Genomic DNA, 72089 nt, shown 5'->3' with positions numbered 1-72089 from the left:
GGCTCAGGCAGAAACCTAACCTCAACCTATTAAACTCATCATCTATCTATATTATCTATAATGCACCATGACGTCGTCATGGTGTATGTACGACATGTGTACGACTGTAATGCACGTAACTCGAGAACCGTTCGCACCGTTCAGAATTCAGTGTTATGCTGCAAGACCCATACGTCATACACTGAGGTGGCAATCAGCCTACCTATAGAGCGTCGCAGTCCCTCCCCCTTTCAGAACGACGAGTGGCCCAGGAAATGAAATGCAATGCATTTCTCCCATAGGATTTTCTTTAAGTATTTATTTAAAGACGGTTACGCCGCGGACAAAGCCAACTCGGATCGTGACAAATCATGACAATGAACACAATATTTTGGGCCGATCAAATCATTAGAAAGAAGAAAATAAAGGCAGGAGACAACACTATTTGTTTTGTTTTTCTTCTTATAAATTATTTGATCGGCCCAAAACATTGTGTTCATTGTCATGATTTGTCACGATCTGAGTTGGCTTTGTCCGCGGCGTAACCGTCTTTAAATAAATACTTAAAGAAAATCCTATGGGAGAAATGCATTGCATTTCATTTCCTGGGCCACTCGTCATTCTGAAAGGGGGAGGGACTGCGACGCTCTATTGGGCAGGGTATTTAAAGCTCACCTAATGTTGTCATGCACTGTTTGCTCCCACCACCACCCCAGCACCACTATTAGTATCAGTTCTGTTCCCCATGGAGGGGTTGTTATTGCATATCTATCTCCCTGATCTTTTAATGTTTAATGATGAATTGTACCGAGCAGGGAAAATAATTTAGCAGAGCCGAACGCCAAGATGAATTATTATATCCACACTTGTATTCTCATTCTAAAAAGAAATATTTGTTCAATCTATTTGTGAGTTATCTGACTGAACTAACAATAATGGATTATTTTTTAGACAAATGAGCATTTGCGCCTGTCGTAGACATGCGCAGAGCAAGTTCAGTCAGGGAACCTCAGTCAGCGCGCCGGCCGTCAATTGGGCCACCGCAGCATCAGGCTCTCATCCACATGATTCACTCAGCCAATCACACGCTCACCCAATCTCTCATACCGGCTACTTGAACCAGAGGTTTGCATTCCTCTGCCTTCTTGCTTGCTTACTGCTGTTGTATCAGCGTGCTGCTGTCATACAACCTGCGCTCAATTCTGCTTGCTTACTGCTGTTGTATCAGCGTGCTGCTGTCATACAACCTGCGCTCAATTCTGCTTGCTTACTGCTGTTGTATCAGCGTGCTGCTGTCATACAACCTGCGCTCAATTCTGCTTGCTTACTGCTGTTGTATCAGCGTGCTGCTGTCATACATCCTGCGCTCAATTCTGCTTTTTATCGTTGTGCCTCAATCACACCGAGATCGCATTTGTTAACCAATGAATTTCACGTCGGGTCCTGTCCTGCTCACAACACTATAAGGAAGCATCTTACCTGCCGTCTGCTCTGCTTTCCGCCGTTCTTCACATGTAAATCCAGGCCAAAGTTTATAATCAGTTTTATGACAGTGGTCAGGTCACGCTTGGTGCGCATTCTTGTCTTTGCTGCTACTAGTCAATATGTGGACGTAATATAGATTCAAGGCAACGGGATTAAAAGCATACATTTGTCCACAGTGTAGAGTAGGAGAGTGGCGACACGCTTTGTATAGTTCCAAACATTGTTCCTTTGGCTGGAACTATCCCTTGAGATGGAACGAGCACTTCCGCATTCCATTGTTGCCAAGTGAGTCAACACTAGTGTCGCCACTATTACTAGATTACTTGGAGTATGTCCGCATCGCGTCTGTCAGGCATGTTGCCACGTCTGCACATTATAAGCGTCTTGGGCTTGTTTTATTTAAGTCACTTGCCGGGTCAACGTTGTTGTTTAAACCCGCGGTTTTCGTGGACCCGGCTGCTTGTCTCTTCCAATATGGCATCACAAGTTCTCTGATCAGGAATGAAACATCCAATGCAGCATCAGTCAGGAGTAAATGGAGTTGACCAGAGCAACTGAGGGAGCAGTGAGGTTGCTCTTGGTTGCATAGGCCCACACGGCACCTGGGTCCCAAGGAATATTTCAGTGTGAATTGTACCGTATCATGCACCTAGTGTTGGGCAGAGCCATGCTGGATATTTTTATTTTTATTTTGGCTGGAGGAATCAATATCATGCCAATTGATTCATGCTAACTATCTATAAACTAATTGATCCTGCTGTTCAAATAAATGATTTACCTGGCTATAAGGTGGATGCTCGCACATTCAGGAATCTCAATTATTTTTTATTAGTAGGCCTATTATGAGGTATTTAGGAGGCTAATTGATAGTGATAGTGGGTGCCCCCCGCCCCACTGGCCCCAGTGCGGGAACGCACTCGTCCATTTGTTTGCATTGCTCAGTGCGCTATTTCCGAACGTGCACATTGTGTCAGTGGGTGCTTCAGGCCTCAAGCACCCCCGACTCGATGCCTATGCTTGGAGAAATAGGCGGCATGGGTTACAGCAGAGCCATCTAATAGAAGAGTTACGATGAGCGGGCAGAAACCGAGCTCTGTTCATGCAGCCTGAAAGGCGGACAAGTGGAGTTTCGAATACATTGTTTTCGAGGGCGGTGCAAATAAGAAGCTATTTAGGCATGTGTGCAACATGACATGTTTTAAAAGTATTATTCAGGACGACTAAAGTCTCTGTAATGTGTTTGTCATACGATTACTACAAACAATCTAAAATAAGGGATTTGAGAATACTAAAGCTGGGCTGTTGCCTGGGTCAGGCATTTCTGCCTACTTCCGTCCTTCTACCCATTTGTAGAAGAAGAGCCGCGCCATTGAACTGGCCCCATGAAGTGAACTGAGTTTTCGTAACGCTGTCTTACTCTATGGGTCTGTTTTACAGGTAAGTACTTATGGTGCGCCAGGGAAGTGTTTAACATTAAATAAAACGCACAGTCTGTCTTTAAAGACAGGAATTTGCTCATTGCTAACATTTCTGCTATGCTTAGTCCAGGAACAGAGGCGTGGTGTTTTTCCTATGCTCAGCCAGGAAAAGAGGTACGGCGCTACCACGTTGCTAACACTGCTGCTAAATGATTGATTGGAATTCTATCAGCGTTACGGCTTAGATGATACTACACTGTGACTGAAGCTAATTTGCCTTAACGTCAACTTTAGCTATATCCATGTCATTTTAAAGCGATTCATAGCTGTTCTCATGCTGCTTCTGTCTCCATTTCCTGAGCGTCAGCCCTTTATACTGATGAGATGAACCTCGGATGCTGGGAAGGTCCTCCCTGTGGATTGCCGCATACTAGTCTTCATCGCAGCTGCAGCTATTATCGGATAGGCTCACATTGGTGGTATACGTGGATCTGCTGCTACTGAAACCATGAGGTTCGTCAACGTAGAGATGCTTGTCCTGTTTAATTTCATGTTCTAGCTCAGAGGCCATGCTGATGGTTCGAAGCTGCCTGGTAACCTTAAATCAAACCATGGTAAATTATTCCTGCCTTCTCTTAATTGCAGCTGCAAGCTCTTGAGGTTACAGTATGTTGCAGGGTCCTATTCATCTTTCCAAGTTGCTTTCTGTGTATCCTATCATAGTAGTGCTTTTAGTTAATTGTTTTAAATCTCAAAGGCATTATAACTGGCGTTCAGCTTTACTCCAGATCTTCAGTGAGTAATCTACTGGCATCCTATAATATATATATATATATATATATTATTTTTTATACTTCTATGTGGTGAATCCTATGCATGATATTTCCACTTCTGACTTTGCTTGGATGCCCACCATTAAATCACTCAAAACAACTAATTTCATTAAGGTATATCTGTGACAGCAACTAACACTGGTCTTTGTCCTTTCTCTTCCATGCCTCGTTTTCTGCCATGATGTCCATCCGCAATGTCATGAGCCCCTATTCATGATGGATTCCGGGAAGCCATGGCCGGTCCTGCAAAAGCTGCTTCTTCTGTGTCAAGGCTGTGGGCTGCCTCCTAATCGCTACACGTCACACTCTTTAGGATCGGCAGCAGCACCAAAAGTTCCAAATGCTACAAGCTTTGGGCTGGTGGTCTTCTGCAGCTGATGAAAGCTATGCTCTGCTAAACTCGGATGCTTTTTCCAGGCTCAGAACTAATGAGCTCTGAATTATGTTGGTTACGTTGCTGCTGCTACATATTTTCATTATTTTGCTCCTTATGCTGCAGGATATTATTAATACTCTTAACTGTTTTTCTGCATGATCTTTCTGTTTCTTAGGCCGGTGGTCTCTGCTGCTTACGAAAGCTATGTTAGACTAGTCTTGAAAGATATTTTACAGGCTCAAATATTTTACAGGCTCAAATACTAACTAGTCGTGAATAGTGTGTTATTTGCTACTGTTTTTCTTACTTACTACAGAAGTACAATTCATTCTTAAAACTGTATTTTGCGTATAACTGTTGCAGAACTTGCAGCGTTGCCGCATCATGATCATGCATGCGATCATGTTGCAAGCTAAAATTTGAAGCTCCAGGTGGTAGACTACTGGGTACTGATTTCAGATATTAATGATAATGATAGAATGTCCCTTTCGGTGATCCTGGTTGGGTTGGGTTATTTGTGCAGTGGGTCATGTTGGTTTTGCAGCGCGCAGCGAACCAGGACACCGTTTAGGACTCCTGGATTTCAGGGATCAACAGGCGCTGTACTGTTGAACACATTGACCTAGTCATCACATAATGCTAGAACAGGTGCTGTACTGTTGAACAGGCGCTGTACTGTCGAACACATTGACTAGTCATCACATAATGCTAGCATGACCTATGTCTGATCCATGTCCTATGACCCATGTCTCTGCGCGGAATGGATATCGGTATGGTCTTCCTGTTTCAGGAAACAACAGGTGCTCTGTTGTACACATGTATAGCTTAGGGTTGGTGATGATCTGCTTTTTGGGGGTTTCGGATGTTTTGTGCTGTTGGGGGATTCAGAGTCCCTATGGTCGGGACTGATGCGCTTGACCTGAGTACCTAAAAAGCAGATCCAATACATCGCCAAACCATAATAAATATATTGCATTGATTATCTTATATTCAATAAATATATATATTACATCCTCCTTGAGTTGTCTGACTGAAATGAGCATTTGCGCCTGTCGTAGACATGCGCAGAGCAAGTTCAGTCAGGGAACCTCAGTCAGCGCGCCGGCCGTCAATTGGGCCACCGCAGCATCAGGCTCTCATCCACATGATTCACTCAGCCAATCACACGCTCACCCAATCTCTCATACCGGCTACTTGAACCAGAGGTTTGCATTCCTCTGCCTTCTTGCTTGCTTACTGCTGTTGTATCAGCGTGCTGCTGTCATACAACCTGCGCTCAATTCTGCTTGCTTACTGCTGTTGTATCAGCGTGCTGCTGTCATACAACCTGCGCTCAATTCTGCTTGCTTACTGCTGTTGTATCAGCGTGCTGCTGTCATACATCCTGCGCTCAATTCTGCTGCTGCTGCCTTTTTGTATACTGCGTGCTGCTGTATACAAAGTGCTCACCCACCTCCACCCCAGCTACCACCTGTCGTTTTGGATCTACTGTTTAGGTACGGGGGATTCAGAGTCCCTATGGTCGGGACTGATGCGCTTGACCTGAGTACCTAAAAAGCAGATCCAATACATCGCCAAACCATAATAAATATATTGCATTGATTATCTTATATTCAATAAATATATATATTACATCCTCCTTGAGTTGTCTGACTGAACTGGATTTCAAGATCTATTGACACTCAAACAAAGTAGTACCAAGCAGCCACCCATCACCAACACACAGTAACAGAGAAAAATTGGGTATCTTTCTAGTGCAGTTTTGTTATCTGTCCTTCATGGAAGAACAGGTTATGTAGAATCTCTTGTGTAACTCACTGCATCTGAAACCAATCATGGGAGTTCAACCCCCAGCCTCTCCATCCAAACAGGATAACGGTGGTGGGCTTTTGTTGCTTTCGGCAGTAAAAGGGTGAATTCTTGTGATTCAGTTTCATGAAAGAGAGCTGCATGCCTATCTCTTACATGCAGATCGGGCAAGAGTCACGAGAGCTGTTCGTTTTCAGTCTCTCTTGCCGCAGGCCAGGGCAAAGAAATCCAGACTACGTAAGTCAGAGTGAGGGCCCCTGGGCGTATAGAAGCTTATACCTTTGTTTCTGCCAAAAATTCATAGGGCCCCGCACTCCTCAAACCCATACATACAGAGTCTAGAGGGGGTCCATTTTTGAGGATTTACCTTTTTTTGAAACATTTTTTTGTGCGAGTGTGTCCTTATATTTTCTGTTAAAGAAAGATTTGGAGAGACAGGGAGACCTAAACATGTTTATATAGTTAAGCATTTGTTTAGGTTTGGTCAATGTTAGGTTAGGATCTGATCTGTGATCTGTCCTTTCTACGGTGGCTATCTTCAGTAGTCATGACCCAGGGATATCCATTGTGACAATGGTTGTGGAATTAATTATACTTGTTGAATTAATATGAAACACAATACTGTCTGGCCATTTTCCTTTACAAACAGAGGGAAATGCTTAGTAATAAGTAATACTTAATGCTACCTGGATGTGAGATGACAGTGACACTAAACCAAGTAATACTATACAGTACAGTACATAAAAATACATAAAATGTTCACAGACAGACAGACAGACAGACAGACAGACAGACAGACAGACAGACAGACAGACAGACAGACGGGGGTAAAATCATTACCTCGTTGTTGGATGTAATTAAATAAATGCGCTTGGGGTGCAAACCCTGCCAGCACCATCATCTCTTGGTCCACATACTGTATCTCTTGTTTGCAACCTTGACCCCTTTTCGACCCAAAACATAATCATTCCTTTGGGGCAGTCTGCCGATCATTCACTCCAAGTTTCACAAAGATCCACCCGTCCATTCTCAAGTTATCTTGCTAACAAGCAAACACACAAAGAGACAATCACAATAGCGTGCCACGCGTTGCTGCGGGCGCTGGTACTGTTCCATCCTCAACTTGTCACACACCCAATTCCCTGGCCTAAATTGAGTATTTCATTTCCTGACTCATCTGTTCTGGCTACAGATGCTACAGCAATCCACAATGGATCAGAGGAAGTGCTTTGTCTCCTTGTCCCATAAGTGATAAGCTAAGCTGTGCCTGCCAGCACACGAACAGAGATCAGGGCTTTTTATCACAAAATCATTATTGGGCCAGCGGGTGAGGTGGAAATTCACTGAGATAAGATTATGGAACGATATGAATTCAAGCACAAGGATACAACTACAGCCTGCAGGTCAATGCCATTTGTTTCTGCTCAGATGGTCTTTTCTTATTATACAGTTTTACAAAGTGTTTTATTTGTCCTGACTTGACTTTGTGTGTCTGTCGACGTGCACGGAAGCCAGCTAGCCCACTGGGCTGGGATCCAGGAATGGGTCAGGGAGTGTTTAGACGGGGTCGGGTCACAGAAAGGACAGTTTCATCAATGAGTTGAGGACCAGTAACATCACAACGGCATCAAACGCACTGAAGTTCATTTTGACAAAACGTTGTTCTTTCTTTCTTTGCCTCTACTGTATGTTTGTTCATCCAGATTGTCACATATTAATAAAACATTTTACATTTGTGTCAATGAGAGTATATGATTAATTATATTTGAAGCGTATACAAAACTGAAGCTTTGTTGAATATCATTAGAATTTTAAATTATTATCTATTTGTGGTTTAAATTATTCAGAGTAGGGTGGGAATCATACCACAATGACTGTATTCTACAAGCCGGAGGGGATTTGGCAGACATCTTTGTGTGTGTGTGTGTGTGTGTGTGTGTGTGTGTGTGTGTGTGTGTGTGTGTGTGTGTGTGTGTGTGTGTGTGTGTGTGTGTGTGTGTGTGTGTGTGTGTATTGTGTGTGTGTCAAACTCATGGGGATGAATCAGCTAAATATGTGTTGTCATCTTGTCGCCCTCAGAGACTCAGTTCATTTGAGAGAGTAATTGTTATTCAGTGTTTGCTTCCTCTGTGGCTCCTTCAATGTGTGCTTGTTGATTTCTCCTGAGCTGAACCCGTTTAGCGTTTACATCTTAACTTCTCTCACTGGAGATGAAACCAGTCTTTACGTTACTGTGTGTGTGTGTGTGTGTGTGTGTGTGTGTGTGTGTGTGTGTGTGTGTGTGTGTGTGTGTGTGTGTGTGTGTGTGTGTGTGTGTGTGTGTGTGTGTGTGTGTGTGCGTGCGTGCGTGCGTGCGTGCGTGTGTGTGTGTGTGCGCGCGCGCGCGGACACGGATGGGTAGATTTTTATGAAACTTGGTGAGAGAATGATCAAGGCCGATCATTCTCAGCCTACTGAGAGCCACACACACGTACACACACACACACACACACACACAATACACAATACACAATACACAATACACAATACCTATACGCGTAAACTACGTATAACTCAGACTTTAGAATCTTCACCGTGCGACCCATTTCAAGAGCGACTGTGTGGCTTCAGACTCTGACTGTGCAGCAGACAGAGGCACCAGATGTGGTGCCAGATTTGTTTTATATCTCCCTCCCAACGCACCCAACCATATATACCGCCCTGCCTGCACCCCCCCACAGAGCGCGATCCAGGGTCGCTGTGTACGCGTCGCGACACATGCAGTGTCACTGCACATTGGCCATGCATGCAGCACAGCCGGCCGGCTGTCACAACAGCAGTGTTTTCACAGGGAGTCGCTTGTATCCGAAAGAGAATGGGATGCCTTTGAAAGTTCTCATATCGATGCACAAAGCACAAATTGATTAATCGATCAATCACAAATAATTCATCACCAATTGATTAATACATAAGCAGATATACAAGCTCACAATGCATCTCAACTACTGCTTGTGTATCCGAAAGAAAATGGGCAAAGGGATCAACGCACAAAAGGATACTTTCACATATTATGGTCAGGGAAAAAATCCTATTGGTACATTTCAGCCAACATACTGTATGCATACAGTAGGCTGAATCTGATACTGATACTGTATCAGTATCAGATTGTCAGTTGCTCTGACACTATACATTTTCAGTCCATCTCTAGTTCCATGTCAGTGAATAAGGAAATGGAAAAGTCTTGCTCAGTATTGATTGTCTCCTTGACATCACCCGATTGACTGAAATCTGAGTTGTGTTTTCCTTTCTCTCTCCTTTGTTTGGAGAATGTCACACAGAGGGAGCCATTAAATGAACGGTATAACATTATTATATTAGTATAAATATTAGTATCCCCCAGGAGGCTGAAAATTATATCTATGCAAGCTAACAACTAAAAATATATTACAACCATAAAAGGGTAGCATTCAATTGAACATGATATATCGCTTTGAGACTCTAAAGACATGAAACTTCATTAGACAGTATGCACTTTCTTCTAGGCAAATGAACTAATACCGTCACCCTGTCACAACTCACAAGCTTCAACACAACAGACACATGTAGGTCCACAACAATAGTCTTCATTGAAGGCTGCTGTGTCATAGCCCAAAACCTCCAACTTGGACTCCTCCAATAAGTGACATGTACTGTACAGACTGTACACAACTCACTACTACAGTACCTTCAACAACACAGACTATAGAATCACATCAGTCTTCATTTAAGAGCCAGAAACATGATGTCACTGAACATGATACATTGCCACCCAGTCACCATGTGGCCTACAGTAAGTAATATGACAGGACAGCAAGCAATAGAGCAACAGCCTGAAATCCCATTAGTACACAACATATAATATAACACAATATGACAACACCACTTTCAGCAGAAACAGCACAACATACACACTGTAGAATGTAGAATTCACATCAATTCCACAGCCACAGTCAGTGAGACACTGAACTGCCAAGCATACCAGTCATTGGGACCCAAATGACAGCTTAAATCATATCAACATAGAACAAGCAGCAGCAGCAAAGAAAAGGAAAGGAAAGGTTTAAGGTTCCTACTTTGAGCCGCTCTCTCTCTCTAGTTCGTCCTCAGACAAGGCCTCCTGTGGCGTTTCCAGTCAGCTCCTGGTGGTGTCAACAGCATTCTCAGGCTGCCATCTTCTCACTCACTCACCCATGGCATGGTGGCCACCCATCCCATACAGTTCTTGTTCGCCTCCACATGCAGTACTATAATGAAGAGGAAGGGGGTGAGGCGGGTGCCTTTCTGCAACACCTTGGCTCCTGTACCCATGTATCTGAAAGAAAGAAAGAAAGACAGACAGACAGACAGACAGACAGACAGACAGAAGGAAAGACATTTCAACTTCAGAGCAACAAAAGTATTAATAATTAATACATGTCCAGTCCACCCAACAGCGACAATATGACCATTGCCTTCAATGGTCATGTGACTGTCACTGACAAAGTTCCAACTGAGAAACATTGCTATAATCCTTCTTTTGGTCATTTGCAGACCTTGATACCATCATATAGGATACATAAATTATAGGAGGCTACCCTTACATACGGTAGCTACTGTATACATCTATAGAGTTATTTAACAGGCATGACCAAATATGGAGTAGTAAGTTTCATAATTAATAGTTCAAGTTCATAATTAAGAACATCATAGTTGAGTCACATAAATGTTAAAACATGATTTCATATATTTTTGTGAAGTTATATGCTTTTATTTTGAAGGGTCTTGGTTTCACCCAGGACTTTTGCATTATCAATCAACAAACAGCAATGTGCAGATTCTGCTGGAGGCAGGAGCTCTGTTTCATGTTGGTCATACAAACTATCTAAAGTTTACAAGAAAGGGATATAGGGACCTGAAGACTGAATAGAATGAACCTTTTTGTGTAGAATTATGCAGCCAACAGGCCATTGGATTTGGATGATTTGAAGACAACAAGCCTTCAAATAAATCATAGAGGTCAGTAAACCACTTGTACGTCATATCTTTCTGTGCTTGGGGGGAATTACACTGTCCCTGACTCCTTTTAACGCGCGCACACAGGAGCGTTATACTAAATTAATTATAGGCTAATTATGAATAGGCCTGCCGCCTGCATGTTGCATTTATAGCATCACAAATGACACAGACCAAATCAACTAACACCGAGAGAGACGGAGCTGTCCTATAGCTATACATTTCCTTACAGGGTGTTTTACAAGATTTTGCTGTTTGTGTATAAGTTCTAAATATGCGGATAATATTTCAGCGCTAAAACCATTTCGGGAATATTCACCACCAGCTACATTTAAACCGCCATTATTACCCTTTCTATGTCACTCGCGTTTGGGAAATGGGAAGCCCTGAGTCTGAGGCTATTTAATGCAGCTCATACAAAAACATTTCCTGAATAGTTTGTTTTATCAAGTCAAATATTAATAAAAGTGAAATTACACACAACTCAGCTCACTTTTATTTAAACATTAATGCTAAGCAGCTAGGATATAGGTAGCTAAAGTTAACTCACCTGCTCCAATCAGTTCTCAGAATTACCAAAGCTGTTTGTCATTACACAATTTACTTCTCTTTCAAATGTCTGTCATTAATATTATTTATTTGAGTAGGCTAGTTTCAACTCTCTGACAATAGCCTACTATTTGAGCAACTCTACTCAACTTCCATGTGGTGAAATGTTACATTTTACACGGTCATTTTCTTTTACTTACCAATATATACCGTAGGCCTAAATGGAGCTGTCAACCGCCTGTCAAACGCCCTCTGTCGTGCAGGAACTCGGGGAGGCGGTATGGTAGGAGAAGAAAGAGCCCGCGAAAACCTGCTTCTCTGAGAGTGTCCAGAGCCATAGAGTACTGAGTTGCAACAACTCCGTTCACTTCATGGGGCCAGGCTCTTCTACATAGACATAGATTAGATATAAATAATTTGAAGTCTATGCATGGGCTCGCTCGAGTACATGAACCACGTGACCAGGCTGTTTTCTGCCCCCTCAATGTCTTACAATAACTCTGTCTTACTCTGGGAGTGTATATATATATATATATATATATATATATATATATATATATATATATATATATATATACAGTCAAGTCCTAAAATAAATTTAATTTAAACTTTTATTTAATTCTCGGAAAACACACTGAGGCTCTTTTCCAGTGGTCCCGACTCCGAGTGAGTAAAAAGACAAGTTAAGCTGTAGAATGATTGGAACAGTAGGTCTGGGATATTAACATACTGTGTTCGAAAGCTATAGGGGTAGGGAGTCCTCAGAGTTACTACAGGGGATCTGCCTGCCAAATCTTTGTGTGATGGGATCTTATTTTTTGAGCGGCGCAAGCCCCTCCCTATATGCCCAGCTTTTAGTGTGCATGTGACTGTCCACCAACTTTGTCCTGCGCAAACATTAAATTCCCGTTGACAATGAATGGACAATTTTACGTCATAGTGTAAACACAAACATTGCGTAACACAAACGTTGATGACGAAGGTGAGGGCGCAAATTGTGATTGGCCGGAATGAGATGATGTATTGAATGATGATGTACGATGATAAGAGCGCCCCTCACTTCACACGGGTGTGATTATTCTTTTCTTGCTTTACATTTTGACCACTGGCCTACATATCATTGTAATTTGGTTGGTGGTTGCTCGCAGGACTTAATTCACGCAGTGAGACAGCTTTGCTTTAACACTAACAATGTGATTCAGTCTTATCATCAATCATTGTACGATGTGTGTGGAATTATGTGTGTGAGGTGGGATAGGAAAGGGGGAGGGCTTGCAAACATAATGAGGTGCCCCGGTTGTTAATCCTGTGGTTTTTAATGATGCATTTTGTCTAATCTGTGTGGATGTCTTCACTCCTTCGTCTACTGTAGGAGTGGCCAATGAAATGTCAATTATGTGGTATTTATTTTCTTCTTAATTTGCTTATTTGACGGGGACAAGGAAGGCACAACACATGTACTGTAATGCAGCAGATATATATACCAAACAATCCCATTTTCATATGTGGTCCCTGGACACGGTATGGTATAATAAAACATATATGTATATAACATACAACAAATATTTACATTATAAACACGATTCAGAGCAGTACACTGTCTACCGAGGACATGTGACATCGACCTTTGACCTCCTACTTCTAAGCAGTTTGTTCCTGAGATATTGGTATTATTGAAGATAGACAGGAAAGTGGGAGGGAGAGAAGGGGAGAGACATGCAGCAAAGGTCGTCATGAATGGGACTCGAACACGTAACGCGCTGACAGGCCACAGCCTATAATGTGCCATGTGCCTTGACCACGTGGCCAGCGGGCACACCAATTGACTGACTTCTATGCAAACCAATATACATTAGCCCAATTTAGCCCCTCCTCTAAATAGCCAGCACCCCCATAGCACCCCCAGTCACAATTTTCTGGAGCCATCGCTGGTTGGTAGACACTAGACAGCCATGCCCTGCCTGGGCCATTATGTTCCATCCATTTATTGCCATAGCTGCTAGACTCTAGAGTAATGAGAAATGAAAACATGTTCTCTTAACAAGACTCAATGCAACCAAAACAGTGCAGTGTGTGAGTGTGAAAGCACGCACTGCATGGGATGGTATTTCCCCTTAATGGGTATAAGGCACAGATCTGCTGACAGGGCTTTTGGTAGAGATGGTGGGGAGGGCATCTCTGTTGATGCCATCAGTCCCTTGTCAAAACCAATCCTGCTCCTGCCTCTGATAGCTGCCTTTGAATTACTCTTTCATCAGAATCTCTCTCTCTCACTCCTCCATGGCTGTCTCTCTCTGTCCTCTCTCTCTCTCCTCTCTCTGTGTTTGTGCATGTGTGTGTGTGTGTGTGTGTGTGTGTGTGTGTGTGTGTGTGTGTGTGTGTGTGTGTGTGTGTGTGTGTGTGTGTGTGTGTGTGTGTGTGTGTGTGTGTGTGTGTGTGTGCATGTGTGCGTGTGTGCGTGCATGCGCGTGCAGTGTACACAACGTGTCCTGCTGTTCGGTGTACTGAGTTTCCCCTAAACAGGGTCTTTCATGTGTGTGAAACCTGGTTGGTGCAGAGCTCCCGTGCAGCAAATGAAACTTTTGGTGCACAGAAAAACACTTTCTATGGAAGCAATTAGCCGTACAATGTTCCAAGGCTCCTTCTGAGATCCATGCAGACAATAAGTGGGTTCCTGCAGACTGTGTGGAAAAAGTCCAAGCATTTTTCTATTAAGTCTTTAGCTGCTGCAACCTTTGTTGAATAATTGTTTTCAGAGATCAGACGCAAGAGATTTCTGCTCTGCCAAGGGCGCTTTATTGTCTATTGATTTATATAACCAACAGAGGGACTTTACAGCACAGTGTAGTCGTAGAAACATACACAGAAGAAGGGATTCTGCTATATAACATATTTAATCAATGTTATTATTATTACACATGCGATAATGACCACCTTGCATTCCATTACATTGCTACTTAACACAGACATCAATATGTGAAAATTGATACAATGTGATACAAAGCAATACAACATAAACAATGTTATTAATTTGAAAAGGATTTAATTAAATAAAAGTAATAGTGTAGTTTCTACAGTTGCCAAACGTGTTGCGAATGAGCTGATCGGGTTTGTTATTGAAAAGTTCAGACAGAAGAATTCTGTAATCGAGCATTCTACCATGCTGTGTGAAATAGTATAATACATATATAACAATTACATCATACTGTATATATTGTATACGGTATATTTATCACATACTCAGTCTTTATTTGCAATTAGTGCGGGTGATGAACATGCTGATTGGTCAGCTGCTGTATCTTTGAGGGGGGCATGTGTTGATGTGTGTACACATTATATGACAGCTACTCTTACACAAAGAGTGCTGGCATGAAAAGAAAACTTGTGTGACTTTGTACGGTGAGGCCATCGGTGTTCCTGAAACATGCAAAGCATGGAACATACTGTAATAGTTTTTGTTCATCAATACTGAATATATTGTCCTACGTTGAACCATCTCTCTGTGTGTTCTGTGCCCTTCTGTGTTTCCTTTCAGAACACAGCACACTGGCAGACAGCAGTCCGTCGCCACTTCAGCCGAGAGGCTCCGTAATGCGCTGTCTAAATCTATGTACATCCCTCATCTGGCCTCACCCCGTGCGCTGTGGCCCCAATCTGACAGGGGCCATGCTTCATGGAGAAGGGGAGAGGAGGGCGTTACGAAAAACAGGAGGAAAGATAGAGGAGGACCATGCAGTGCCATTGTCATAGCCAGTTTGTATTCCAGAATGAATCATGTTTTTCAATACGGTACACATGGGACATTTGCTGAACACTACTACATGAGGTTGTTTTCCGAAACCAGCTTGCTTTTCTCAAGCTCACAGTTACACACAATACCAATATCGTGGTTGAACGATAACCAGCTCCACTGGAGCGTTTGGAGCTTAAAGTGTCTCACAAGGACACCTCAATGATGCTGGTACGTGTCATCACTGGTGGAGGCAGGGTACACAAACTGGCACTGGGGTAAGGTAACTGGAGAAGTGACAGCTGGGTTCAGCTTTTCAAATAACATAGCTACTTTGGCCCCGTAATTCTTACATTTGAAGCATTTACGCTCTTATGCAGACATGCAGAGCAACTTGGTTGAGCACCATGAACCCACTCAGGTACGTGGTTGAGAAATTAGAGTGCTAAGACAAGTATGCCCTACAAAGTAACTACAGGATAACATGTAGAGATCAAACCTAGCATGTGTCTACATTTCAAAGTACTGTTAACTGGTAAACACATACCTAACGCTAACATGTAACATCTGGCTAAAATGGCAATCACAAAGAAATAAGAGACGTGTTTCTTCTTGCTGCCTTTTTGATCTTTCAAAGTCAGAAACCCCTCAGAAATCATTTCCCATTACAGAGGTAAATTCCAGTAAATTGAAAAATAATTAAATTCATATATATTCCAATAGTAATATGTGGTTGTCACAACATTCCAAGGCATACCTGTATTGTCTCACGGCACACCAGTGTGCCTCGTCGCCTCTGTACATCATTTGGGAACCACTGATTTTTGTTTTTTTCAAACCCTTTGTGTCTGGTTTAGGCCTGGCCCTGGTTCTCTGCTTTTAGTGTTGATGTATTCCACCTTCCTGCCCTCCGGGGGCATTATTGATGGTAAGACTGAGGGGGGGTTACATGCTGCGCTAGCTGTGGCTGTGGGGGATGATAAAGCTAGTATTGACAGGCAGATAGACCACAGGAAGGTGGCCAAAATTGATTGGCCCAACAGCCGATTTTTTGACCCCAAAGTGCCCTGGGCAGATCAATGATCTTAATCCAGTGGGAGAAGTGGACCGAATGAGAGAAGTACGTGGACCCAATGAGAGAAGTGGCGGAAAGGATTCAGGATTATTTAACCATATGAACTAGCTAGCGTGCCTAGCGTGCCTATTCTGGGGGCGAACATTCAGCAAAAATAGCTGATCTACAAGCTCACAACGTGTAGGTCGGCTATATTCGTCTAATCGTCGTACAACAGGGTATTGGCTTTAATGGTCAATTGATCCAATTTCAATGCAATACTTCTATTGGAAATCTGTGGTGGGAACTCATGATTGCAGTAGCTTCCAGGATGGCCTACAAAGAGACCTCATCCCAGAGATTTGACCCTGTGACATCACATTCTGGGGTCACAGGCAGCCTATATAGGCAAATTATTCTCATAACACATTCTGACATGTTGTGAGCTTGCAGATTGGCTATTGTTGCAGTTTGTCATACAACAAAGTGTACGGCAGGGCTGGTAGTGGCTTAGGGGTAGAGTGGCCCCTTGGGAACCAGTTTCGATCCCGGGATCCACCAGAGTTAGTGTTGAATCCCTAAGATTCCCTTTGAATGTGTGTGTGAATGGGTGAATGTAATTCACAATCATCATACAGCGCCTTGGATATTAGGCCCTATATAAATGCACAATTTACCTATACAGTACCAGACCAGTGCCCAGCTGTAGAGCACCGAGTCAGTAATGATGGAAGTTAGAGATCCATGCCCCACCCGGCTATGCAATACCCGTTGTACCCGACCCGTGTCAGAGTACCTGTTCCACCCATCTGTCCCTTTTATGCCCATATATGGAGATTTCTGTATCTGTCTCTCTGTGTTCCTTTATTCCTATTATATATATGGAGTTCTGTGTCAGGCATGACCAAATATGGAGTGTTGTGATAGGCCAGAACAGGCCAGCTCCATATAATGGACCCTGGGCAGGGGCCCTGTCCCTGGCCTTTTGTGGCGGTTCTGGACAGCCGTGGGTCCGACCGACTGAGCGACTCAATTTCTCTTTTGAATGTTGTTTATGAGGTCAAATGTATTCAGGGTGAGTGCTGTTCAGCATACCGTAGATTATTTGGACAGTTTGATGTCTTTGGTCAATCAATAATGCAGCCTTTACAACACACGCACGCACACACACACACACACACACACACACACACACAATCTGACAACCTTTCCGACATAGTGATATGGAGACTCTACTTAACACATTTACCACATTTAGACTGCCGTCCTTATTTTGGGCATGTCATTATTACAATCTGACCAATGGCCATATGTTTGTGTTTTGAACTGTCTTGTCATTCTCATGTCTTATTATATGTTTTGTTTTGTATTGTATTTTCATAATTCACAATACAATATAGAACACTAAACACTTCATGTGATCTCATGTATTTTTCTTGCAAGTCATAACTGAATTGTGGAGCACCTTGCAGGGTCATCAAGTTGACAATCGACTCGAACTCGACTGTAAAATCATACTGCAGCATCTACACACTTTGTGGGGTATTTACCAGAGAGACCAGGTTTGCTGACGGTAACATGATCGGATCAGGGATAGCCTCCAAATAAGGTCAGCGCTCGACACATCATTTGCCCCTGTCTCATCGGGGGAGGTCTGCCCTCGCACCTTGTCTGGTTCGCTATGCCGAACCCCTCCATGCTGTGCACACACATGGCATGTTATACCCGGGAATCCCTGCAAAGACCGAGCAACGCGTGCCGCGTTCACGGGTCGGCGCTCGCCACTATATCTGTACACAGTCAAATCCGGAGGGTCCATTTTTACACGGTTAACCACCGCGGTTAACATTACTTACGGGGGTCCCCAGGGCTCTCTCTGCTAGTATTTACCTCTACAACAAATCTCTGACGAAAATAGCTACATACAGTAAACTAACAACGAGTCGCAAGCTTGTACAGTAGATCTGCTATTTTCACAGAATGTCCCTCAGACTAGGGAGGTTTTCCTGTCATAGCTACGCCATTGCTTTGTCATCATCATATACTGTAGCTAATAGAACATCCCAAATTCTTGACTACAGTTGGGTCATGTAAAGCACAAACCACACCAAAGGGTCAGGTTGGGACAAAACAGTTTTTAAGGTATGTAGATTATAGACTACACCAATGCAACTCATTGTAACTCAATGAGTTGAAAAACCGTTTTGTCCCAACCTGACGCTTTGGTGTGGTTTGGGCTTAAGCGATTCACACAGCCTGGGATGTGGAAGAGGAGGAGGTGAAAGTGGAAAAATAGAATTACAAACACATTTTGACTTATATTCAAATGTATTAAAGAAAGTAAACCACCCCTACTATGTGGTGAATATTCGGTAAAATGTGCAAAACTACAAGCTCATAATAGAGCAAACCCAGATACCCAGATCCCTGGGGGACCCCAGTAAACTAAGTATATAGACTTTGTGTTTGTTTGTTTGCATGGTGCTGTAAAAGATGTCCGCTTTTTGAACGCAATAGATTTAGTACATTGACCAGTGAGAGGTTTTTTCGTGACTCTGTCCGTGTTCCGTGTGTAATGGTATATGATTGTCCTATAGAGCGCAGGCCCAGGAAATGATTCCCCGTTCATTTTCCTCATAGACATTTCAAAAAGTATTTATTTAAAGACCCTTTAAGCCTCGTACAAAGCCAACTCTTGTCGTGACAAATCATGACAACAAACACAATTATTTGGGCCGAACAAATAATTAGAAAGAAGAAAAAAACGGCAGGTTACAACACTTTTTTTAAATGTTTTTCTTCTTTGTTGTTTGGTCCAAAATGTTGTGTTTGTTGTCATGAGTTGTCACAACTCGATGTGTGTGTGTGTGTGTGTGTGTGTGTGCGCGTGCGTGCGTGTGTATGTGTATGTGTGTGTGTAGTCTCGGAAACCTAGGCGTTTTTGTGTGTGAGACACAGAATCCCTCAGGTTCCCTCTCAGGGGTGGGGGAACTGGGGGATATCCTCTTGTCCAGCTGACCTCACATGCCAGCTTCCGTTGTCTGGGTTCCATGTTTGACAGTGTTAGACATTCATCATTCTGGAGGCTATGCAGCGGCACCTGTAATGGTTCTCAACACCCCCGCAGGACGTTGTGTGTGTGTGTGCGTGTGTGTGAGTGTGTGTGTGTGTGTGTGTGTGTGTGTGTGTGTGCGTGTGTGTGTGTACGCGTCTGTCTGTCTGTCTGTCTGTCTGTCTGTCTGTCTGTCTGTCTGTCTGTCTGTCTGTCTGTCTGTGTGTATCTGCATGTCTGTGTGCGTGTGTGCGTGTGTCTCTGCGTGCGTGCGTGAAAATGTGTGTTGACTTTCAAAATGTCACGATGACATTGACAAATCAAGATATTGTCAGGTAACTTGTCATCACGGGAAAGGGGCATTCAATAGAATGTAAGAATACATTCTGCCTCTCCTTGCTGAAAGGAACCATGTAACAGCCAGCAGCCAGTAATATTTCACCTCGTAGGACTGTATAGTGCTGAAGAGCCGACTGCTACATCCTTCCTTCCATCCATTCTTCCTCCTCCATCCGTCCTCTTAGTTTACAATTGTTTGAAAGCTACGTGGGGTGTGCGTGCGTGCGTGCGTGCGTGCGTGCGTGCGTGCGTGCGTGCGTGCGTGTGTGCGTGCGTGTGACTGTGTGTGACTGTGTGTGTGAGTGTGAGTGTGAGTGTGAGCGTGTGTGTGTGTGTGTGTGTGTGTGTGTGTGTGTGTGTGTGTGTGTGTGTGTGTGTGTGTGTGTGTGTGTGTGTGTGTGTGTGTGTGTGTGTGTGTGTGTGTGCGTGCGTGCGTGCGTGCGTGCGTGCGTGCGTGCGTGCGTGCGTGTTGGTGATGTGCACACACAGGGGGGGGGGGGGGGGCTTCTGGTGCAGGATACATGTGCTGAACTTCAGAGCCAAGGAGGAGACAGCGGACATGATTCATGATTGAACACATCAATGCTCGTCAGAGATCATCACACGCACTTGTTGAGCCAATATTGGACGTGGTTGACTACATACATGTAGCAAAATCCCCTATAGGCTATAGGCTAGTCTGACAGTATAGCTGTAGCATTGTTTTAATAAATGTTTTGTCTTTGTCCGGTATATCCCACTGAAATATTATTCACTAGGAAAGACCAAACATCAGACATGGGAACCCTTTAAGATGGTTTATTGAACAAGGGTGGAGGATGGTCATTGCTGTCACAATGCCATTGCATGAAGTAAGAATACGGGGTATGGTTGTCTATGGGAGCGCATCATGCGCAGCATGAGACGCACAACATAAACATCCATGGCATACAACATGGTGGGCCAGCATGATCGTCTATGAGTGCGCTCTGACATGCGAAGCATGGGACGCGCAGTATAAACGACCAGGCATGGAATACATAGTGAGGCAGCATGGTCGTCCATGGGTGCATAGAGTGCGAAGCACAGATTACGCACAACATGGACGGCCAAGGCTTGGAATACGTAGTGAAGCAGCATGATCGTCTATGAGTGCGCTCCACATGCGAGCATGGGACGCGCAGTATAAACGACCAGGCATGGAATACATAGGGAAGCAGCAAGGTCGTCCATGGGTGTGCAGAGTGCGAAGCACAGATTACGCACGACATAAACGACCAAGGCTTAAATAAATATATGGTACTGAAGCAGTGTGGTCAGGTTCGAGGGGGCGGACCCAGATACTTGGCTTAGGGGTCGAGGCGAGAGCCTGAGTGGTATAGTAGAACCCCCTTCTGGAACCTGCAGAGTATAGAGAAGGGAGGGAGGGTGGGTTACAAGAAACTGGCACAGGGCATTTTTTGTCAGTTGAGTTTAAGTACCCACGGTAATGGGCGACGTAGGAGTGGCCAGCTAGTTGGAAGTGGGTGAGTGGTAGTATGGTTGGCAAGGGTGGAGTATTGGTTGGCAAGGGAGGAGATGGCAGGCAGGTGGGTTGTCTTCTGCTTGGCCAAACCTCCCGAACCTTTGTTGTTCCAACTCCATTTGTGGATAATGCCTCTCTAATGTAAAGCCCTAACCACACCAAAGGGTCACCATGCAACTCCTTTGAAAGAAGTTAACGCTAAAACCGTCTCGACCCTTTGGTGTGGTCTGGGCCATTGAATTCCAACATGGGTCAACGTGGGTCAACAAGACATATCACACTGCAGGACAACGCTAAAACCGCCTTGACCCTTTGGTGTGGTTATAGGGCTTTAAGGATGACTTCACCAACTTTCAACCTCTGTTCATATTATTGGTCCTCCCTAATAATAAAATGTTTCTATTGTGTTTCTCTAATCCGTCTGTGTCAGGGCTGTGGACACTTCAGACACCCACCTATACAGTCACTTCATCGCAGGCACGATTGCTTAACAAGATTGCAGTTGTACTTCAATCCAGGAATCCATGGGAATAGAAAGCCTGCAGTTTCTATTAGCTTGGATTCCGCATCGATGATGTCACTGGTAGGCCGGTTTCTGAACTGTCCACAGCCCTCCTTTGAGACACAGTAGACAAAAATGGCACCATATTATAAATGAGCATTGGTTGAAGTTGTCCAAACACAGTTTTGGAAACCCCAGATTTAAAAAAGTGTAAAAATTAACAAACTAATAAAAATGTTACAGACCACAGCAGAATATTGAAAATGAAAGCTGAAAAAAGCCCATGTTCCCCCCCTCCCCCCCCCCTTCTCATTCTGGCATCATATTTGACAGTTTGTTTAATCTCTCCTGTGGGTTGACAAACAGAATCATTATACAATGACATTAGCCTTTACATTACCTTTGGGCACTGAGCGTGAAACCTCCATTTGCCCCTATCAAATTGTATTAAGAGTTATGGGACCGATGCAACTACACCACAGGAATATCACCCTCCTAGACATGACACACACACACACACACACACACACACACACGCACGCGCAAAATGCACGCATGCGCACTATGATCCTCCATTGTTTTGGAAGGGAAGTGAAATAGTGAATAGTAATACATGTGTTTGTTTGGGGGAGGGGGGGTCTGTGGTGTGTAGAGTAGCCTCCTTGTGCCTCTTGCATTGATTGATTGATCGATGGATTTGATTGAATAGTTTATTAGACAGAATGTATAAACAGCAGCAGAGTACAGTCAAACACTCAGTCCAAAAGGGATAGCACCAAAAAAGTCCTTGTGGTATTGTTTCCATTCAGGCCCTATGCAATTCATTCATTATAGCATCCACCATGGTGTCATTGTAATGGTCTACACTACAGTATGTTGTCAGTCAGCCGAAGGCTTGATTTATACTTTGTTGCACGCAGTGTTGCATGGGAAGATTGTTGGCTATTTCTGGTGTACAAATAAATGTGGCTTGGTATGTATACTGTATGTATACTACTGCTGGTAGTACTGCCATCCATATAGATTTTCTTATGTGCATGCCATCATATCTTGATTATTACTTTCTCATTAAGTATACATATGCAGGGTTGTATATAGCATCAAATTCTGGACCCTGGGGCAAGCAAGTTTAGTGTTTTTATTATTGTCATAAATATGATCTGAAGAAAGTTCTGGGAGAAGAGTAAGACTTCTATATGAAGTTGTAGTTAATGCCTGTACGAACATTGGATGGAGTATGTACCATGCTAGAGAGATAATTACTTCTGGCTTTTACCGTTTAAACGGTAAAGGTAAAGGAATTTGCCTCTTTATGCGGTTGTCAGATAGGGCCAGTATTTAACCCATTCTGAACGGGCACCCATTTTGGTGTCAGCATCATGTTATGCTTTAGCTATTGAAAAATAGCAGATCTACAAGCTCATATCGCACCACCGAGTGGCGCGATACGAGCTTGTAGGTCTGCTATTTTTGAAAAAAATCAAAGAACGACTGACATTTTTAGAATCTGATCTCAGGTCAGAATGGGTTCGTCAGACCAGCGTGTGTCCAGTGGAAACCTTGTATGAATCTGATCTCAGGTCAGAATGGGTGTTTACTGCAGATCTCAATCTCCTGAATAGTTGGATCTAAATCAGTTAAGGAATGACCTCCAACGTCGTGTCCAGTCACAGAGCCTGATAGATGGCTTCCCATCCCACCCGGGTCACACTTTTTAATGGAAACTCTTTCAAACACCAAAAGCACTCAGGAACCTGTACAGCAAAGCAATTTCCCACCCAGTAGTTGACTGTTTACATCCTGTTGCTTCTGCTTTGCCACTGGCAAAATAGAAAGGAGAAAAAGACACAGTGATGGACTTTCTAGTTTCCTGCATGTGGATAAAATGAAAATACAAACTTTGAAATTATGATCAGTCGCCTTAAAACAGATTTTCTGTTTCTACTATACATTACTGTAATTATATTAACCACTTAAACCGTATAACTGACCAGTGTTCTCCATATATGTAATACTCCTTTACCTCTATCTCTACCAATCTCTGTAGGCCATACAAGCTCACAAAAGGTTGCAATTTTCCCCTTAATGTATAGTATAGAGGGTATGCGCGTGACATCATCATCAAACCAGGAGGTTATGCGGGAACACCTACTGAGTGCCAAAAAACTACTTTCTGGCCTTGACAGCCCATACATCCAAACGGAAAAGTCCAATATGAATGCATTAAATTACGCTAAACTCACTTTGCCACTCACTTTGCAACTCGATTTGCCATCCACTTTATGCATGTGCATACCCTCTATTGGAACACTAGGATTCATGTGGTTAATGCTATCCATTACTCCCCAGAGCAGTGGTTCTCAAAGTGGGGTTCAGGGACCCCCTGGGGTCCCCACTCCCCAGCCAAACGATTGCTAGTTAGAAACCAAATGGACCATTATTAGTCTGTATAACTCTCAGATTTATGGGGGTCCGTAAATGAATTTTATACCAAACCAAGGGTCCTTGAAATTAAAAAATATGTTTTAAGAAGCGTTGCCCCAAAGGTTAGTAACGCCCCTGAGATATCTGCGTGCTTTGTTTGTTATCTCATACTCCATGCATAGACATATGCGTGCTTTGTTTGTTATCTCATACTCCATGCATAGATATCTTGTTAACTCATAGATGCATAGATATCTTGTTATCTCATACTCCATGCATAGACATATGCGTGCTTTGTTTGTTATCTCATACTCCATGCATAGATATCTTGTTACCTCATACTCCATGCATAGATATCTTGTTAACTCATAGATGCATAGATATCTTGTTATCTCATACTCCATGCATAGACATATGCGTGCTTTGTTTGTTATCTCATACTCCATGCATAGATATCTTGTTAACTCATAGATGCATTGATATCTTGTTATCTCATACTCCATGCATAGACATATGCGTGCTTTGTTTGTTATCTCATACTCCATGCATAGATATCTTGTTAACTCATAGATGCATAGATATCTTGTTATCTCATACTCCATGCATAGACATATGCGTGCTTTGTTTGTTATCTCATACTCCATGCATAGATATCTTGTTACCTCATCCTCCATGCATAGATATCTTGTTATCTCATACTCCATGCATAGATATCTTGTTACCTCATACTCCATGCATAGATATCTTGTTACCTCATACTCCATGCATAGATATCTTGTTACCTCATACTCCATGCATAGATATCTTGTTATCTCATACTCCATGCATAGATATCTTGTTATCTCATACTCCATGCATAGATATCTTGTTATCTCATACTCCATGCATAGATATCTTGTTATCTCATACTCCATGCATAGATATCTTGTTACCTCATACTCCATGCATAGATATCTTGTTACCTCATACTCCATGCATAGATATCTTGTTATCTCATACTCCATGCATAGATATCTTGTTATCTCATACTCCATGCATAGATATCTTGTTATCTCATACTCCATGCATAGATATCTTGTTATCTCATACTCCATGCATAGATATCTTGTTATCTCATACTCCATGCATAGATATCTTGTTACCTCATCCTCCATGCATAGATATCTTGTTACCTCATACTCCATGCATAGATATCTTGTTATCTCATACTCCATGCATAGATATCTTGTTATCTCATACTCCATGCATAGATATCTTGTTACCTCATACTCCATGCATAGATATCTTGTTACCTCATACTCCATGCATAGATATCTTGTTACCTCATACTCCATGCATAGATATCTTGTTACCTCATACTCCATGCATAGATATCTTGTTACCTCATACTCCATGCATAGATATCTTGTTATCTCATACTCCATGCATAGATATCTTGTTATCTCATACTCCATGCATAGATATCTTGTTATCTCATACTCCATGCATAGATATCTTGTTACCTCATACTCCATGCATAGATATCTTGTTACCTCATACTCCATGCATAGATATCTTGTTATCTCATACTCCATGCATAGATATCTTGTTATCTCATACTCCATGCATAGATATCTTGTTATCTCATACTCCATGCATAGATATCTTGTTACCTCATACTCCATGCATAGATATCTTGTTACCTCATACTCCATGCATAGATATCTTGTTATCTCATACTCCATGCATAGATATCTTGTTATCTCATACTCCATGCATAGATATCTTGTTATCTCATACTCCATGCATAGATATCTTGTTAACTCATAGATGCATAGATATCTTGTTATCTCATACTCCATGCATAGATATATGCGTGCTTTGTTTGTTACCTCATACTCCATGCATAGATATCTTGTTATCTCATACTCCATGCATAGATATCTTGTTATCTCATACTCCATGCATAGATATCTTGTTACCTCATACTCCATGCATAGATATCTTGTTATCTCATAGATGCATAGATATCTTGTTACCTCATACTCCATGCATAGATATCTTGTTATCTCATACTCCATGCATAGATATATGCGTGCTTTGTTTGTTATCTCATACTCCATGCATTTGACAAAATTGACATGACATAACTTCGGAAGCTGTATATTTTTGTGAACACACTTGGGAGAGCAACCCTCCTGTGACAAACGGATGCATCTCTGCTGTAATCCAAACAGACAGTGTGTCGTCGTCTTCCTCTCTCGCCTTGGGTTGCTATAAACTGCATTGATGTGTGCACACACAAAGACATACACACACACACACACACACACACACATACACACACACACACACACACACACACACACACACACACACACACACACACACACACACACACACACACACACACACACACACACACACACACAAACCTATTTGCAGGCACCTTGCAGCAGAGGGCAATGTTCAAGGTCGATGGCCGATTGGCCATGGTTATGCTTATACGCACGCACGCACGCACACACACGCACGCCAGGGGGTCTGGTAGAATAGCATCACAGACCCTGACCCCAGTGACCCATCTGGGACAGAGAATAGGGGTCATTGAGGAGACATTTTAGCCCAACAATGAGGTGATCTCGCAGGAGGCGGAGGTACCTGGGGACTCGTGGAGAGGAGAGACATTGCTTCAGAGCGACAGCATATTCAGCCTCTCTGTCAATTTTTCATCTCTCACCAGGATGGTCAGAAATAGATGTGCAAACATACAGTATATATTTTTTATTCAAAGTGAGCTCTTTCTATCGGTTGAAAGAAAGGAGAACGAAGCCCATTTGGGAATATCGTTTGAAGCCAAACACTGTTTGAGAACTCTTGGGCAACTTTCATGCCTTTATGACAATATGCAGAGGACAGAACATCAAAATGATTCAATGCATCACACTGGGGAATGATGAATATTCAGTAGCAAATAGCTCAGAGGTTGCCGAGTGCACCATGAACTCACAAACGAGCGTAAACTAAAATGTCAGCATTTTCTGTCGGCTTTTAAACGTTTGTGTCTTTAAAGTATGACGGTGCTGAGGGGCTGCTGGGAATGAAAAGCTCCCATTGGCTTGTGGGTAAGAAAATCACCCAAACTCACACTGACAGCACTTCTCTGAGAAAATAACCCCATGCACTGTAAAAAAAAAAAAAAAAAAAAAAAGAAATAACTAAAAAAGAAACCCTAGAAATAAATACATAAACTTAACTAAACAAAAAACACTAAACTAACTTTGATATTATGGCCTGGTTATTATGTTATTCAGTGGACCAATACCTTTCAACATGAATATCAAGACAATTCCTCTTGACGAGAACGGTTTCCTTTACAGTTTTGTGTCTTTCTTTTATCAAAGACCGTAACAGAAATATTTTGTCTCTATCATGCCATCATCTGGACAAATATACATGTGTTGAGTGTTTTATTTGAACAAATACTAAATAAATGAGTCGGATTGAATAAAAAATAACAAAATCAATCAACAAAAAAAGATGAGACAACCGCAAAATCCAAAACAGCAAAGAATCTTGCAGAGGGCTACAATGCTGGAAACAAAGCACAATGCTGCATTTGTAACCGACAAAAGCCTATTCTATTTAAAACAAGGAATGGGCCAGCTGAGAAAACAAGGAACGAGACCTTCACAGGCTGACTGGGGGACAGATGGTGACACGTCCTCTTGAGGGACGTCTGAGTTTACCAGAAGTCCAAGTAAAGTAGTGGGGGTGCATTCCATGGTATCATGAACGCACAGTCCAATCAACCCCAAATTTGAGTCACACGTTGAGTGGCCTCTAAAAGTATTTTCACTTATTTCTGCCCGTAGTGGACAGACACCAATATAGGCAGGTATACACGTTACCCAGTCAGTGTGTTGAATGCTGCCGTCTCCTCCTCCCTGGCGAGGGACCCCAGTCTGGGTGTGCTCCGATGTTGTTTATTTGGGCGTCTTGCCGTCTTCATATTATCCTGAGTTCTTGAAGAGATGCATAGCTCTCAGATCATTTGACTTGTTGGTGGACACCTTTTTTCCGCTTCTCAATATACTGTACCATAACACCATACAGAGGCACTTTGTTCTTAGTATATATGAAATTAAGCAAATGCTTATGCAAACCCGGATTGCATAAGCATCTCTTGTTCATCTCTTGTTATGTTTATGGTAGTATAGCCTACTATTATTAATCGTCCCCACCACCAATTATCTTGCTAACAAACAAACATACAAACAACAAACAAACAGGAGCAATGACTGCCACGCAAGTTTACTGTCAGCAGAGCTCAGTGACACACTATCATATTGTCACTGAACAAAGAGCCAAGCAGACTATTGCAATCAGTGAGCTATCAAAACAGCTCAAGTGATCTCATAGCTCCGCCTTCCCTTTTAAAAGCTCTTTTCTATCTAGAGGTCCCCACCTCTATATAGCTTGCTCAGTTTCAGTGTCACTCTGGGTAGCGGTGTGACTCTGCCTTTGCTCCGTGAATCTGCACTTTGGCACACAGTAAGTGAAAACATACAATATAAACTCTGACTCAGATCAGCTCGTTTCCAGAAGATGGCACCCCCCTGATTCTACTGGGTGACGTCAACCTACCTATTGCAAAGAAGTATCTTCCCGTTACATCCCTTCTGGCCTCATTTGACCTCTCCCTATGTTCTCTAGAGACTGCTCTCCCTCCACACTCTCTGTTACCCCCTTAATTAGGTCTGACCACCACTTCATAACCTTCTCCCTCTCTCTCTCCACCCTCCCGCCTAAACCTACTAACCCTCCGAACGTCACCACCCGACACAACCTTAAGTCCCTAAACCCCTCCTCCCTCTCATCCTCTATTATCTCCTCTCTACCCTCCATGGAGTCCTAACCCCTCTCTCTCACCTGACACTGCAATCTCATCCTTCCTCTCCTCTATCTCATCTGCATTCGACCAACACTGCCCGCTCTCATCCAGGCCAGCTCGCTCAAGTCCACCGGCAGGGATCTGTACTTGGTCCCCTCCTTTTCTCACTGTACACTAAATCCCAAAATTCTCCCCCCTTCTCCGCTCACTCCATTGGCTCCCGGTCGCTGCCCGCACAGAATACAAAACTCTGATGCTGGTATTCAAAGCAACCAAAGGTATGGCTCCCCCATACCAAGTATGATCGAACCCTACAAACCCTCCCGCGCACTCAGATCAGCCAACGCAGGGAAGCTGGAAGTACCTTCACTAAAAACACACGTCCCAAACTCTTCTCCCTTCTGGCTCCAAAACTTTGGAATGCACTTCCCATTATAATCAGAACTGCAGCCTCACTCCCTATCTTCCACCGTAGTCTGAAAACCCACTTTTTCAGACTCCATCCCTCCATGGCCCGTAGCACACGCCCTAGCCCCTTAGATAGCACTTTATGTAGAGTTAGATAGCATTTTATACAGACTTATAGCATGTTACGTAGACAGCACTAGAATTGCTTGGAGGATGTATAGTTTATACATATAGTTTCATTTAGATATATTCCACTATTATGTTCTTAGCTTACGCATGTTTCATGATAACTGATGTATTGCCATGCTTTTTGTTCTTGCTTAATGTAAGTCGCTCTGGATTAAGAGCTTCTGCTAAATGCCTAAATTGTAAATTGCAATTATAAATTGCTATTGAAAAGTGATGATTCCAACACCTTGACAGCACAGACAGCGATAAAAGGAGACCGTGGCTGACTCATTGCTTCGTCTGGGTCCTTGGGAGGCTCAAGGCCACCTCTCCACTCGGGAAAACCTCTCTGCTGTCGTTTGTGGCCCTTGGCCAAACAAATCAATGCCATTGCCCAGAGAAAACCTTTCAGCTGTGTGCCATTTGTTATGAATAAATACACAGTTATGGAATATTTGCCCATCGATCATGCCGTTGGAGCTGAATCCTGAAGTCTCACTCGCCGCATGCTATAGGTGTTTATATTATGCCATCTCAAACACTCTTGGTGACGTTTATTGTCTTTTTTCTGCAAATAATGGTTGCGTAGACAGCTTGAGGTCAAGAACTCAACTGAGTGGTGCTTTCAAATAGTTTATGCGTGCATGTGTGTGTGTGTGTGTGTGTGTGTGTGTGTGTGTGTGTGTGTGTGTGTGTGTGTGTGTGTGTGTGTGTGTGTGTGTGTGTGTGTGTGTGTGTGTGTGTGTGTGTGTGTGTGTGACCATCCAGAGTGCCTGCAGTGATACTGGTGTCTCCACAGTGGCAGCTAGTGCTGCTGCTGTTACTGGTCCCACTGGGAGATTCACTGACATCCACTACACATACCACACACACACACACACACACACACACACACACACGGTGCCGTATTGCAGCTGTTCACATTAAGTCAGCGATCGAACCACGATGTTCCTCCAGCAGAGAAACCCAGGGAAGTTAAATTAGCTCTCCCTCCTCCATCACATCCACTCAGCTCAACCTTGACGTCTGTCAGACAGTCACAGTCAGCCATCGTATACCTGTGATGGAGTTGACGTTTTAGGCATGGCTGGATGTTAGCTGTCTTTGTGTGACTTCCAACAGCTAAGTGACACGTCATATTATTGTCAGATCAACCGCTCTCTGTGCAGTCCCTTTAATTTATACTTTGTCATACTGATAATACAAGCTTTATAGGTCTGCTATTTCTGGTGTGCAACACCATCTTACGATGGAGGAATAATGAGGCATTATTATTCACCACAGGGGAGTTTTTCTTTTTTATTTATTTGGTTTGCTGAGCAGTGTGCCTGCACTCCTTCTTTCAGCACCCTTATACTTCGTCCTTCCTGCACTGGGTGATTCTTCCCAGTTAAAGGAGAATTCCATACTAGAAGGCTTTCTTACCTTTATTTGTAGTTGTTACGTCCCCACCAAAGAGGTCCAGGTGTTATTTTGTGAAAAAGTGCATTATTGGCTATGTCCACTACCATAAGCCCTCAATGGGGGTTGGGTTTTTGTGCTAATTTGCTAAGTGTGCCGCTTGGGATACTATTTACATTATGAATAGAGGATATAAAAAAATGTATTAGAGATATTAATAAGCGAATTAGCACAACACCCCATAGCCCCATTCAATTCAATGCAATTAAGATTTGTGCTGTTGCACAAAATAACACCTGGACCTCTTTGGTGAGGTCGTAATGACTACAAATAAAGGTAAGAAAGCCTTCTAGTATGGAATTCTCCTTTAAAGTCCCTGTCTTTTACACCGTGTTCCAGTGTTTCCACATCTGGGGGGTTGATCGAACGCCCTATACCCATTACCCAAAGGGAGTCCACACGTAATGTCTGGAACCCTGTTTAGTGAAATGGAGAAGGGCTTGGGTATAAATTAGGATAGTAGTTCAAGTAGCCCATAGTAGCTTAATAATATCCGCCCCAATCCAAATCCATTAGCAGTGTACCATACTCCGCCCAGAGCCTTGACTCCACCTAAGGAGGTGTTACACTTGCAGTGGTTCCCAAACTGTGGTTCGTGCACCCCTTGTGGTGCGTGGGTTCCTTCTAGGGGCGTGCGACATGAAAAGGCTATGGTGGTGCTATGGTTTTATTTTTAATATTTTAACATTATGCCAATATATGGCAAGTATATGCAGAATATAGTCTGTGCTGCATATATATATATATATATGCATATATATATATATGCAGCATATATTCAGGTTAAAATATGTGCATATATATGTGGATAAATAGGAAATGTATGTCTCTATTTAGCTTTGTGGGGGGTGTGTCAGCTATAGGTCAGGAGGTAACATGGGGTGCATGCAGGCCAAAAAGGTTTGGGAACAGCTGTGTTACAGGAATAGGTGGGTGGGTCAAGTAGTAATTCAAAACAGTTCACAATGCAGTATATGGAACACGATCAAATAATTTGCCCATTAAATCATTTATTTGCTCAACTACCCATTTTTTTCATGATTATTAGTGAGGACCTATTATATGAAGAGAGGTTGAAAAGTGGTGAAGTGGTCCTTTAATTGCAAGGAGTAGCCTCAACCTTTCATAGCATAGCTTTGCTCCCACCTCGTGGTGACATATAGCAATTACACCATTATTTTGTCAAAACAGTACCTACACGGTACACCTACCATAGCACAGTACAGTCAGTACACTACACACTACCGATTGCAGTGGTCCTCGTTCATTTAATGGTTGAATGCGTTATTTAACAAGTATACTCTAATTTGAAGCTCACTAGCACAACAGGTTGTTGGTAACAGAAGTGAAGTCATTTTAATACGGCTGGACGGTTCAAAGACTACGTGCAAAAAGGAACGTGGTCGATTTAAGTTTGTCCCTCGCAGCTTGCCGTGAGTGTTTTGCTTACTACAGCTGTGAAAGAAGAAGTACATCGAACTGATCTCTGGTAAGGACATTATGTTCCTTTCACTATAATCCCTAATCAAACAGAGTAATACTAGACTTTTTAATAACGCCTACAAACGGAAGATCCAGCTCCGCGTTGTCGGTAACTTCGCAAGTAAGAAATGTTAGTTTATTATATCTGAGAGGAGGAAGTGTCAAAACAAACAAGCTCAGCCAGGGATCAGCTGACGATCACAGCCAGCGAGCTAACTAAATTAGCAGCATAATGCTATTCTCTGTCCACTTTACATCGGATTAGACATTAAGAACACACTTTAAAAGACAAATGCGCAAACAGCTGAAGCTTTTAAGGTGACCTCTAACTGTTTTTTCCACCTATGTTATGTAATATTGGAGTGTGATTGCATCACGTTGCTTGCTGTGTTTTAAAGCTTAACTATAGCTTATCTATTGCTGTATAATAGTAATAATAATATACTTTTATTATAATTAATAAACATTTCTAAGTCTTACACCCACAAAACTTCTGCAGGGTAAAACAACAACCGGGATCATTGTTATGTAAACGTTACAATAATAGCACCCTCAAATTCCTCAATAATACAGTACAATAAAGTAAAAGCAATAAAACATACAGCAATGATAAGCATATACTATAGCCTACTTAGCATAATATTATATATATATATAATGCAGTACAAATGCTGTCGTGACGTTTAGATCAAAGGCATGCTAGCTAGAGTATAGTTTAAGCAAGGTGTGTTGGGCTAGTTATATCACTTAAAAAAAAACTCCTCAGGTAATTTTAACATACCGTAATGTATTTATTTAGATCAGACACGCCACCTCCTACTGTAAATAAGTCCACTGAACTTCAAACTGAATGTTAAAAGTTAAAAACGTTTTAAAACACGTGCCTGGTGATTGATTACTGATATTGTCCTTTTTGTTTTTAGTTTTTTAATGAAAAAAGAAAAGGGAAGAGTAATTAATAAGTACTATAGTGTATAGAACCAGCAGGGACATGCTTTTTGCATTGTTACAATGTTCAATGTAAATGTTCAATATGCTGTAAATGTACAGTATATGGGAGATTGGGAATGTATCTATTGAACCAAGAAATGTACAAACTTGGGAGCAATCCAAAAGTTATCGTCTATAAAGATTGTTTTTTATCTGTTCTGTCTTGTAAAGTGACTTTGAGTACCAAGGAAAGTGTTATATACATTTGATGTGTTGTTATTATTATAATAATATAAAACAGTTAAAGGAAGAGAAGCCGGCCTACATCTGAGACATCTCCTATGGAAACTTGTTCTAATGCTGTCTGTTGATGTTCTTCAGTCTCACAGATACAGGTTCGTGGGGAAAGGCCTGAAGATGTCGAGTAGTGTAAGTGACTTAACTGTTGACCTAACAGTAGCAAGGATCTTTGGCATTTCAATTGGCACAAGAGAAAACAGTGTGCCATATCATGACATAATAATCCTGGGCGCTACACTTCCTCTGCCAACCTGGGGGGGGGGGGGGGGGGGGGGGGGGGCAGCGGACTGACCTCATGCTTCCTAGAAACCTCATACTGTATCTCCACATTCAACTTTTAATGGCTTTTTTTTTGGGTAAATGAATAATGCCCTACTTCATACTGTAGTGTCACACGAAACTGGATCTGCTATTTATTTATTTTATCTGGTCCGTGATTGTGATTGTGAAAAGTGATTGTGAAAAGTAACCATTTTGGACATGCAGTACAGTTTGACTTTCCCCCCCAATAGACACTAAGATAATTTGCCTCGTACTAGAGCATTTTGTGGTTCCACCATCATGTTGTCAGTCTTTGGCGTGTTGTGTTTGGTGCAGGTGTTGTGTGGTCGTGGCAGGCTGCTTCTGCCCCAGATGAGCGCTGGTCTCCAGGCTCTTGCTGCTCTACGGGTCGGGAGGACCAGAACCTTCTCGACTGCCAGCTCAGATGAGCCTTATGTCGCCGTCTCACATACTGACTCGGGTTGGTGCAACAGTTACTTGGAATTACTTTATTTAATCCATTATAAAAAATAATAAAAAAGATTTTTAGTTAAATAATCGATTGAGGAACATAAATGGGCCGTGAAGTCCCAAGTGCCTGTTACCATACTGTACTTTACTTGAAACAGTTTAATCTATATTTACCCATTTAGGCCTGACGTCGAAATTTTAAAAATGTCTTCTATGGCTTTGCCTACTGCATTTGGTAATCTCGTCTCGACCAGATTAGGTAATCATAGCCCACATTTGGAGCTCTGGCTCATGGACTTCTGACTTATGTTGGTATTTTAACACCTGAATGCAGCCTGACCACTGACCTGACCAGTAATGTAAATTGTAAACCAACCAGAATCTCAACTGAGAATACAGGTTCTGTTTCAAGCTCCGTCTATAAAGAGACACAATTTGGCCATGCAGTTCAAACCTGTCACCCTGCACTGAGCCACTATAGAGCGTCGCAGTCCCTCCCCCTTTCAGAACGACGAGTGGCCCAGGAAATGAAATGCAATGCATTTCTCCCATAGGACTTTCTTTAAGTATTTATTTAAAGACGGTTACGCCGCGGACAACTCGGATCGTGACAAATCATGACAATGAACACAATGTTTTGGGCCGATCAAATAATGTATAAGAAGAAAAACAAAACAAATAGTGTTGTCTCCTGCCTTTATTTTCTTCTTTCTAATGATTTGATCGGACCAAAATATTGTGTTCATTGTCATGATTTGTCACGATCCGAGTTGGCTTTGTCCGCGGCGTAACCGTCTTTAAATAAATACTTAAAGAAAATCCTATGGGAGAAATGCATTGCATTTCATTTCCTGGGCCACTCGTCGTTCTGAAAGGGGGAGGGACTGCGACGCTCTATTGACCTCATAGACGGCAGCTACAGAACAACAGGAAAGCCCTCGATGCCCTTTTAGTGACCAGAATCAGATCCAAACTGACATTTTGTTTTAAATGCAAATTTATATACAGGAAATACAGTTGGGGGCAAGCCCTCATTTTCAATGTAGCCGAAGGTTACAATTCACAAATACAGTCAAAACAATACATCAACACTACACAACATTATAAATCAGGATACAATTACAAAAGAACTTAAATGCAGAACAACCAGTAAAATAAATCAATTGAAGCAGGAGCAATCACGGTGAACATGGTTGACGGGTTGAAAACCACTGTTCTAAAGCGTTTCCGGGTCCCTCTGCTGCAGGGCCCAGAACCGTGTGGCCCGATGAGAACATGGGCCCATTCGGACCTCAGGACCAGCGCTTCCAGTTGCCGGGCAACGCAGGCTTCGACTGTCACCTGGAGGGGACGGCGGACCAGATAAAGAAGGCTCCGGTGCACAGAACGGTCCCCGACATACTGACGTCCCCGAGCAGCTCCGAGAGACATGAGTTTGTACTGGCCCAGTTCATCAGTGAGTTCCAGGTAACGGAATGTTTTGCCATTATGTATTCATTTGTGTTTCTGTAATCAATGTTTTCCAAAAATATCCTTTTTCAGGATAATTTCCACCGCAGTTCTCATGGCGTATTAGTCTCTTAACCCATTTAGGACTGAGACCAGATTCTACACATGTCGTCTAAATCATGACAGTTTTCTGAAAAACCTATGTTTCTATGTCAGTGGTTTTCAAACTACAGTATTTCATGTCAAGGACCCCAGAAATGATATGTAATTGACCGCTCCCTTATCTGAAAATATGTTGTTCCAGGGACCCTCTCAGAAGCAAATATTTGAGTTAAAAACTTTCGCTGTGAAAGAATATATATTCAAACAAAGATTTGCGACACATTTTCACGTTTTTTCTAAAATTGCAGATCTACAAGCTCGTGCCGCGCTATGAGCTTTTAGATCTTCTAAACCTAGAGTCCCGTCCTGAATGGGTTAAGCCCTATTTTCTACAAAACTACAAACTATGCAAACTATGCTTTTAGATTGCTTATTTTCATTATTTATGGACAATTCCCCAATGAATGGTTAATGTGTGAATATGTCTTACAAAACATTTGTAGGTAACCAGTATCTATTGTTAAGAACCTAATCCTGAAGAATTGTAGATATATGTATATTTAGGGACACATGTATCTTTGTTTTTCAGGGCAAGGAAGGTCCAACATACACAAGAGTGTGCAGAGCTGAGCAATACTTTAATCCAATGGATGCTGACTGCTCAATAAAGTCCTGTCCTGAACTTCTAAGGAAAGGTATGTCTAGCTTTTTCATGCGTTAGTTTTTTACATTGATAGCGCTTGAGGACTGCCATCTCTCTTTCAGCTATTGTCACTCTTTCATACAGATACATTCACAGTAGAGTTCTCATCGGGCCCGAAATTTGAAGCCCGGCCCGGCCCAGCCCTAACTGGGTCAGCCCGAAGCCCGGCCCGGCCCTAAAAAATACCATAATGTTAGGCCCGAAGCCCTATAAAGCCCGACAAAGAAAAAAAAGAACGCCACTTTAATGCATGGCCAGCGCAGCAGCATGCGCCGTCAGTGAACCACTGACGGCGCGTGCTGCTGCGCTGGCCATGCAATAAAGTGGCGTTCTTTTTTTTCTTTCAGTGTGTGTCTGTGTGAGAGTGAGAACGGAGTTCAATGGACTTATCGCCGAAATAAAGGATTTATGTAGCTCACGTTAGACTGTTAATGTAGCCTACCATTTCCATATCATTCTAATGGATTCCATTTCCAGTGGTGGTGACTGGTGAGTAGCTCCCCGTTTCCTCTGAAGTGAAGCTATGTCCAAGACCCCAAGTATCGTCCCCGTTCGGTGTCCAAAAGAACAAACATAGCCTACATATATATCCATGCACCCGCTCATGGCGTGTCTCGAGCTTAGAGCTTAGAGACAGCTCTGTTATTTTAAATCGGGCACATATAACGAGGAGCGCCGCTGCCGCACTGAGGGACGGCGGTTATAATACTAATCATTTTGTAAATCAAATAGCCTGTAGTAGCCTGCAGTGGACTGTAACATTGCGTGGTCAGATCATACACTACAGAATTATATGGATCGGTTGGTGACTATATGACGTTGATTAGGTCTAATGATTAGGTTATTCATTGCAGCCAGCTGGGTTTAACGAGATGGCTCAGTGCAACTGTTTTTGTCATGTTGCAGTCTATCGTTTGATAATCCGATTGATTTATAAAACATTTAGCATTATGAACTGAAGCAGAAGCTCATTTGGTGCGCCGCAAAACAGAGGCCAGCCAGCGGTATAAACATTAAACAACCACCCCGCCGTTCACTTCTCTCTGCCTGCACAGTGCACAGTCAGTAATCCATTCCAAGCCCCCCGCCTCCACTCCTCCGTCTTCCTCCTGTCACAAGTGAATCGCCATAGCGCAGCCCTCTTCATAATAAATGCATACTTGTAGGCTATATAGCCTACACATTACACAAATAACAGAATTGCTATTTTTATTATAATAACATTTTTGAAAAAAGAAGAAAAATAAAAAATCACGGAAAATCACAGAGCCCGAGGCCCGGCCCGGCCCGTCTAATTAGCATATTTTTTGGGCCCGGCCCGGCCCTAAAATGTCGGGCCGGGCCGGGTTCGGGCAGAAAATGAGAACTCTAATTCACAGCACACACCTGGGAGCTGCACAGTGCACTGTTGCCAATATACTAAATATCCACTAGAGGGAGGCAATGGTATTGTGAAAAGTAGCTGTGCTTCCCACAGCAGAGCTCAAGCTCCTGTCTTATATTGGGACAATACATTTCAGTCATTTTAGGGTTAGGTTTAAAAGATTACTAATTCTGTCAATGAATGCATCTATCCATCGTCATGTTTACAATACTAACCAATTGCGCACGCCCCTCTATCTCCAACTGTCTCTATTATTTACACTTGCAATTTAGGCATTTAGCAGATGTTCTTTCTTATCCAGAGTGACTTACTCTGAGTGAAATACCGGTAAACACAACAGATTAAGCATGAACCCTACCCTAGTCTCCAAACTACAGGGTTAATAGAGCGTTGCAGTCTCGCCCCCTTTCATGACGACGCCAGGCCCAGGATATGAATCCCAATGCATTTTTCCAATTCTTGTTGTGACCAAACAAATAATTACAAAGAAGAAAAACAACTAAAAAGTGTTGTAACCTGCCGTTTTTTTCTACTTTCTAATTATTTGTTTGGCCCAAAACATTGTGTTTATTGATTTGTCACGACAAGAGTAGGCTTTGTCCGCAGCGTATACTTTCTGAAAAGTCTATGAGGAAAATGAACGGAGATTTATTTTCCGGGTCTCTCGAGGGGCGGGACTGCGACGCTCTATAGCAGAAGTACAAAGAGAACAATGTAGTGCTCCAAAGAAACTAGGATACCAGGCAAACAGTAAACCCTTCATATCTGACACACTCGGTCTGGTCCTCTGCTGGACACCCGGCCAGGGACTACAGATGATACTTGGGTAACAGCACTGTGTCCTGGTCAAATCTGAAAGAAACATGTCTCTTTCATTGTCTGTCCCTCCCTCTGTCTCTGTCTCCCTCTGTCTCTCCCTCTGTCTGTTTCTCCCTCTGTCTGTCTGTCTCCCTCTGTCTGTCTGTCTGTCTCTCCCTCTCCCTCTGTCTGTCTCTCCCTCTCCCTCTGTCTGTCTCTCCCTCTGTCTGTCTGTCTCCCTCTTGTCTGTTTCCCTCTGTCTGTCTGTCTGTCTCCCTCTGTCTGTGTCTCTGTCTGTCTCTCCGTCTGTCTGTCTGTCTGTCTGTCTGTCTGTCTGTCTGTCTGTCTCCCTCTATCTCTCTCCCTCTGTCTGTCTGTCTGTCTCTGTCTCTGTCTCTCCCTCTGTCTGTCTCTGTCCCCCTCGACAGATCTTGAAGTGTTCTTTCCGACGGCGCCTGCCAGTGCCATCACAGTTGTCACGGTAACGCAGAAAGGCAGCAGATGTGAAGAAGTGGAGCCTAACACGGAGCAGCAGCTTCATAGAGTGAGTCTGAGCTCACAATGTCCATGTCTCCAAAAGTTCTCTGTGTGCAACATGACATCGCACCACTTAACCCTGATTCAGGACGGGAACCCCTCTTGGTGTATGCATTATGTTATACTTTAGCTATTGGAAAATAGCAGATCTATAAGCTCATAGCTCGGCACAGTGCCGCGCTACGAGCTTGTAGATCTGCTATTTTTTGAAAAGTCGTGAAAATGTGGCACAAATCTAGTATATATTCTTTCAGAGCGAACGTTTTTAAGTCAAATCTTTGCTTCTGGGGGGGTCCCTGGAACTACATATTTTCAGCCAAATTCAGATAATTCCGGGGCTCCTTGACATGGAAAAGGTTGAGAATAACTGATATAAAAGCATAGATTTTTCACAAATCTGGATTTAGAAGCCCTTTTTAAAAACAAATCGGCCTCAGGTCTAAATGTGTTATCACAGTGTTTATTATGGGCAGTGGTGGTAGTAGTATTCAGAAGTACAAATTACAAAGTACATTTTCTGTGTTATACAGTATCAGTCCATTGCTGAATTGAAATTTTAAACCTTTCCAAAAGTATGTATAAATACAAAATTTTGCACACACACTCCCTGGATGCCAACCATGAACCTCTGCCCCAAACTTTCCAGAACGGCCTGTTATAGCGCCACCAGGAGGCCGCTTTGTGCAAAACAACTTTTTGCACAGTACACCTACAGATTTTGTCCAAACATCACGCAAATTGGTACACAGTCTCTCTAGAGCCATTCAACCAAACCGGTCTTTCAGATTTCTCAGACTCCATCCTGATTGGTTAAGATTGGCTTCCAAAATCCACAGGAGTGCTCAGTTTCAAACAAAATGCTGCAAATCATGAACACATCGCGTGATTTCCGTGAAATTGTGCACCCACATTCCCACTAGGTCGAGGACGAAATGCCACATGAACAATTTCAACTCAGCCTCAAGGTGGCGCTATAACTGGCCCAAAAGTGTTTTTACCTCTAACTGCACAGATCTGTGGATAACTTTGTATGCCAACTCCCTAGAGGCCAAGGAAAAACCTTTGCCTGGAATTTTTCACATCTGCTCTTTATAGCGCCACCAGGAGGCCCACATATGTAAAACACATTTTCTATTATTACTCCTTCAGATTTTATCCAAATTTCACGCAAATCGGTACACATGATCTCCATAGTCATGTGATCAAGACAGGTTTGTTTTCTCATATTCCATCCTGATTGGTCACGATTGGCTCCTACAGTTTTCAGGAGTAGCAAATGGCCACAACTCCTCAACGCAGCGTCCCATTGCGATGAAACTGTGCACGCATATTCCCACTAGGCTGAGGAAGAATCCTGGTGGAGACCTGTGCCGATTGGCACTTTATCTAGTTCATAATATATTTGTCTTAGTTTGGGACAGTCATGAGTGAAAGTCATGAGCTTTCAAAAGGTTAACCAAAAAAGTGCAGTACTCAAAGTAAATGTACTTAGTTACTGTTCGCCACTGATTATGGGCACAGTCAGGACACCCATAAACCCATGAAAAAAGACATTTCTGTTTGGAGAATCATTCCTGTTTGTCGTGAATTACTTTTCAATAGACTGTTGAAAGCAATGGCAAATATCTTTGTTAACCACGTTTTTCCCTGAAAATCTATGGCTATTTTCACCATGCATCACCGTTGTTCTATGACGAAGCACATGATTGGGCTTTAGTGGTTAATGTTTGAATTATTTGAATACATAATTTTTCTTAATTGTTCTTTCCTCTAACCCTAGTTTGTGAGCGGTGCGAAGGAGATGTGCTTCGCTCTGTGGACGGCAGGTTACTGGGCAGACTTTATCGACCCTGCCACAGGAGTAGCTGTAAGTTTCAGTTCTTCCATTCCTGTTAACTTCAGTTTGTACTGTTAAAAGTAATGAGCAAAAGAAAAGAACCAATCAACATAGTTCAATCTGAGATTTACCTTGCATCTGCGTTGGAGGCAGAGCACTAAATCCTGTGTCTCTGTCTAGTCTGATCTAGGGGCACTGTATGTATTTTCCATTTTTCCATGATATACAACATTTTTGTTTTATTGTTGTTATCAAGCATTATAATGTAGAGTAAAACCATTCTACGTCGTCTTTGTTTAGTAACAAGTTGGACAAGGAAAATATGTGCTTATATCCAAAACTTATTTCCATTGTGGTCCTCTATAGAAGACAAAATATTACCCTGAGTTATATAGATGCGTTGCTCTTTGACTATGACCCGGATTAAGGAAGTGGCTTTTTTGTCGGCTCAATAACAAATCATTGGAGTGTTTTCAAGTGGACTTTCATAGATCAAAGGCGCAAATACTTTGGCGTATGCTCCAAAGGTAATTAAAGAATCCCGGCAGCCTCGGTACATGTCACATATTAATATAAAGCCGTCAAAGTGTTAATAATTGCACTAGTTCCATCACCTCCCTCTGATTTCAGGGAGATTTGGGGATATCGGCCATACCTTTCCAAGTATGCCTAGTGTCTGATATGCGAATTGGCCCACTTGCATCATGATGTAAAATGCAGCGAGCGGAAGACAATGCTCTTGGCCCATGTGGGATGACTTCCTATAATCAATGATTTATACAACATGTAAATGTACATATAAATGTTCCCCTTTAATAAATAAATAGATAAAAACATGATATTGCAGTTAGCGATGAAAAGAGGGCAAACCCAATATAATAGTAGTGGGGAAATGTGGTTGTGTCAGTAACTACAGTACAGTAGATCTGTCATTTTTAAAGTCGATTGAAAATCTCTCACTCCAAACAACTCAAACTCAAAAATCCCACATTTAATGTTCATTGAGGAAAAAAATATTAATTCATAAAATTTAGCAGGAGCATTTGTTTACCTGTACGCTGGTGGTGGTGTTATCCAGGGGCTAGAGGCTATCCGGGAGCTCAATGAATAAACCAAGTCGGTCTAACTAAGTCGTCACTAAATAAAAACGGAGGGACGTCTGGATTTTTGTGACAGTGAGTTGCTGACTCACTGTCACAGTCTTCTGCTGCTGGGCAGTCGCAGTCTTTTCTCCAAAAAGGATGTCGTGGTCCTTTTCGTTTTAGGTTTTAGCCTACTGACGGCAGCACTGCCAGCACTGCCAGCACAGTGTAAACACAATCGCACTCTCTCTGCCTGACAGTCTCTTGAAATTGCGCGCCTGCTGCTCTCCCTTGGAATATACCATTTGTCGAGATAGGGGAAATACATGTTGTAGGCAATATAATAATACCTTGTGAAAACGATCATTTTGTTCAAATTTGCATTTGTAGCTATTTTACTGTAATTTAATAACGGAATAATAATAACACTGATAGACAAAGACATTCATGGATTTATTTTTTCAAAGTCACATTTATTTTTTCCCTGGAGCCAAGGTATGGCAGCTGCCATAGCCTGCCATATCCAAATGACGCCCCTGTCTATAAGCTCACAATGTGTCACAAACAGTCACATTGTGACGCATTATGAGCTTGTAGATCGTCTATTTTTACGGAATGTTCGCTCCAGAATGCAAGGGTGGTTAACTTTGGCTCTTGTTTCTCTAAACAGTTCTTTGGCTCTCCGTCAAATCGAAGCTTGCTGAGAGCGGATGACGAGCTGAGGCATCTGGGTTTTCACATCGAAGCGTCAGGCTCGTGCACGGTTATTCGCCACGTCCTAAGAGGCACGCCTTTGTTTGTAGGGACTGTTTTCACCAATGCACCTACCTACAGTACTGCCATAGCAAGACTACAAGGACTTACAAATGGACTCGAAGACGAGGAATAGGCTTTGTTTCCTTTTTCTTTCGTTCTTTTTTTATTTTTATGAAACATGACCTGATGTCGGTACCACGCCAGGTTTTATCAATACTGCTTCGGAGAAGCAGTATTGGAGAGGAAATGAGGAGCCAATGCAGTTTGCAACAGCTTATTTGGATGTTTTACCAGTTACCGAAAAGTTCTCTAACGGAGAAACATTGTCCAAATTATTTTTATTTGTACAATCAAAGTAGGGCTGGGCAATGTAGCAAACAATATTGTAATATGAGACTAGAAAACTGGGGTTTTGGATATCATGATAAGGCATATGTCTTTTTCTGGTTTTAATAACATAAGAAAAAGAATAGCCCAGCCTTCATGATACCGAACAGGATTATGTATATGTACTTGACATGGATACATTTTGTGTGGTTTTCATTTTGCTGACACTACACAACCTAAAAGTGCAGTATGGTGCAGTACTACTGAAAGCCAACACAATAACTTGACAATAACCTTTACTATTTTATTGTGGAAAATGTGAAACCTATTTTCACAAACCGATCGCTGTTATAAAAGGTACACTTGATTTTTATTTATGGAAATATTTATCAGGATTCTGAGTCCCTTTCCATGATTCCAGAATGGCAGCTGTTTTCAGATATTGAATAAACATCACGCGCCATTTCCAAAATAGACAGCATTTTGAAGTGAATATCTAAATTTTTGTGAAAATGCACAAATACCAACTACCTACCTATTTAAAAATACAACACTTGGGTCAACACTTTCATAATAATCAGTGTATAGTACAGGTTCTTGATTAATTGTGTGGTTGAGTGAGTCATCATGTACTGTATAGGCCCCAGGAACATGGCCTGTATTTGTCTTGAAGCTTGAAGCACGGTGCACTTGCACTAAATGCTGAATAAATGAACTCTGGAAAACCGTGTGAGGTTTGAGAGCTTATCATCATCAGCGCTGCACTTGTGAATGTGTTCCTCTTCCAAACAACATGCACCACAAATCACTATATGTTCCATTTGCAGTCCAAGATATAATTGAGCTTGAATGTGCTTGTCAGTGGAAGGCAATTAAGCCACAGATGTAGCATTCAGCAGTGTTTTCTATTTCACATGTGGGCCCCCGAATAATTGGCAAAACTAAAGATTTTTTTTTAAACCATTAAAAAATATAGTTTTTGTTGTGATGCCAATAAATAGGAACTTAAAGTATGCTATGTTAGTTCCATTGATCCAAACCAGAAATCAATTGATTGATCATTGAAATAAACATGCTCAGGCCCACCCATCTGACCAAATACCTACAGTAGTAGTTGTGATTCTATGGATATACAGTACATGCAAAAGAAAAAAAGCATACCCATAACTCTGTATGATTGCACATATATTCTTAATTTGACAAACGACTAAAGTGTATATCACACACAATGTGGCACCTTTTTAAAAAATCCATTAAAAACTAATTGACGGAGATATAAGCTGTGTGGTGATCAAAGAAATATTGTCTTGGTACTGTACAACACATTTTAATTAACAAAATAGCTCAATCGTAATGTTTATCTGACAGGAATAATGTATCATAAGGAAATATTAAGCAACTAATATACAATGCATTGAAGAATTATGCCCTTTTCGCCTGACGGCATTCTGGGAATGCATCGGACCAAAAAAAGGGGGGCGGATTTATTTCTAAGTAGCAAAAGAGGCTGAACAAACAGCTGAAAACGGATCAAAGACAGTCCTGGAGTAAGAATAAAGAATTCCGCACACCAAATTCAGCTCCCAATAATTCTTTACTTAATTCTTTCGGTCCAGACTCCAGAGCCCTTCCTCAGACCTTCACCAGGATTTATTTCTCCCTTTGAATTTGAATTAGCAAGAATCTGTTTTTAGAGAGTAGCCTCAGAGGGAATCTTGAAAAAATAAGAAAGTGAAATATTTTATTAGGACGTAGCAGGTAAAACAAATTAATCCAACGTTTCGGCGGTTAAGCCTTCATCAGGGATTGATGAGATTAGCCTAACAGTACCTGATAACCTGTTCAGGTTGCACTACATGCTAGTAGTAGAGCTACAGGCTCAGGCATGCACAACCTTACTGGGAAGTATCCTTCGAAAGTTTACTTAATGAAACCAGTATGGACATAACTTAAGCCATAGGGGCATGTTTTAATGTAGGGAACTTGTTTTGTTTTTTAACTTTTTATTCTAAAGAGAGCCTATCATTTTAGTACACTGAACAGCAGAGAGTCCACAGCCCTGGTCTGCAATAATTGCCAGATGGTTGTCAGGACAATATAATGGGTGCCAGAAAATACATTTGACAACAAAAACACATTTGGGACTCCACTTAGTGTTGTGCTTTAAATACCACGAGAAACAACATCGCTTCTTCTTCAGTTGCCAACTTTCAGCTCCACATTTACTAACAATCTCTAATAAGCAACAGATTCTTTCAGCCCTAGTCCAAACATCAGGGTCCGCTTTATCATTTCTGATTGGGTGGGCAGCATTCTTTGGGAGATTTAGACCCACCTGAACACCATTTGCCATCAGTGCAGTTAACCGACAGGGTGCTGGATGGAAATTGAGTTACTGTTGGTCAAAGAAGGAGAAGATAGACGGATTAAACTGATATGATAGCATAGTTTTCTTTTCCCCCATTCCAGGGGTCTTCAGGGATTTGACCCCCCCAAAAAAAACGATTCCCCACACGCGTGCAGGGTCGCCCCCCTATATATTAGTCTTGCCCACCCTAATGGGGTGCAGGCTATAACTGCATCTTGCCCTTAGAAGATGTCCTCAGTGTAGCTCCCATTGACCACAGCAGCCAGTTTGCCCTCATGCATTGTCTGTTTATGCAAAGTCTGTCCCCAGGGGTCCTTGAGGGAGTTCCATCTAAATGATCGTTTGGAACCAAATGGGTTTGTAATTCTGAGAGTGTACAAATGTGTACACTCTCAGAGTTAAATTTACATTGATTTTACAATATAAATGTGGGTCCCAGAGATAGAAAGGCCATTAAATGGGGGTCTGTAGCCTAATTCATGTCTAACTTGAGGTCCTTTCAACAGGTTGAGAATCCCTGCTAGAGCCGTAAAGATCTTCTCTTACGGGGGTCCCTGGCACATCTTTTCAAATGGGGGTCCGCGGGGCTAATAGCGGTGTCAATTTGGGGGTCCTTGACATGAAAAGGTTTGGGAACCACTGCTTTAAAGTCACGCGTGCCTTGCCGCGATGACACCAAATATGACATAGCAGAGGGTTTCAGGATATAGCCGTGCGGTGGTGGCGGAGCGCCAGGAGGAGCTGACCACCAGAGGAGAGCTGGTGGAGAACACGGCACTGCTCTGGTTCCTTGGCGCCCGCAGGTTGCAGATGTTGCCTTCACAACAGGACGTGCAGAAGACCTGAGTTTAAAAAAAGGTTTTTCTTTTAACATCAAAGGTTTCATGACATTCATTTTCATTTATTCTTCGTTTTTCTTTTAGGTTTTATGACCTCAATTGCACCCAAACAACCTGAACTTTGAACATTCAGTGGACTTTCTCTGTCTGGTGTTTTCTCTGTGTGTTCTGAAGCCTTTAGAGCTGCCAATGAAAACAGGCAAACAGGCTTCAACAGTGACGTCTGCTGGCAAATTGTTATGTCATATACAGCTATGGGATCTGTGGACTCTTACATCACAGTCCACAGGAAAATCAGAGCACTTGTTTGAACAAGAAAACCCCAGACCACAAAAAAAACTACTGAATGGGTGCAATTGAGCTCAGAAAACTTAAAAAGAAAAATTACAAAAGATTTTTTTTATATCACAAATTTGAAAGTTGAAGGGGCTTCGGAGTGAGGATGTTGGCAGGAATAGGATATGTGAATATGTAATGCGGAAGATCAGTGGCGTGTTATGACTGATTTGTTAGTCAAATAGTCCATTGTATCTCATCGTAAATCAGCGCTAAGTTTACTGTGGTCCATTTCTGTAGATCGCTCCTCAAAGTCAAGGACATGGTAGTCAAACCCATGAAGCCAGTCCTATGAAATAGGAAACTTGTGGTGAAATCAGTACTCGCTTGATTTATAGTTGGTTGCATATTGAGTCTCGCACTGAAAGCTCACAACACACACCACTGCTACGATACGTTCTGAGCTTGTACAGTGGGTCGCCTTTTTACTGTACGAATCAGGCTTTATACAACGGGTATTTGAATAACAGTTCCCAAGTAATCCCAAATGGCATGGATATAGTACCTGGTAGCTGTGTTCAGTGGTGTTGGTACATCCAGTTAGCAGACAGTCCTCCAGGGCAACACAGCGCTTAGTCACGGACACGCTGTCCCCAACTATATCCATCACATGCAAGGTGTAACAGTAACTGGTCCCTGCAAGAGAATCAGAATCGTCTTTATTGTTACATCAGTTTTACAAGTAAAGAAAGTGGGTGAAATAATTATTTTGTGCATAGTTCCCATCGTGTTAGTTTGCCACAAAACAAAGAGGGAAGAATAGAAGGTTAATTGAAAATGGTGGACCCTCTTGTAAACATGTGTGTAATGCTTTTTGGTGTCGTCCACTCACAGTTGAGTTGTGCTTAAAATGTACTGTAATTCTGCAAACTGGTAATAAATACAATCAATCATGAAGGCAAGAATATAAATAAGAAAAAAAGAAAACACGCACAGCACTCGTAGGGTCTCTTAGCTAAATTACAAACGGCACCGCTCTTACACTAAAAACACGAATAAGGGTCTCTTTTCCACAAGAACAAAAATACATTTATAGTACCTGAGACTCAGTCTCAGGTATCAAATTCACATAGTTGTACACTGTTACACTCTCAAATAATTATGTTCTTCTACAGTATGTGCTACAGAATGTGCTGTAGTCTCTGTTTCAGAAAAGGGCCCCTTTTCTATTCTTTGTGGAACCATGTTATGTTCTTTATGGTTCTATGTAAGTCTCTTAAATCACGGGAAGAGGCAGCATTGATAGTGTGTAGTGGTTAAGAAGACCCCAAACGAGGTGCAACCACAGTCTTATACTGAATAAATCTAGGAAAAAGACACTTGCCACTGATGTACCTTCATAGAAAATATTGTGTTGGCTTGAAGTTGAGTCATTAAAATTATTATAAGTCAGTACCTTTTGGGCAGTATGTGTCCGGTGCCCAGCGATTACACTCATAGTTGTCTGCAGCATCTTGACATGTGAAGCATTTAAACCCACCGGGATGAGGTGTGGCTGTGGAGCACAGACAGAGACACTCTGGGACAACCGTACTACAGAATACTGCTGTATGGTACTTTTTGAGGGCATTTTTGTGTAAAGGCAATATTGCTATAAAATCCGTGGTAGCACAGAATTTAATTGAACCTTTATAGTTTATTCTTGTCCTCCAGCCTCCAGAACCCCTCCCCGACCTACCATGTTTGGTAACAAACATCGTCAAAAGGCCTTTTCAGTTCCACCCGCAATGCACAAAACGGGACACAAATTGAACAATTAACATCCAATTATGTCTGCATTATTTACCCAAGTGACGACCTCGATTGACCAAGTTCTCACACAATAATAATATGCTAATGTTCTCCAAAGGGAACACACAACGTCGAGTGCACCAACAGACCAACGGACCATCTGCGGTCAACGAACGTGGAGTTGTTTAGCTTTCCCATCGGCAAGGATTTATTTAGTGGGAATCAGACTGGCCGTCAGCCGAGGGTCAGTCATGGTAGGAACTGGCACACAGAGGACAACTCGAGTTCACGTCAAACACCCCACCACATCACGTGTGTTTATATGCATGCATGTGCACGGCACGCACTTCTTACATAACTATACACTTGTGCGTGTGTGTGTGTGTGTTTTGGGTGCGTGTAATCTGTATATAGCGATGGACCCCAAAACGGTGTCCAAGTGTATGTGTGTGTGTGTGTGTGTGTGTGTGTACAGTATGTGGGTAATACAATTCACACATTTCTCCAAACTGAACGCGCAAACGTTGCTATCTGAAAGTGCCATGGAGGAGTCACCAACATTAGAAGGGTTCCTCCTACAGTTAGATTTTGGGTTATCTTGTGTGCAGTGTTGACATTTTGGCCTTGAAAATACTGTGAACTTTCTAAACTACTACTTACTTGATGGATGCAGGGCGACAATGTCCTTTATAGTGAAGTCCTGTGTTTGGGCCATTTTCAGCCAATCAGCCATGCTGTTCAGCAGTAGGACCCAGGCCACTATTGGCCAGGGCTCCATCCTTCTCCCAGAACCTCCACATGCAGGTACCTGATTGGTCAGTGGGACACTGTGCAGGCAGAAGGTATATACAGGTTCAGCTGGGATTTTTCGCATGATTTTCCCATCAGGACACCCCCCCCCCCCCCTCATCTAGACTGAGTGGCAAAACATTGAGTGTTGGAGTTTGGAAGCGCTCGTTGGAAATCACTCAACCGCCCTGCGTACCACCTGTTTCTAAATGTCACATAATGCAGGAGGCAGCAAAATGTGTTATTGAAAACCAGCACTTCCAAACTCTGACACTTAGAAAAATAATCAAATGCAGGGCATTTATTGACAGAAAGTAGCTCATAACGTTTCTATGGTGGATTTTTATGAAACAAAAACTTTGCAGATAGAAAGAGGATTTTTTTTTTGCTATACTTGTTACGAAAATGGAGATAGGCTACAAGGTTTCTGCCAGACAGCAAAATATTCTTATGTGTACAGTTTATATCCTGATGCACTGTACATATGTTAATTCGTACATAATGTAATCTATTAATATATTAATTGTCGATAAACTGTACATACATACTTTCTGTATTTATTGGTGATACTGTAGATATGTATAAATCTAAGTCACTATTTTATCATATTTTATTGTTATTTATCTTAGATTTTATCTCTCGTGTGCTGTTTCTGCTATGACACCTGAATCTGCGGATCATTTAAGGTTATCTTCTTATTACAGCTTCTGTGCCCTTGCCAGGCTGTCATTACAAAATAAGAATAACAAAAAAACATTTTAAACATGGAATGTAATGAAATAAGAATATATAAAATCTTTTTTATAATAAAAGGTGGAGATCCATTTTTCCACTATAGAGTCTGTAGCTAGCGGTTAACTGGTAAGCCAGAACAACGCTGCAAGCCCATAGGGAGGTATAAATCCATGTAAAGGTGATCTGTGTGCACTAGTCATGCTGTGAGCTCACTTCCTCGTCTAAAGGTCACGAGGAGACTCATAGGCCTTAATTAATAATGAATACAAACACTTATTATTGATAAATGAAGAATAACCGTCAATAAAAAGTGGCAAAACTGTAAAAATATTAAATATATATTCTACTCTAAAAGAAACATTCGTACACAGGTGTGTTTTCAGAAACACCGATTTGGTTCAACTGAGCTCTTTTGGCAGGCCGATGCAGAGTGTTGGGAGCTCTGCTAACCAAGCCCCTCGTCACAACAGAACACAGTCAGTTTCTAATCCTCAGGATTAAAGCCATATTTACCTATTGTCAAATCGCAAAGTGTTGTGAGCTTGTAGATAAATAAAAAAAAGTATAATAAATTAATATTCTCTGGCTTCAACTATTTTATTCAAACATGACAAGCAGGCATTTTGTGCCTGAACTGAACATAAAGCAATAGTTTTCCGTAGAAGCCTCCTTGCCCTGGGGGTATAGGTCAACTTGTTTTCACTCTATTCTTTCTCACAACATATACTTAATTCATGTGGAAAGTAAACTCACATACAGTATCGGCTGATGCCACAGTTCTTCTGACCCCATCAACCTTCAGGGGACAATGTCAGTTCTGTAAGAGCCACTTCTTGCACGCTGGTGCTTCATTTATGGTATATGTACATATGGCTATATAGAGCATAAATGTGACCCCCAGAGCTGGAGCATGGGAGCAGTGGAGAGGGCATCTATTGCCCATGACCCTGGATTCACAGTCTCAGCTGTTTTCAGTATATAGGCATTTATCCGGGCCTATTGTTTCCGATGCTACTGTCAAGCAGAAGAAAACGTGAATCGTTCTGCAGAGAGAACGAAATGGTGAAGAGATTAGTATGCCTACTGATGTAAAAGCAATGATATATGGTTAATAAGAATCTTATGCTATAGGGTGCCACCAGTGTTACTTATGTGTCATATTTTGCTTCGGAGTCGCTACTGTGCATACATGTGCAACTATCACCAGATTGTAAGGGAAGAGAGATGGCTCACTCCTCTTTAGCTTAGTTACATTTAACACTGGAAAAAACTATGGTTAGGTGGAAAAACACCCACAATTAATTTAAAAACAAAACTCTAGATTAATACATTTGTTGGCACTTGGCAACAATTGAATAATTGATTTGATTACGATGAATCGTTGCAGCCTTAGCCTTACTATCTTTGTGATATGAGCATGACCTAAAGCTACGGCATACAGTACTGTACATAGTAGAGGGATAACTGAGAGGTTTCTGGTTAAAGCATAGTGTTATGACAACCGTATATGCAGTACAGTAAACTATAGGAGGATTTCTGCTGTCCAAAACTGACAAGAGCTCAGTTTCGAGAGCACAATTAAACAATACCCTTCCGCTGTCAATGATGCAACTGCATCTGGCCCGTATGGAATTGTGAAAGCCTTATTAGATTCTATACAATCCCCCACAGGATTCTTTGCCCCATGATCAAAATATTCCCTTTGAATTGTTAGTCTCATCTCTTCTCCTCCATTAGTGCAGGGTATTTTTATTAATCCCACTTTAACATCCATTAATCTATGGTTTGAATGAAAGTCCTTTAATTTAATTTCCTACTTTGCATCTGGTCTGGCAAATAAGGGATCCTCTGGGATTATTAAGCTTAGTTTAACCTACCTAATTCTATTTTAATTGGATTGTATTCCACACACCCCGAGGCCCATGTGCATGCTGTAAGGATCAAAATGCATGTTTTCTTTGCATTACGCACGCTCCAATTAAAAAAGCAACTACACCAGCCTGGTATGTGCAGCACAGTGCACTTACAGGTCAAAGGCACAGCAGTAGGATCTTTGAATCATATCCTGTAAAGAATAGCACTCTAACAAAGGTATAAACATGTCTTTTGCCTCGCCCAGCTGACTGTCTTAACCACTTTAGTCCTATGTTTTAGCTGACCGAGGTCCCCAAGGGCTCTATATTGGTCCGGCCCTTTTTCCCCCTCTTTGCGGAAAATAGCCCATAGCTCACAATATGTTGCAATGCGCTACGTTGGGAGCATCTATCCGTTCACTATCAAGGACCACACCACCAAATTTAACAGATTTTATTAACGAAAGATGCATGAGACGATGAAGGAAACGAATAATGAACAGAAAGAACATGACCCACGACGGGTCATCTGGGTACGTCGGGTAATTTAAGCCGAGGTGGGGAGGCTTCGGGGATCCGTCGTGCTCCCGGGCACAACCAACCCCCCTTAGGGACCTGTTAAAGGAGAGAGGTAGTAGGATGAGAATTAGGGAGGGAGAACCATGGGTTGGATGGGCTTTTATATACAAGTGGAGGTGACCCGATTGGAGGTGACTTGATAGGAGGTGGAGGTAGCTGCGTTGGAGGTGTGGTCCTGCTCTTGAACTTCAGCTACTGTATGAGCTCCATATATTTTCTCAGAATGTTTGGATTCTAGAGTTCATGTTAACCTATACTGAAAATCATACATATAAAAGTATAATTTTAGTCTAGGTTATAAGTGCCCTACTTCCTCCTCACAACGCCATACTTTGCTTGGGTGCTTGATGAGGCTTATTGCTATGGCTACGGAACAGGATGGTGTGATCTGCATCGAACAAACACCCCATGCATTTCCTTTGCACATTTGACAGAAGAAGCATAGCATTGCGATGGAAATTTCTATTCCATAGTTAATTATATTTCCATGCTTATTGCTTATACAGTAGTAGGCTAGCGTAAGTGTGTCATGAGAAAATCTAGACCGCATCATGATGGTAAATATTTTACTTACATTAGGCAGATTGCCCACAGTTGCTCACTGTAACATCTACCTACTGCTTCATGCCCTTACAAGCTTGGTACCACATGCCATCACCGTCTTTCTACTGCTTTAATATTTTGTGGCTCTATAATTAAACCAGAATAATATTTTGTTGCGCACCTAACATAGCCAATCTACCAGTACACAATGCGATCGGCTATTTTTGTCATATGAGTGTAAAAAAGTGCCCTTCTGGGCACAGGTCTCAACCTAGGAGTAATATAAACATGTTTTTGTTTGTTTTTTGCAACAATATTCTTCATTTTGTTTGTTATGGGTCCCCAGGGCCAGAGATGGGAGCCACTGTACTGTATGCATGCATGCACAATGGATGATAGAATGAAACACAGTTGCGTGTAGAAAAGTAGCCAAACTACATCATGATGTACAGTCTAACTGTCAACACGAGCAAACCAAAATATAAGAAATACCCAGTGTACATTTACATCAAGCACTGTGCACACAACTACACTGCATAGACGGCTATATGTCACCTAAAAACGGTATCGCCTTGACTGATGTTGATACTTGAACTTTGAAAAATATAACTAACCTGTTAAAAGGTAAAGTACTGCTTTGTGTGGAAGGAAAGAAAGTAAGAAAGAAAAGATCCATCTCACTGTAACAGAGAGATGAGGGCTTTAAGTCAACTAATAACTTGGGCTTCACATGCCTGTATGTAATCTGATCAGGGATGGATCAGAAGATTAAATGTGGAACTGATTGTGCACATCTTTGAGCTAGACAAGTGTGAGAGTCTTACAGTAGCCAGATATTAGATACATTACATCTGGGACACAAATGATTGAATAGTGGTTAAGGACCGCCCCTCTGAGAAGAAAAAGTGACAGATATATGATATATAATATATGAACTGTGACTGTCCAAACACATTTTAAAAAGAAATTCTTTCGACGTCAGGATGCTGATTCTTGACTATGGTTCAATTTGCTGCGGGCTGAGAAGGGGTGGCGGGGTATAGGGATTACTGATGGCACCATGCCTCCCTGTTGCAGCTGGAGATGTTTTTATTCCACACAGTGGTGGAAGACGTACTCACATTTTGTACTTGAGTAAAAGTATCAATACTGCAACATATAGAAATACTCTCGTAAAATATATGTATAAGTAAAGGTCCTGAATTCAAAATGTACTTGAGTGAAAGTACAAAAGTATAGTGATAAATGCACTTAAAAGTGCCAAAAGTAGAGAGGGCACATTATGCAGAATGTCTCATTTCGAAATTTCAAATGCATAAACATCTTTTGAAAATAGCAACGATCTACAACGCATCGCAACGCATTGTGATATTTAGTGGAGTAGAAGTAAACGAAATACTCGAGTAAAGTAAAAGTACCTCAAAATTGTACTTAAGTAAATGTTCCACCACTGATCCCACACAGCGTTCAGTCAATAGCAAGCGATCCAGGAGTCCCAGTATAAAGGGCACGCAGCAGGCCTTTATATCTGAAGGACAGATGGTTTCCTCCGGTCACTTCTGTTCTCATTATTTTGTATGATACTGTATTGATCAATATGTTTTGATTATAGGCTTGTATTTGTGTCTATTGATAATATGTGAAATAGTGACAATTATGTTGTGTTTTGTTTTGCCTTTAAACGGGGACATGTATGTTTAGATGGTAAGAGGGACACGTGAGTTGTTTGATACTGTTTTTTCTTGTGGGATTCTATATTTCTTTGCTCAAATGTGCAGCTTAAGCAAACTATTTATTTTCAGCACCTAACCATTGGACCTTATCAGTCAATTAACATAACGAACCAATTAACAAACCAAACAACCCACGAAATTAATGCAGGTACAAACACCGCTATGAGCAGGGGAAAAGAAGAAAAAACGAAAACACAATTTCTACACTGGATTAACTAGGAAGGAGTGTATCATGTAGTGGCCTTGAAGGTTATTGAAATATAAGTTTTATTGCTAAGGGGTAGAGCATGGAATTTGTTGATTGTAGCAAACTTCATTAATCTAGCTCTGAAGCAACTCATTTTCCAAAATGTTTTTATTTGCTACCCTAAATCCCTTCTTAAATGTCCTGTAGCAGTAGTTCCAAGTAACCTTTTCATGACATGCATTATTCATCTCATATTCACCAACTGTAGCACATAGCCAGTATTTACAGTATACATCTCAACCTAAAGTTACAAAATGTTATAATTTACTTACCTAGACTTGCGTATGCCTTTAATACATCATGCAGCAAGAAAGACAAGTATTCCACGTCTGGTGGCAAACTTCTCCTGTGCAGACCCTGTAATTGTTAGTGCTGCTGGAGCGTTCTGCCCACCCCCACCCCCGAGCATGCATATGTGCATGGAGCCTACCCACCCGTAATGAGCACCGCCCATTCGATAGGCCAGTGTCCAAACAATTCAGTCCAATCACCCACGACTGACTGTAGCCTACAACATGATTACCGTACACCATTGAAAGGATATTTTACGTTAATTTATAGAAATAGCTTGAAATGAGATTTGTCCTGTTACCTGTAGGTAGTCTTGTAGAAGGCTTAGGCTATAAATTAGATGAATCACTTGATACTCCACACAGGCACCCACACCATGCACCCATCCATCCATCCATCCATGATCCATCCATGATCCATCCATCTCATATAGGCCTAGGTTACATGCTTCATATTATACACACTGTGTGTGTGTGTGTGTGTGTGTGTGTGTGTGTGTGTGTGTGTGTGTGTGTGTGTGTGTGTGTGTGTGTGTGTGTGTGTGTGTGTGTGTGTGTGTGCGTGCGTGCGTGCGTGCGTGCGTGCCGTGCTTGGGTATGTGTTATGCAACACCAACCCTATGTTTAGTGATAGCTTGTGTGTTTTGTATGTAATTTCAGAACCCTCATAGAACTTAGAAGTCATGTTTTGCAACAGTCTGACAACTGTGCCACTACAAATCTATATATGTGATGGGTGAGTCCATAATAATGTGCAAAATGACCCGTGCTAATACAGTTTAGTGAGTTATTTTACAATGTGAGCCCTTCAATATGTGATTTAAAGAGGCAAAAAATGTTTGCTATGTGAGTGGATCTATACTGTAAACCAAAGTTCATTCAAGTTTTTCACCCATAGAGGGATCTGGCTGGAAATGCTATGGTCAACGATGTGTTGCAGAGACAACATTTCAAGCAAAAGTCAAGCATTAGCAGACAGTAGCTACTGATCCATAATATTTATTTTAATCATGTTTCTGAAAAATCATGTGATATGAGGCCAAGGCAAGTTTATTTCTATAGCACATTTCAACAGTTCAAAGTCCATTACACAAAACATTAAACAATATTATGACGAATTATTAAATGCCAATGGACATGCATTTAAAAGTAGGCTATTATTGCGAGGGGACGGTACATTTAAATAACGTGGAACCAATTAAGCGGAGGCGAACTGCGGAGCTCCAAATTAAGTCACAGTTCCCCAACATAATTCTGAAGTTGTACAGTACGTTAACAGTGTCTTATGCAAGCTAAACTTTGTGCTGCATAAAGTGAAATAATAAGAACTGGACTCCAATATGTTATGACATATTTTAAAGGACATGCAGTGACTTCAGTTTTCAGATCATGACAAAATGTGTAGCTACATATAGCTGGTGTAATCATGTTGTGCCGACACCATCCTTGAATGTGGCACTTGGAGGATATTCAGTTGAATATTAAAAAGACACACAGCCATACTCCAATAGATAGAACAAGAGCTCTATCCTCTATCTTCACTAATAAACCTTCAAGCGAGATATCATATTTGGAGCATTTTCATTTGGACTTTTATCACCCCACTTAATCTATTGCTTTTGTCAAGATGAGTTTCAGAAAAGATCATGTCAAATACTTTAGCAGCTTAATCTCAGGGTTTTCTAAATCTTACCTGAACAAACCACTATTACGCTGTTGCTTAAATTCTATTTTTTTAAATGTGCAAATAAAAAATACAAATAAAATACAATGGAATCAGCAATGGAACATACTTCTATTTGCTTGAGGCTGAGGGCATTCTGAACTTTACACCATACACTTGTAACGAGTCCTCAGACAGCCTGGCTTCAGCGAACAAGCAATATCTGTCAGAAGTGGAATCAAATTATGATTATCAGGCATATGAAAAGAAAAAGGGTAGAGTAATCTCAGCTCTGTATCAAGGTTTGATGGCAAGTAAAGAAATATCTACCCTATTATATTAAGGAGAAATGGGAAGCTGGATTGGGGGTGCGGGTTACGGATGAGGACTGGTACAATATATGTAAAACACAGTGCACGGCCACAAGCTATAGAACTTGGAGGGAATTCTTCTGGAAGAATATTACCAGATATTTCATAACTCCAAAGATTACAGCAAGAATGCAGTCTAAACAACAATCATGCTGGAGGTTATGTGGAAGAATACTTTTGACCACGAACACATATTTTGTAATTGTCCTAAAATAAGTAATTATTGGGACAATGTATGGTCAGAGATAAAGAAGATACTAAGCTATGATATACCTAAGACTAGTGTTGTGCTGTATCTGGGTGATTTGTCACAGGATAATACGCAGAGAGAAGATATATAACTGGTCAAAGTATTATTGGCAGCTAGTAAAAAAGCAATTACAAGGCTATGGTACAAACCAGAACCTTCAGTTTGTGAGCAGTGGCTGAGCATTGTGGAGCGGAGATATTTGTAATGGAGAAACTAACTCATGTATTGAGACTACAAGAGGAACTATTCATTGAAAAATGTGAGAAATGGACTGAATAGAAAAATCAACAGAACGACACCAATGCTAACAATGATGGACATTCATAAATGGACTGGAATATGTTGTATATTAATGATATATCTGAACCCTTGCACTGTAACTGTCATTTTATGTTTTAAATTTTTATGTTTACCTGCAAATACATTTTAAGTTTAAAAAAAAAGTGGAATCAAAGTGCACACCAAATTGCTTTTTCTCTTCCGTGGTGCAGTGAATATAAAACAAATATATATCCAAACGTCTAAGTTGAAAGGAATTCCCGCACAGCACACACTGGTTTCCTCTGCATTGAAATGTTCTGTTTTCTTAATATATTTCAATGCAGCCAGTGTGTGCAGGAATTTATTTCTTCTTTGAAGGCGATGTTTTTTTCCCCCCATCACCAAGCTGTACTTAAATAGTAGTAAAAGTGCTTTGGACAAAACCTCTTAACTCCATTGGACCCTCACAATGTCTGCTAAAGCAACTAACTCCACCACCTCTCCCCCTCTCATGGAAGTAATTGTCAATATATAAAGTTACAACACCAACTGTGATGATGCAGTATTGCTTTGTTTAAAGTTATGAGGTTTCCTCCCGACAGCAGAGATACACTGTAAGATCATCCATCGGATATTCTCTCACTTCGTATGCTAATCATGTACGTTCCATTACTGCTGTGCATTGTGTCTAATTTGTTTTAACATGACTGTTGCGTTACTTGACTTCAAGCACTTGGTAACGTATTGCTCTGAAATGTGATTTATGAAATATAAATAAGTGCTTACTTTCTTGTCTACTTATTAAAGACTAGTCGGCGAACCTCAAGACTCTCTCTGCTGGAAGCCATAACAACATCCTGACTAATTAGAACACCATCCTCTGCTCAGCTATGCGAGTGTGTGTTCTCTGCTATGTTCAGCTAATTCCTTGGTATAATTTCCACTGGGATATATATTTTTCTTCTTTTACACAGATTTTGCGATTTTGGATTGATTTCCTGTTCCTGCGTTCTCTCTCTTCTCTCATCTAGTGAAACATCAATATCAGTCGGTGACTCGTGAGATTTAGCCAGCGAGGCTATATAGGCCAGTCAGGATTTGGCCCAAAAGAAATTGCAATAGTAATTATCGCTCAAGGTTTTTTCATAAAAGACGACCATAGCCGTCATCACAAATGGGCACAAGTGGCTATATGGCCTAATTTAGCCCAAATAGTGTTTTTTCGTGCAATGGATTTAGAATCATGAATAACCCCTAGTTTGACATGTCACTAGCCCTGGAACATGACTGCCATGATAATTATCATGACAGTCATGCAGTAACTTTGCCCTGTTTTTTGCAGTCGCTGCATTTACAAGATTTCCGTATATATAAACATTCAGATTTCAAATATAAAGTAATCACAAAGTGTCCCACGGGTGTTAGTTAGTAGCAGCGCGAGCGATTAGAATTGCTGCGTCCCGCGTTCTTTAATAAAAAGCATTTTTGTCCGAGCTCTCCGGCTACTTTTTTCAAACGGGGTTCGTTTGGGAAATCCACAGTTGCACACCGGGAGCGCACTCGCCTATTAGTCTGTATTGGCAGGGCGGTCAGCGTACCTATATCGAACACACCGAGTGCCACCCTCCTCCCGACCGATAGGGGCGCGTAGTTGAAAGCCAATGGCAAAATAACACCTCGGATAAAAATGCTTTTTATTAAACAACGCGGGATGCAGAAATTCTAATCGCTGGCGCTGCTACTAACTAACACCCGTACTCACACTTTGTGAGTACTTTATATTTGAAATGCGAATGTTTATATATTTTAATTATTTGTAAATGTAGCGTCTGCAAAAACCAGGGTGAAGTTGCGTCATGACTCTCGTATGAATACGAGAGTCATGTTTACAGGGCTAACATGTCACATGCTACTTAAAGCATAATTAAAAGTAGACATTTTTGCCTTATAGGTTTTTAATGGTAGCCGAACTTTCAACCCCTGAATTCACCATGATCCAATTTTTTTCAATCCATCAATTTTTTATGTTATTTGGATGTATTTTGCGTGTCTTAAGTACCAGGTCTTATTCCCTAACTTGAGTAAACTAAAGACCTGGAGGCGTGATCAATGCCATTTGGCTATTCTGAGTGTCCAAAGAGCATTGATCACGCCTCCAGGTCTTTAGTTTACTCAAGTTAGGGAATAAGACCTGGTACTTAAGACACGCAAAATACAGCCCTTAAGGATCATAAGAAACCTTGAACAATTACTATAGCAATTTATTTTGGGTCACGCCCCCTTTTAGCTTAGATTGACTGGCCTAATAGGTGACCATGGCAAGAGGCTATATATAGGTGACCATGGCAAGAGGCTATAGGTGACCATGGCAAGAGGCTATATATAGGTGACCATGGCAAGAGGCTATATATAGGTGACCATGGCAAGAGGCTATATATAGGTAACCATGGCAAGAGCCTATATATAGGTGACCATGGCAAGAGGCTATATATACAGTAGGTGACCATGGCAAGAGGCTATAGGTGACCATGGCAAGAGGCTATATATACAGTAGGTGACCATGGCAAGAGGCTATAGGTGACCATGGCAAGAGGCTAGTTGACCTTTGACGTGAGGCTAGTTGACCATGGTGTGGCGTGAGGCTATAGTTGACCATGGTGTGGTGTGAGGCTATAGTTGACCATGGTGTGGCGTGAGGCTATAGTTGACCATGGTGTGAGGCTATTTGACCGTGACGTGAGGCTAGTTGACCATGGTGTGGCGTGAGGCTAGTTGACCATGGTGTGGCGTGAGGCTATAGTTGACCATGGTGTGGCGTGAGGCTATAGTTGACCATGTTGTGAGGCTATTTGACCGTGACGTGAGGTTAGTTGACCATGGTGTGGCATGAGGCTATAGTTGACCATGGTGTGGCGTGAGGCTATAGTTGACCATGTTGTGAGGCTATTTGACCGTGACGTGAGGCTAGTTGACCATGGTGTGGCGTGAGGCTATAGTTGACCATGTTGTGAGGCTATTTGACCGTGACGTGAGGCTAGTTGACCATGGTGTGGCGTGAGGCTATAGTTGACCATGTTGTGAGGCTATTTGACCGTGACGTGAGGTTAGTTGACCATGGTGTGGCGTGAGGCTATAGTTGACCATGTTGTGAGGCTATTTAACCGTGACGTGAGGCTAGTTGACCATGGTGTGGCGTGAGGCTATAGTTGACCATGGTGTGACGTGAGGCTAGTTGACCATGGTGTGACGTGAGGCTAGTTGACCATGGTGTGACGTGAGGCTAGTTGACCATGGTGTGACGTGAGGCTAGTTGACCATGGTGTGACGTGAGGCTATAGTTGACCATGGTGTGACGTGAGGCTAGTTGACCATGGTGTGGCGTGAGGCTATAGTTGACCATGGTGTGGCGTGAGGCTATAGTTGACCATGGTGTGGCGTGAGGCTATAGTTGACCATGTTGTGAGGCTATTTGACCGTGACGTGAGGCTAGTTGACCATGGTGTGGCGTGAGGCTATAGTTGACCATGTTGTGAGGCTATTTGACCGTGACGTGAGGTTAGTTGACCATGGTGTGGCATGAGGCTATAGTTGACCATGGTGTGGCGTGAGGCTATAGTTGACCATGTTGTGAGGCTATTTGACCGTGACGTGAGGCTAGTTGACCATGGTGTGGCGTGAGGCTATAGTTGACCATGTTGTGAGGCTATTTGACCGTGACGTGAGGCTAGTTGACCATGGTGTGGCGTGAGGCTATAGTTGACCATGTTGTGAGGCTATTTGACCGTGACGTGAGGTTAGTTGACCATGGTGTGGCGTGAGGCTATAGTTGACCATGTTGTGAGGCTATTTAACCGTGACGTGAGGCTAGTTGACCATGGTGTGGCGTGAGGCTATAGTTGACCATGGTGTGACGTGAGGCTAGTTGACCATGGTGTGACGTGAGGCTAGTTGACCATGGTGTGACGTGAGGCTAGTTGACCATGGTGTGACGTGAGGCTAGTTGACCATGGTGTGACGTGAGGCTATAGTTGACCATGGTGTGACGTGAGGCTAGTTGACCATGGTGTGGCGTGAGGCTATAGTTGACCATGGTGTGGCGTGAGGCTATAGTTGACCATGGTGTGGCGTGAGGCTATAGTTGACCATGTTGTGAGGCTATTTGACCGTGACGTGAGGCTAGTTGACCATGGTGTGGCGTGAGGCTATAGTTGACCATGTTGTGAGGCTATTTGACCGTGACGTGAGGTTAGTTGACCATGGTGTGGCGTGAGGCTATAGTTGACCATGTTGTGAGGCTATTTGACCGTGACGTGAGGTTAGTTGACCATGGTGTGGCGTGAGGCTATAGTTGACCATGTTGTGAGGCTATTTGACCGTGACGTGAGGCTAGTTGACCATGGTGTGGCGTGATGCACAGCACAGTACGCACATCACTCACAATCTGAGCATCAACTGTCATATCCCTTACAGCAGATCCCATGTATTCCAGGCCGTTACAAAAAATCACACCCGTGTGAACTGAGTGGTGCAACTCCCCTCTCTCCTCCCCCTCCTCTCCTCTCTCTCTCTCTCTCTCTCTCTCTCTCATTAGCAGGCAACAGTGCAGTGCAGCACTAATACTATCTCTCTCTGTTTCTGGCAAACAGCGCCCCTACTGGTACTAATAGTCATATACTGGTGCTCATGGCCACATAGGCGCACAGACACGGACATTGCTGTTCCTTGGAGTGGTTCCACCACACAAAAAAACATGTACAGTATGCTAAATGTTGCATGCTTTAAAAGCATTGAGATTCCCTTGGTGGAACACTTTGACATATACAGTGCTGCCATGTGGATACGTATATGCATTTGTTTGCTCTGTGACCGCCATTGACAAGCGCCAGCCCTCTCAGTTCTCAACACGTCTACTGGATTGAAGCCATGAGACTCACACGTGATGATGGCGGCTCATGCTGATTCTTGACAAACACTGGCATTCCGACAGCATACCGTCCAGCCTGGAATTCTTGTAGGACACGCACAGGGGATGGACCATGAGCCACAACAGCTGGACATGTGGCCTGCCTGTCATGACAGCAACTTTCAGCAGTACCTTGGAAAAGACTGAGACACGCTGCAGGAATGAAAATGCTGACAGGAAATGCCACATGTATGTGACACGGTCCTCATTCCAAACATTTTGTCGCTTTATTGATTTGGTGTCTGATGAGCCACAGGCTGTGGACAGCCCCCTCCCCTCCTCCTCAATGAAACAAAATCTCAACAAAAACAAACCCTGGTATTTTTTCGAGGGGTCTCTGAACTGTCAAGTGTCAACCTCAGGGTGTACATTTTTGGCTTGTAGTTGCAATCCATCCAGTAGACATTATAATGTCCTCATGTTGCCTTCATGTCATGTCAAATGAATCTGAATTATGAGTTAAGGCACACAGTGGTATTTATGACTGTGTGTGAGTGTGTTTGTGTGTTTGCCTGTGCGTGTGTGCGTGTGTGTGTGTGTGTGTTGCGTGCGTGCGTGCAAATTAAGGCACACAGTGGTATTTATGACTGTATGTGAGTGTGTTTGCCTGTGCGTGTGCGCATGTGTGCGTGAGTGCGTGCGCGCATGGTTGTGCGCATGGGTGTGTGGGTGGACTTGGGAGTTTATGTTACCCGATTTGTGAACTTTACGGGTGAGTCAAATGAAAGATGACAGTGGCACTGGCAACTAGCTGACAGTGAGGTAGGCTTTTTAAATATTTTATACATGGCTTTTTTGCATTCTCAATAATGTAATATTCAATGACGGTAATTGTCTGTGTTATTTCCCCGACAGCAGAGTGCTTCAAAAGCTGTCCGCTGCTCTGCCGCTGTTGACGGCCTTCCTATGGGAGCAGAAGCTTCTAAGCTAATAAAGTAAGCTTTGAATCAATATTTCATGACAAATTATTGATTTTGTTTTATAAGTAGCGTGATAATAAGCATGATAATGTATAATGAGGCAACCATTATTGGAAAAATAAACCTCAACAGGGTGATGCAGGAACGATGTGTTTGGCAGACATTTGTTTTAGCATTAGAGGTTAAGCAGCTTAGCCTACAGTATCTCCTCATCCCACACACAATCACATCTTAGATGTTTTTAAATGAAGTGTCTGATCTATCTATCTATCTATCTATCTATCTATCTATCTATCTATCTATCTATCTATCTATCTATCTATCTATCTATCTATCTATCTATCTATCTATCTATCTATCTATCTATCTATCTATCTATCTATCTATCTATCTATCTATCTATCTATCTATCTTCTGCATCTCCATCAAGTTACAATAATTAGCATTTATTTAATTGAAAATATGTTTGAATTGATTACTGGATGTACACACACTACACAGATGATAATAGGCTGCCTTTATATTCCCCAAGCGTATTAGTCCCATAAACTAGGCTGGCCTCTGGTGTTAACGAAGGAAACTACACCATTGGTAACCCTGTAGCATTGCTTTCATTTAGGATCCGGTTATAGTGTATGTACTGCACTGATCAGACAGAATCAAAGTATATCTCAGTAGTTTGTGCAGTTATTCATGGTTTATTTTCCATGTCCATTGAGGCACGCACAGTGATGTAGCCGATATGACATCTGGTGGATACAATTCACTCACTGTTATGATATTGCAAGTTTAGCCTCTGGCCAATTATGTTCTAAGGCATTGGATAACAGGCCAGAACTCAAACTGGAACACACACACACACACACACACACACACACACACACACACACACACACACACACACACACACACACACACACACACACACACACACACACACACACGATACAGTATATTGCTACAAATTAAGATGTGTGGGTTTGTAATAGCAATGCATGTGTGATGAAATGTTACAGCTGCAAATAGATTGTGTGTTCATTTTGTTAGTTAAATGAACATTGATTTTACTATACAAATTGGGGGTCCCAGAGATAGAGATGCCATTAAACAGGGGTGTCAAACTGGGAGTCCTTGAAATTAAACGGGTTGAGAATCTGCTCGGGCCACAAAAATCTTCTCTTATGGGGGTCCCTGGTATATCTTTTCAAATTAGTGTCAATTTGGGGGTCCTCAACATAAAATAAATAAAAACGTTTGGGAACCACTGCACTACAGAGAGACACTGTGACGAAGAGGGCTTGGCCGCCCGCACCTGTACCACCTCCGATAGCGGAGGAAATAGAAAGTCACCCAGAAGATCCTGCAAATCCTTCTACTGTGCTGCTGCCATGCTACACAAAGCATTCTGACACCAGCTACGGGGATTTGGTTACCCTCCCTGCAGGAGCCGAGAAGGTGCTTGAGGCAGAAGAAGGATTATGAAGGACACAATCACACCAGCAGCAGAGGGACTGTTTGTGCTGCAGTCAGACAAACAAATGCTACCACTAAGCCACCACAGAGACGCTCAAACAGATATATAGGTATATTTTACCTTGCTGAGCAAGGTAAAATATACAGTGCATGCACCAAAAGGATCTTGGTGTGCGTAAACCATAGACTGTAAAGAATATGGACAAAGCGTTCCCCCTTCCCCGGGTCTAACATGAACGTAAAATGAAGCCTGTCAGTGATTGATTGTAAGTCACCATCCGTTTGGGCCCAGCTGGCCCATTGGCTGGCCCAGACAACGAGGCGGGACTCCCCCCCTTCTTCTTAGTTGGTTTTTATTTTGACTCGAGTGGGTGGGGAATCCCGATCATAGACTGTAACGGTAGCCACGCCCCTCAGAACATGCGCGACTTTATGGTCATTTTTTTTATAAATGGGACCATCATTTTCCAAAAAGAATATTATGACATTAGAAATGAGACTTTAAAGTAGTGACTGGAAGCAAAAAGTATTCATGACCATGTTTATTAAGGTAATACAGTCTAGGTGAAGTTGGGCCCAAATACATGGACTTCTATGGGGCTATGGGTTTTTTTGGGCCCAATGACAGCGCCACAACAGGCCATTATATGAACTTTCAGGAAATCCCGATTTCCTTGTGGCTTCACAAAATATCTGTCTGACTGCCCCACTGGCGTAAACACAAACATTGCGTAAACACAAACGTTGAAGACTGAAGCTGAAGACGCAAATTCTGACTGGCCGGAATGAGATGATGTATGATGATAAGAGCGCCCCTCTCTTCACATGGGTGTGATTTTTGAGGGGCACTAGCCCCTCCCCTCCTATGTCCAGCTTTTGGTGCATGTGCCAACACAAAATTTGTCCTACGCAAACATCAAATGCCATTGACAATGAATGGACAATTTGGAGTGTTCGTGTAAACACAGAGATTGCGGAACACAAACATTGTTTCACGAAGGTGTGGACTCAAATTCTGATTGGCCGGCATGAGATGATGATGATGATGTACGGATAAGATCGCCCCTCACTTCACATGGGTGTGATTTTTTTCAATTCTCTAGGCCTATATAGACCTATGTTGGACATGTTTTGCTCAGTCTGGTGGCAACTGCCAAACATTTCACATTTCATGTGATGAATAAAATCTTTGTCAGGGATCCTCAGCTCCGGAATGACCTCCACATATGGAGCTCAGATTTATAATCTGTCTTTATTTAAAATTAAAAAAGTACTTTTTAATCATTTTAATTCTCTGGTTCTTTCATTGCTCATTGGACTTTTTTTCCCTCTGATGCTGAATTATTTTCTTTGTTTTTCTTGAAGTGCTTTTTAGGATTATTATTCTGATTCCCTGAAGATGGCGTCCAAGAGTTAAGGACTGCTGCAGTGCTGTAGTAGTATAGTTACAGAAAACACACAGGCCACTTTCAGTTTCCACTGGTCCAGTCGGTGGGAACCATGATGGGAATGTAATTCACTTCATCCCAATTTAGATCAATGGAGACAGTCAAAACAACGATGTATGCTAGATGCGTTCATTTATAATTTAGATTGTGAACCATATAGGCTACTGTGGCAAAAGGATCATGCAAGTGCATATTATGTAGGTTACGTGTCATACATTCATGATTCATGCAAACATCAACGAATAGAATGAATCGTGTGCGCGCGCACGTGTGGTGTGTGTGTGTGTGTGTGAGAGAGAGAGAGAGAGAGAGAGAGAGAGAGAGAGAGAGAGAGAGAGAGAGAGAGGGGGGGGGGGGCTAGAGTAGAGTAGGGAGAAAGATAGATAGAGACAGGAGGAGAAAGACGAGACACGAGAGAGGGATCAGAGAGAGAGGTGGAGCTGCGGTTTGGATTTGGAAACAGAACGCCCAGGACGCAATCAGCGCGCTGCGCGCATCGCAGCCGTGAGAAAATGTGAAGGATTTTCGGCTCCCCCCCCGTCTTTTTTTAATGTCAAAACTTAAGTTCAATAACTTCCATCGGATTGTATTTCCTCCTTCCTTCCTATAATCCTGTCATGATGGCCACCTGAGTGGTCATCCAACCGGTCTGGAAAAGTGGAGCCCCGCGGGTCTCGGATCAGCGCCCTCCTGCAGGGCTTGGGAGGCGCGCCAGGGACCTCCAGGTTCCTGCCCGGGTTCGTGGACAACAATGTGCCGGAGCGAAGAGAGAGGCGAGGCTCCACCAGGTCTCGTATGCCGGTGATGAGGGGTCTGATAGCTCCTCAGAACACCTTCCTGGATACAATTGCCACTCGTTTTGATGGGACTCGTAAGTAAACATACATCCAATCGTCAGCTACAGTATACGAGCGCAGATTCTTTCTAGGTAGCGCGCATTGGATGTGCGCCACAAGGCAAGTTAACTAAAGTAGTATACGTGCAAATTATAAAGGCTGACAATCATTTATAATTTGCACAGGTCATTTTTGTTTTAGTTATGAATACAACGAGGCAGTTCCTGGGTGAGTCAATCAATCACTTTCAATCTGAGATGTTAATTTATGCATTACATTCGTGTTTCCACCATAGGAAGGTAGATCAATAACACTACATGTAAACATGAATTCATGTACTGGGTGGGAGGACTGGGATTCATAACTGGGCCAGTTATTAAATCAAACAATGCCTTGCAGCCCTGGCAGCTCCCCCTCACAGCCATAATATTAACTGGATACTTAATAGGCATACATATACTTATACTGCCTAGTGCCTGGGGCAGCATAGCTCTTGGCCAGGAGGAATAGTTGCAAAAGAATATATATTAACATTATTTGCAGAGAGGAAATGCGCCCTTAAATTGTGTTATGTGTTCTGCTGCTGACACACACACACACACACACACACACACACACACACACACACACACTACTGCAACTGAGGACAGGAAAGGAAATACAAAAATCTGCGGTTGGTTAGTATACTTATATAATGGATGATGATGATGTGTTGTTAAAGCATTGAATGCTGAAGGGTCAAGAAAGTCCACATTTTGGACTCTGACCTCTGGGGGTCTCCAGTCCACACAGCAGACATTAGGCTTGTGGCGGCGTGGCGGTGCGCTCAGCAGGCGCTCAACAGAACACTGTGCCTGCAATTTGTTCAGTGTCGCTGCAGCCCACCGTGACACGCTGGGATAATTCCCTATCAGTGAATAAGCATCTGAAACAGACGTAATACAAATCTGAGTGACATAAAACAGCCGCCCACCCACCCAGCCCCCCACAGAGGCCCGGTGTTAAATTCTTGACAGTGGAGATTCCATCTTTTCTTGGAACAACGCAATGAACACAATAATTGAACAGTTTCAAGATCCCGTGGACATCAGCCAAGCTTATGTTCCTTTGATGTCGGGTGAAAATAAGCGACTACCATGTGTAAATTATTTGTAGCAAGATTTAATCTCCCCAGGACCTCACCTGGACGGAGCGGGTGGTGAAGAAAGCACTCAGAAAAACTGAAGAAAGCTGGCATGGCTCCAAAAGTTCTAAGAGCTCTCTACAGAGGCACCACAGAGAGCATGCTGACTGGTTGCTTTACGGCCTGGTATGTGCAACTGCACCGACCTAAACCGCAAAGAATTGCAGAGGGTTGTGCGGACAGCCGAACGCACAACCCCCCCCCCCCCCCCCCCCTGCCCCCCATCCAAGCCGTGTACGATGAACACTGTGTCAGAAAAGCTCAAGGAATCATGAAGGATTCAAGCCACAACCACAGACTGTTTGAGATGCTAGCTGTAGCTGACGCATTACGGTTTCGCAGTCTCAAAGCCACCGGAAATAGAATAAAAAGCTTCTTTCCCCGAACAATCGGATACATGAATAAACTGAACAGCATAATTTAGATAGATACTAGATACACAGCCGTTGCGTGAAGGACAGTGTTACAGAAGAAATTAAGAAAACGATGAATGGTTTCCACAATGGTGAAAGGATAATTTATACCGTAATGCCTTGGTAGAGGGAGATATCAACTATTTTGCCCTCTTGCATCAGCAAAAACTATAGCATTCAACTTTTAGGTGGAGTTAACGAGCCTGTCAGCTATAGCACTGACATCCCTTTTGGTCTAAGCTTGGGGCTTGTCTTTGTGAAGGATTCATACTTGGTTACGCATCGTAACAATAGCCAGCCTTGCATCATGAGCTTGTAGATTGGCTATTATTTTCGATGCACGGCACGGCGGCATGCCATCGGTGGCATGTAACTTAGTATAAATTGAGCTTGATAAGTGAAAGGAGGCCAGCACTGAGCAGAACAGCCCACAGACCTAATTCAATCATTTGTGCTTATATCATTCTTAGATGATGTTTTGATCCAGGTACTGTAGATGACTGTGCAGTATGTCAGGTCAGATCATTGCTCAGTGAGCCCTGTGCCTTCCAACCTGGGGGGAACGAGGGAACGTCTTTCATGGATACTACTGAAAATAGTGAGGGTTGAGGCTATAGGGCAGCTCGGGCATTGGATTTGTAGTGAATGTAATGTTTTTTGCTCCACCAACAGCGTGGCTGTCGTCCACCACTTTGATCCCAAACAAGATATCTTGAAATCCACTGGCTAGACTGGCATGAAATCACATTCACGTTTCCAGGCGGATGACCCCTAATGATTTTGGTGTGACCACGTGACATTTCCCTCTTGCAACAACCTGAGGCCAAACTTTTGCACTCAAGATATCTCATCATCGGACGATCAATGAAACATGCTGAGTGTAGTGTGTCACCTTTAAGGCCTATTCATACTCATAGGCGGCGGGTGCGTTTTACCTTTGGGTAGGCTACAGAATTGCATACTTTTACCAATGAATTAGCCTATACACAGACAACGACTGATCAGCCTATTTTGGACGATATGGGTCCCACTACTGTTTGCTACAAAGCGACTGGAAGGACGAGGTTTACACTACAGACATACCAATAGTAGCCAATCATATGCTGATTAGGCCAGTTGCTGTATAGCCTACCTACCCGATCAGCGATCACCAGGGAGCAGCGACCACACACACACACACACACACACACACACACACACACACACACACACACACACACACACACACACACACACACACAATAGCCTTCTATATAATGCTGCGCACATATATTATATATATTTAAAAAAATACCCAGCATAATTTTTGGGAAGGCTAAGCCTTCCCTAGCCTTACACACCCGCCGCCTATGTTCATACTCCAGTTTTAGGTGATAAGATGACCACCGAAACCTTAAGTAAAAACAGAGCGATGTGTTCGGGTGACCGGTGATTCGCGTATCCCCGCAGCGTGGCGTCACGTTGTACTTTTCAGTGGTCACTTTTCAGTGGTCACCTTTGTTATGACCTGGCTCTTGGGCCATAACAAAGGAGGAAGACACACAGCTGTTTAAAAGTGCACAAACCAATATTTATTTACATTATATTTATAACCAAACATAAGAATCAAACAATAATACAGTACTAAGGTGGAGTGTGTTAATCAGTAGTGTAAGTGAGTGGATGTGTGGTAAATGTAGTGTGGGGTGTTGAATGGTGCAAACAGATGCTGCTGCTCTCATGGAAGGAGAGAGAGACTGAGCGTGGCCAATGCCTAGCCATTTATAGTGCACCTTGGGAACACTGGCCAGGTGCTCCCAATGCACCTGATCAGCAACTCAGAACCTGTGGGAAGCCAAATGCATAGGTCTACACAGGAATACACACAGGCCCTAGTAGCCCAACTACAGGGGCTGTGAGCCTGTGACACCTTATCACCATTTTTGGTGCTCATGAGTGCGCATGCGCCGGCGTTCTGTGCTACCTGTCAGTCGCGGCTTTTAATGTCTGCTTATTTTACCTATTTCTAATTCATATTTTTATACCACCTTCTACCTACGGGTAGTTTTAGCAGTTTATTCTTATCCGGTTTAGTGCTTTTAATGATCAGATGCACTGGAGTGTTTGTTTTAGCGTTCTGAAATCTCACTCGTATGGCGCCAGCAGCCAGCGCCCTATACTGCTAGCCAAACCTGACAGCTATAGCCAGGAGGCTATCTTCACAGGACCGGCCATCTAACCAGCCTTATTCTCCACATTGCGACTACTCTCCACCATGTGTGGCCCTCGCTGGTAGGTGCCCTTCTGCACTGCTGTTTTGCCAACATACACCTGCTTTTACAGTTTTGAGACTACTCTCCGCATCGGGCCACCACTTGTGTGGCCCTTGCCAGTACGTTCCATCCTGCATTGCTGTCTGCCCACTTGATGTCAATCTCCTAGCCTACTCTATTTTGTCTGTATCACCTTTTACTGGCCAAAGCTATCTTTGTATCCTCAGCTCAAGACATGGTGGTGACATGGAGGGAGTAGACAAGTTTATAGAGTGGTGTGATCTACACCATCTGAAAATAAATGTAAACAAAACAGAGGAGGTCATAGTGGACCCCAGGTCCATAGGAGACCACAGTATAATTAGTGTCCATGACCATAACATCAAACAGGTCCCCTCATATAAATATCTGGGAGTACAGATCGATGAGGACCTGAGCTGGCACACGCATGTTACAACACTGTGTTCTAAGATACACCAACGTCTACACTTTCTCAGAAGACTTAGGCTTTTTGGAGTCAGTAGAAATATCATGTTGACCTTTTACAGAGCTAGTATAGAGTCAATCCTAAGATACGGTATATCCAGCTGGTTTGGCAATCTAACTGTGAAATACAAGTC

The 72089-nt window shown here is 42.4% G+C and overlaps 3 protein-coding genes and 1 long non-coding RNA gene across 7 annotated transcripts in view; 2 read left to right on the top strand and 2 right to left on the bottom strand.

The window, feature by feature from the left end:
- Nucleotides 1-32241: 32241 nt before the first annotated feature.
- On the top strand, nucleotides 32242-44558 carry LOC310854432 (cobalamin trafficking protein CblD-like). Of its 4 annotated transcripts, none has more exons than XM_083759080.1 (8): nucleotides 32242-32463; nucleotides 33776-33815; nucleotides 34284-34428; nucleotides 35665-35885; nucleotides 36559-36664; nucleotides 39283-39398; nucleotides 41172-41258; nucleotides 42981-44557. In XM_083759080.1, exons 2-8 carry the CDS (start codon nucleotides 33804-33806, stop codon nucleotides 43197-43199), a joined length of 906 nt encoding a protein of 301 aa, XP_083615206.1. In that variant the 5' UTR covers nucleotides 32242-32463; nucleotides 33776-33803; the 3' UTR covers nucleotides 43200-44557. The 4 variants fall into 4 exon arrangements, with proteins under 4 accessions (XP_083615206.1, XP_083615204.1, XP_083615205.1 ...); XM_083759078.1 differs by having other exon boundaries at nucleotides 32243-32463; nucleotides 33768-33815; nucleotides 42981-44556; XM_083759079.1 differs by having other exon boundaries at nucleotides 32443-32577; nucleotides 33768-33815.
- A 1595-nt stretch (nucleotides 44559-46153) lies between these two features.
- LOC310853919 (ly6/PLAUR domain-containing protein 6-like) lies at nucleotides 46154-49514 on the bottom strand. The gene is made up of 4 exons (XM_083758391.1): nucleotides 49328-49514; nucleotides 48333-48431; nucleotides 47442-47572; nucleotides 46154-46603 (listed from the first exon to the last, which is right to left on the bottom strand). The coding sequence occupies exons 1-4, from the start codon at nucleotides 49443-49445 to the stop codon at nucleotides 46412-46414; spliced, it is 540 nt and encodes a 179-aa protein (XP_083614517.1). The 5' UTR covers nucleotides 49446-49514; the 3' UTR covers nucleotides 46154-46411.
- A 7301-nt stretch (nucleotides 49515-56815) lies between these two features.
- Nucleotides 56816-57904, bottom strand: LOC310854195. The gene is made up of 2 exons (XR_014568877.1): nucleotides 57195-57904; nucleotides 56816-57149 (listed from the first exon to the last, which is right to left on the bottom strand). It is a non-coding gene; the product is annotated as an uncharacterized lncRNA (long non-coding RNA).
- Nucleotides 57905-67302: 9398 nt separating this feature from the next.
- Nucleotides 67303-72089, top strand: part of LOC310853918 (voltage-gated delayed rectifier potassium channel KCNH8-like) — a gene marked incomplete at its 3' end in the record, with an annotated part of 69537 nt that continues 64750 nt past the window's right edge. Inside the window, exon 1 of the mRNA XM_083758390.1 lies at nucleotides 67303-67656. Coding sequence (XP_083614516.1) covers nucleotides 67581-67656 — 76 coding nt within the window. The 5' untranslated portion in view covers nucleotides 67303-67580. The remainder of the gene's footprint in view (nucleotides 67657-72089) is intronic.

The sequence above is a fragment of the Protomyctophum parallelum genome (assembly GCF_964188405.1).
Source record: "Protomyctophum parallelum genome assembly, chromosome: 23".
Lineage (NCBI taxonomy): Eukaryota > Metazoa > Chordata > Actinopteri > Myctophiformes > Myctophidae > Protomyctophum > Protomyctophum parallelum.
Note: the sequence above shows the minus strand (reverse complement) of the source record. Positions and strands in the feature narration are given on the sequence as shown.

What these genes read in the sequence shown, in the direction of transcription:
- LOC310854432 (XM_083759081.1), top strand. An exon ending in AGTTCATCAGTGAGTTCCAG is followed by an intron (nt 35,886 to 36,558) that starts GTAACGGAATGT and finishes TTTGTTTTTCAG; the next exon opens with GGCAAGGAAGGTCCAACATA. An exon ending in ACCCTGCCACAGGAGTAGCT is followed by an intron (nt 41,259 to 42,980) that starts GTAAGTTTCAGT and finishes TTCTCTAAACAG; the next exon opens with TTCTTTGGCTCTCCGTCAAA.
- LOC310853919 (XM_083758391.1), bottom strand. Translation starts at nt 49,445, where the DNA reads ATGGAGCCCTGGCCAATAGTGGCCTGGGTCCTACTGCTGAACAGCATG. An exon ending in TGTCGCCCTGCATCCATCAA is followed by an intron (nt 48,432 to 49,327) that starts GTAAGTAGTAGT and finishes TGTGCTCCACAG; the next exon opens with CCACACCTCATCCCGGTGGG. An exon ending in CCACTGAACACAGCTACCAG is followed by an intron (nt 46,604 to 47,441) that starts GTACTATATCCA and finishes TTTTAAACTCAG; the next exon opens with GTCTTCTGCACGTCCTGTTG.